At 32.3% G+C, this 69,047-nt stretch overlaps 8 protein-coding genes and 1 non-coding gene across 13 annotated transcripts in view; 5 read left to right on the forward strand and 4 right to left on the reverse strand.

Annotated features, from left to right (window-relative positions):
• Positions 1–9,779: 9,779 nt before the first annotated feature.
• On the forward strand, positions 9,780–14,972 carry TGA09 (bZIP transcription factor 9). Of its 3 annotated transcripts, none has more exons than XM_041016394.1 (9): positions 9,780–10,082; positions 10,758–10,925; positions 11,031–11,111; positions 11,337–11,396; positions 11,473–11,550; positions 11,663–11,729; positions 12,666–12,937; positions 13,263–13,490; positions 14,178–14,348. In XM_041016394.1, exons 2-9 carry the CDS (start codon positions 10,797–10,799, stop codon positions 14,271–14,273), a joined length of 1,011 nt encoding a protein of 336 aa, XP_040872328.1. In that variant the 5' UTR covers positions 9,780–10,082; positions 10,758–10,796; the 3' UTR covers positions 14,274–14,348. The 3 variants fall into 3 exon arrangements, with proteins under 3 accessions (XP_040872328.1, XP_003527919.2, XP_014631819.1); XM_003527871.5 differs by lacking the exon at positions 14,178–14,348 and adding an exon at positions 14,357–14,972 and having other exon boundaries at positions 9,788–10,082; XM_014776333.3 differs by lacking the exon at positions 14,178–14,348 and adding an exon at positions 14,357–14,917 and having other exon boundaries at positions 9,801–10,082; positions 11,006–11,111.
• Positions 14,973–15,457: 485 nt separating this feature from the next.
• On the forward strand, positions 15,458–18,516 carry LOC100808285 (chaperone protein dnaJ 20, chloroplastic). Its single transcript, XM_003526553.5, has 5 exons — positions 15,458–15,991; positions 16,444–16,518; positions 16,919–17,058; positions 17,675–17,812; positions 18,142–18,516. The coding sequence occupies exons 1-5, from the start codon at positions 15,751–15,753 to the stop codon at positions 18,352–18,354; spliced, it is 807 nt and encodes a 268-aa protein (XP_003526601.1). The 5' UTR covers positions 15,458–15,750; the 3' UTR covers positions 18,355–18,516.
• A 435-nt stretch (positions 18,517–18,951) lies between these two features.
• Positions 18,952–22,891, reverse strand: LOC100808811 (phosphopantothenate--cysteine ligase 2). Its single transcript, XM_003526554.5, has 10 exons — positions 22,590–22,891; positions 22,163–22,335; positions 21,948–22,071; positions 21,813–21,857; positions 21,650–21,735; positions 21,314–21,366; positions 21,114–21,173; positions 20,820–20,921; positions 20,093–20,212; positions 18,952–19,402 (listed from the first exon to the last, which is right to left on the reverse strand). The coding sequence occupies exons 2-10, from the start codon at positions 22,311–22,313 to the stop codon at positions 19,163–19,165; spliced, it is 981 nt and encodes a 326-aa protein (XP_003526602.1). The 5' UTR covers positions 22,314–22,335; positions 22,590–22,891; the 3' UTR covers positions 18,952–19,162.
• A 1,287-nt stretch (positions 22,892–24,178) lies between these two features.
• Positions 24,179–24,250, reverse strand: TRNAW-CCA (transfer RNA tryptophan (anticodon CCA)). Its single transcript has one exon. It is a non-coding gene; the product is annotated as a tRNA-Trp (tRNA).
• Positions 24,251–24,373: 123 nt separating this feature from the next.
• On the forward strand, positions 24,374–27,650 carry LOC100775875 (RHOMBOID-like protein 8). The gene is made up of 6 exons (XM_003527872.5): positions 24,374–24,694; positions 25,015–25,178; positions 25,949–26,112; positions 26,194–26,465; positions 26,590–26,716; positions 27,257–27,650. Exons 1-6 carry the CDS (start codon positions 24,420–24,422, stop codon positions 27,374–27,376), a joined length of 1,122 nt encoding a protein of 373 aa, XP_003527920.1. The 5' UTR covers positions 24,374–24,419; the 3' UTR covers positions 27,377–27,650.
• A 13,318-nt stretch (positions 27,651–40,968) lies between these two features.
• LOC100809357 (uncharacterized) lies at positions 40,969–42,683 on the forward strand. Its single transcript, XM_003526555.5, has 2 exons — positions 40,969–41,580; positions 41,731–42,683. Exons 1-2 carry the CDS (start codon positions 41,233–41,235, stop codon positions 42,346–42,348), a joined length of 966 nt encoding a protein of 321 aa, XP_003526603.1. The 5' UTR covers positions 40,969–41,232; the 3' UTR covers positions 42,349–42,683.
• A 1,027-nt stretch (positions 42,684–43,710) lies between these two features.
• LOC100776419 (serine hydroxymethyltransferase 7) lies at positions 43,711–48,138 on the reverse strand. Its single transcript, XM_003527873.5, has 4 exons — positions 46,854–48,138; positions 45,753–46,155; positions 44,772–44,864; positions 43,711–44,244 (listed from the first exon to the last, which is right to left on the reverse strand). The coding sequence occupies exons 1-4, from the start codon at positions 47,778–47,780 to the stop codon at positions 44,021–44,023; spliced, it is 1,647 nt and encodes a 548-aa protein (XP_003527921.1). The 5' UTR covers positions 47,781–48,138; the 3' UTR covers positions 43,711–44,020.
• A 4,502-nt stretch (positions 48,139–52,640) lies between these two features.
• LOC100809893 (protein GrpE) lies at positions 52,641–56,127 on the reverse strand. Its single transcript, XM_003526556.5, has 3 exons — positions 55,846–56,127; positions 54,890–55,402; positions 52,641–53,235 (listed from the first exon to the last, which is right to left on the reverse strand). The coding sequence occupies exons 1-3, from the start codon at positions 56,032–56,034 to the stop codon at positions 53,026–53,028; spliced, it is 912 nt and encodes a 303-aa protein (XP_003526604.3). The 5' UTR covers positions 56,035–56,127; the 3' UTR covers positions 52,641–53,025.
• A 9,921-nt stretch (positions 56,128–66,048) lies between these two features.
• The window catches only part of LOC100810421 (beta-1,3-galactosyltransferase 7), a 5,202-nt gene continuing 2,203 nt past the window's right edge, over positions 66,049–69,047 (forward strand). Inside the window, exons 1-5 of one of the 3 annotated variants that reach the window (XM_006581499.4) lie at positions 66,049–66,298; positions 66,456–66,555; positions 66,669–66,721; positions 66,939–67,156; positions 67,314–67,377. In XM_006581499.4, the coding sequence (XP_006581562.1) occupies positions 66,207–66,298; positions 66,456–66,555; positions 66,669–66,721; positions 66,939–67,156; positions 67,314–67,377 (527 nt within the window). In that variant the 5' untranslated portion in view covers positions 66,049–66,206. Of the gene's footprint in view, positions 66,299–66,455; positions 66,722–66,938; positions 67,157–67,313; positions 67,378–69,047 lie in introns of all 3 variants that reach the window. The other 2 variants (XM_003526557.5, XM_041016395.1) reach the window with 2 other exon arrangements.

The raw sequence follows: 69,047 nt of genomic DNA on the forward strand, positions 1-69,047 counted from the left end.
AAATTATTTAAAAAAATTAATTTTACCTTTCATTTTCTCTATTAATACTAATAAAGATATAATAATATATTTACTAAATAAGGGAATCTCCTTTGTCTTTACTCTTGAATCAAACTATATAAAAGAATCTTCAATTTATTTTTCTCACCCGATTATTAATTAATTGCACGGTCATAAAAAGAGAAATTATTAGGTCTTTCATGACCATCACGATATTTATGATTACTACCAATAATTATGTGAGATATAAATGGTTTAATATTTTGAATGGATGAAATTCTCTTAAATTAAAAAATAATACAATCATTTTTTGTTAGATAATTACAAAGTATATTTTTAATTATTCACGTGTGAGGGGATCAAGAATGATAATTAATTTTTTCGTAAAGTGTGGATAAGTAAATTTGATAATTACTTAATCACAATAAAAAAAATTAAAAAAAATCACGTGTAATTTGAAATGCCCCAAAACTGTAAATACTGGTGCCATGTGTAATTTGTTAGTACTTTTCTTGTAACACATCAATTTCGGTAGGTAGGCTGGTGGATTGATTTTAGTCGCATTCACGTGTTATAATATCTTGCTAATTGCCCTAAGCTTGATCCAAGGTTTGAATTTTTGCTATGGTTGCATTAAACAGTTTCTAAGACTCGGTAGCAATGCTGGAATTCTTGCTAGTATAAAAGCAATCCTAACACGCCTTAATTAGTATATTATCGTTTAAAAAAAACAGGGAGTGGGGGTATTGGACTCTTGGACCAATTTTTTTTGTATGTAACTCTTGGACCATTATATATATTGCTTTAATGAATGATTTTCTTAGTTGACTGTAATTTTCGAATCAATCAACCACCCCTCTTGATAGCCATGTCCAAGTCAAGATATATTTATAACATTAAGATGCTATTTTTTTTTATAAAAAAAAACTAGTATTTAAGTAGCTTTATCAATAAAACTATCGTGATTATTTTTTTATGAGTATACATGACAGATTATAATTTGTCATTAGTTGGCTATCTAAAAATTCTCTAACTAATACATACACCATTTTCTTTTAAATTGAATAAGGAGTGTATATTTTATAACACAAGTTGAGAACTCAAATCCACGACTTCTCGAATCCCCACTTAAATTGGCCGTTTGTTTTTAGAATACTTGGATGTGCAAACAAGAGACTGGACCGTACGGGTGCTTTTATAATCGAATTTTGCCAAAAAACACGCGGCAAATCATGCTTTAGAAAGAAAAACAAATTAATAACTAACAACTAATAAAATGTGAGGTGAAATCGTAAACAAAAACATAATTTGCTTTAAAAAAATAAGTGTATTTTTTTCTTCTACATTTGACAAAATTAGATCTGCATCCAAATAGAAGCAACGTACAAATAACATCTTATGCGTTTTCCCTTGTTACTAATTTGAATTCTTGCTAGTCGCAAGTATTGATCGTGAAAAGAAATACATGCTAAATGTTAAACATGGCTGAACTGATACGTCGTAGTTCAAGTTTTGGCAAGAGATTTGTAGCTAAAAATACTTTGCTTCTACTTTGTGAGAGTGACGATCGCTTATTGGATTGGTTTTGGAAAAAACAAAATTGAATATCAACAATGATAAATGGGCAATTGCTTCATGCATCTATTTTTGCTTTCTGCACCTCTCAAAACAGACAAAAATACCCAGCCACCCAACACCACGGCGCCCCACCTAAACCTAACCCCCCAGCACCACTGCTACACGCAAACACCACCAGCACTATCCAACGCTACCGTCAACAACTGTAGTGCAAGGAAGAAGGCACAAATGGAGTTGAGGACACAAGAGACGTGTAAAACATGACCCATTTCAAATACTTGAAGCCAGAATTATGTAATTTTTTTTATACTTCCAGAAATTAAATTTAGTCAAATTCAACCAAAATTTATTAATATAGTCATTTGAATATGTTTAAATGTATGAACTTGGTAAATATTGTGAGAAAATAAGTCACAAGTATACATTTTCTTGTAATTCATGTTTTGAATGGCTTAAACGGAAAAAAAACGCATAAATACACTAATTCTCTTAGATTTTTAATGTAGGAAAAAGTAGCAGTGTGGAATGCTTCAAATTTTGAACTCGAGCTTCAACATTTCCTTTTTACTTAGGTCACAAATCAGATTCTAAGAATGTGACTGAGGTGATTTTGGTTTCTATAGAAAGCTTAAACATAAGATTGTCTTATCATAAAAAAATTTGGATTTTAAGTTGAAGTGGACGTGTTGTCCTAACAACAATGACATAGGTGCAATGTTTTAACTATAACTCTAGTTGTAGACATCTAAATGACATGAAAAATATGACATTTTTTAAGGATAAAATTTTCTATAACTTTGCGAAGGATATCAAATTGGAAGTCAATCATGTAGAGAGCATGGAGGATGAAAAATCAAGAACGAAATTACACACACTCACTTGACAAGTTGTGCTGGGTGTCAAATGACCTTTTTGTCCGACTAGTAAGGATGGGGGGGGGGGGGGGAAGAGTACTTCTCCGCTCCCTGTCTCGGTCCCCTTGTCCCTGATTCTCGTTGTAGAGAATTTTTTCCCTTGTCCCCATCTCATCCTTGTGGGGTCCTGATTTTTTTTAAAAAAAATATGAATTTTAAATTCTAATATAAATAAATTTTAAAAAAATAAATTAAAAAGTCTCACCAACATAATATTCAAATTCAAATAATCTACATATTGTTAAACTCAAATAAACAAACATGAACAAGTTTAATTTGAAATAATACAAACATAATGTTCAATAATAATGCAAATAGTTCAAACTAGAACTATATTATTGTAACATTTTAAACAACCATCAAGTTTCCCGTTCTTCTATCTAGCAACCAATAAGTCTAAAGTCCTTCATTCAACAACCAACATGTCAACAACACTTTAATGTTGCAATCCATTACCTCACTATTATCAACGAGAAACTAAACATGAACTTTTGTTGTCAGTGTATCGCACTCATCATTCTGCTGCAAGTAACAATTTATGGCAAAAAAGACAAGAAGAAATAAACAAGGAAACAGTTGAGTCCCAAATTATATATTGTCAATGATGGACCATCGCCATAACTTATAATATTATCCACGACCATTAATTCACAAAAAAATGATCTTTCAAATAAATAAAGAAATCCACGATAATAAAAAACATGAAAGTAAACTTGGGTTTGAACTGAAAACTCAAATTCAAGCAATCAACTAGTCAAAGAAAATAGAAGATTAAAACTTTCAAATGTAAAATGTAATTCTGAAATGATCAAGCAAAACCATAGAAAAGAAAGCAATAAAGCGATGTGTAGCTAACAAATCCATTAGCAGGAAGAGAATAGCTAACACTTACATTCTAAGGTGACCGACAACGAGTGGTGACAAGAGTGGGTGATGATGGTGTGATTTGTGAAAAAGTGAACGGTGTATCACAGTTTAAGGTGAAAAGTGAAATAAACGAGTTATTTAATGGTTTAAATTTTGAAAGAGACTGAGTTGTTACTTGTTAAAATTTCTTAAAATATAAGAATAATTTTATAACTTTTTCAAACAAGGAACCCGTGGGACTGAAGGAATGATCCCCGTCCCTGTCTCAATTGTGTCTGTGGCAAAATATTTATCCTCGTCTCTGTGGGCGAAAAATTCTCTATATGCGGGGTCTCAAACAGGACACTTCCCACGAGAATCTTGTTTACAGTACAAATTGATACCTCTACTGGTGAGTCCAAGCTTTGGTTTTTGGCAAATTTCTTATTATTGTTGTGTTTTGTTCGATGATACCTGAATCACAATTCACAACCTCTCCTAGTGTCGCGCCATGTGAATTTGTGACAAACTGACAATACTAATAGTACATGCCTTACACATTTTCTTTGCAACACATGCACGTTTTGCATAATTTTTATTACCATATGATATACGTACGTGTGACACATATGTTAGCTACGGAACACACGTGTTCAAACCATTGCAACCCAATAATATGTTTTTATTAGCGTTTTAATTAATTTTTTTTAATATCAATTTGGTCAAAAGCCCCAAGCATCGGCGGATCCAGGTCATAGGATGCGAGGACAATTGTTCTCACAAGATTTTTTTAATTGGTCTCCACTCACATAATAAATAAAATTATCCCCATAGAAAAATAGATATTGCCCATAAAATAAAAATTGTTTTAATATGAATGTAAAAAAATATAAGAAATAAAAAAAAAGAATAAATTAATACTAATCTTATTTCTTTATTCCTTTAATTTTTATAATATAGACAATAAAAAAACTAAAAAATATTTTTAAAGTATAAAAATACATAAAAAATAATTATAATCTGTAAAAATATAAATATTTTAGATTTTTTTATCATAATATTACATATTTTATGATAATTGGTAATATTTTTTAATGATAATATTATAAACTATTTTTTATTTTCCACTAAAAAAATTTCTGAATCGATCACAGTTCCAAGCAACCTTTGTCTTTTTACCAAGGTTTAGGAGCTACATTAACTTATTTTTTAAGTTATCCCAATTTTGAGACTCTTTTAAAGTAATGGAGAGACACCTCAGTAAGTGGGGATGGTAAGAAAAGTAAAATACCACTCGTCGAGAGAAGAAATGGATAAAATAAAGTGCAATAGCAAAGTAAAAGTTCCGCAGAACGACCTACCTTGTTTTATCACATGTTCATGTTCCCTATCCATAAAATCTGAACATAGATCTTTCCGTTTGCACAGTCATATATGATTCAAACAAAGGATTTGATATTACCAAGTGCATGAATTAATAAAATGATAGTAGTTTTTAGTTTGTAATTATATTGAATATTTTTTAATTTTTTATAATAATTTTAATTCACTCAATTATTATTATTGTTATTTTCTATAAAAGATATCTATAGTTTATATTTTTGTATTAATTACTCGAACTATGGACGGATATATTGCCCAAAAAAACGTGTTATTAAATTTTATTTTTTTAAAGTTTGAAAAAGTTTTTTGGCATATTTTGTTTCTTAATATATGTATATTGGTATTGAATATAAAAAATTAATATATAATATTTTTAGTTATTTTAATATAGTTTTAGTATAAAAATATGTCTTTCGAAAATAGTCTCTTTTTTTTTCGTTTTAAATCCATTTATTTAATAAAAATAAATTTTTTTTAGTAGCATCTCACCGAAATAACTTTTACAAGGGCTAAAAATAATAAAGATGGATTAATAACAAAAACAACGTAGTTTCAGCAATAAAAATATATTAGTTCATTTTTAAAAATACAATATTTTAAATACAGGTAAAAATGAAATTACTATTTTTATTTGTTTATGTTTACCACGTAATTTGAAAAGAAAATATTTTTCAATATTCCCCTATTATAATTTTTTATTTATTTTTTCAAATGATTTTATTAATTTCTAGTTTATTTGAATTTAGAATATTGACATTATAATTTTTAATGTAAATTTTTTTTAAGAAAATCAAATTGAATATCTCTGTGTGTGAGTGTGTATTAAAAAAATTATAACCTAATTTAAAAACAAGATTTCCAATTTTTATTTATTAGGTAAATTTTATATTTAATTTTTTAATAAACCAGAATAGTTTTTTCTTCTTTTATTGATTTTAATTGTTTAAGAAAAAAAGGAAAGGAGGAAACATTGCCATTATTGCTTTTACTTATTTCGTTGCTTTTGAAGAATTCTTAAAAAAGAAATTAATATATTTTTAAAATAAAAATCTTATAAGAAATTGAAAAAAAAGAAGAAAAAAAAGAGTGGGGGATGAACAATGACAGTATGCCACACAACCACAGTGAAGGGGACGTTGACTTCTTTTCTTTTAAGCTTTAAAGCTAATAGATACTTTGGAGTACAGCATGGACTTTGTCATATATTAACATGCGTTTACGATTTATTTATTTAGTCATATCAGGTTTAGCTTCGTCACAAAGAAATTATGTTCCTAAATAAATTGGCCAAGTAACTTGAGCGACCCACAAACTACATTGCCTTCTCATAGTGGAGAAAATTTTAAAGTGCTTCTCTGACCATAAAAGATTAATTAGCATTATTTGGCAAGGGCATGCATTAAGAAATTAACTTACAAATTTGTAACCATATTACTTTGATGATAAAATTAAAGATTTATAATTTTTAAAATATTAGCATTTACATATATATAACCCACTACCGAACTGTGATACACTTAATTTTTTCCATCAAAACTATATAATTATATACTTTACTGCTCTCTAAATTAATACTAGTATACTGTTCTCTTTACACCATAAATCCGGTTAGCACATGACCAGGTATCATGCAGTACCACTTGAAAAGAAGTTATATTACTTTTCCTTTTAATCTTTAAAGAGTGTTTGATGCAATCCTTCCTTTTCCTTCTGTCAGCTGTTTACACATCATACAATATTATATATACACTTGGATTTGTCTAGAAAGTTTGTAAACATGAACTTTATTTATATGTGTCTATGCATATGTTTGTTACTACATGCAACTCTCTTAACCTCAATAAGGATATTTTATAGATGATATAATTAAATAAAGTTAAATTAGACGTACGATATTTGTTAATATTAGAGCCCAGCAAACATGAGATGTTTTTTGTTTTATTCGAGATCGGAAGGGGTACTGTATATGTGTGTGTGATATTCAGTGTAGTTGATGAAAACAAAACTCTAAAAATTAACATGCATAAGTGTCAGCATTAAGGCTACGTGAGAGGGAGGGGTCACAAATTCAAACTTTTTGTTCTTCACGGTGGTTGTCTATGCATGCAGGGCTTTTGGTAGCAGAGAATAATAAAAGGTGGCTAAGCAATATCAAAAATAAATAATAAAAGGTGGGTAGGCTAGCTAGCAGAAATAATTTATGTAAATCCACATAAAATGCCGATGAAATACGGGCTTTGATAATTGATATCATAGTTGAAGCCAAGGGAAATTATTGGTTAAAGTTGAACACACTATAATCGCTTCTTTTTTTTTCGGTGATGGAAAAGGGAGAAAGTAAGGACAAAAAAGGGAAGAAGAAGGAAACTGCTTACTTTTGGAAAATCGTCGTTTATCTTCTCTCCTTTATAAAAGCATATGTGGATGTGGATGTCCTTTAATGTAGTGTCGTACCTTTCCCTATGAGGTTGGAAGGGGCAACCTTGAAGGAATATACGAGTTGATCAATTAACATGATCAACTTGGCTATATATTTATATAGGACTTCATTATTACCAAGGTTGAGGTGTAAGGTGTCTGATACATGCATACTTTTTTTTTGTTAAAAAACGTATTAGCTATAACTAGATTACTAGAACTTCTTTTGGGGAGACAAACAAGATAAGGTTCATTGGTTTTTCCTTCTCCTAGTTAGAGGATAAATATGATTAGGAATGAAAATCAGATTACGAGGATATATATATATATATATATATATCGATATGTTCCATCTTAATTATTAGTTCAGAAGGGACATGCCATATTTTTAGTTAGATAACGTACAAATTACTATACTAAAGGAATTCTTGGATTCAAACCTTATACATGTACACACATGTCATGAGAGGAAAGTTAACCAATTGAGCTAACACCTGTCGGCATTTTGCTTTAGTCTACTACTTTATATATTATATACATACAAAAAGTTAAGGACGAAGTTTTATTATTTTAAGATCTTTACAAATCATTAATCTAAGAATTTACCGTTTAGGATATAGTATAGCATGTTATGGATTAAACTTAATAGGTTTTTATTGTATCAGTAATCTGTCGACTGGTCAATGACGTAAAATCTTTTCATTGTTAGACACTCGAGGTGGAAGGAGTGTGCATCGTACTTGTCATTTGCCAACTAACCCACAACTTCAAGTTTTTACATGTTTAGGCACCCGAGGTCGAAGAATTGTATACCACATTGGTTGTCTATTGAATGACCCACGACTTCAAGTCTTTTCGTGGTTAGACACTCGACACTAGAGGATTGTGTACCCTACTGATTGTTCATCGATCGATCAATGACTTCAAGTGTCTTTGTGCTTAGGCACTCAAGACTAGAGGACTGTGTACCACACCAGTCGTCCGCTGCCCAGTCCAAGACTTGTCTCATATAGTGTAGCCTTCGTCAATAAATTCTTGATTGGTTTCTTACGGATAACGATAAACCATTCTTATAACCCCTTCAAAGGCTATAATAATCATCCAAAAGTTGTTATAAGACACCCATAATAACAACTAATGGAGAGTTAAAAGCAAAGACAGTCATTACAAAGCTTAGGAAGAGGTTGTGTCTATAAGAATCTCAAGAACAAAGCTAAAAAAGATAAATTACATTGGTCTTAATTCCTGACCGGTTCCTTACGGATAACAATAAACCATTCTTACAACCCCTTCAAAGGCTACAATAATCATCCAAAAGTTGTTATAAGACACCCATAATAACGACTAATGGAGAGTTAATAAAAAAGATAGTCATTATCAAACTTAGGAGGAGGTTGTGTCTATAAGAATCCAAAAAAAAAAGTTAAAAAAGATAAATTACATTGGTCTCAATTGAATGTTCTTAAATTAGGTCTCATAAATCCTAAGTGAGACTTAAGTTACAGAAACAAGGTCTAAAAATTATCTTGATGCCCGAGATCTTCTAGTCAATACAGGCCAAAATCTAGCACAAGTAATGGACTAAATTACAAGAAAAATTCGATTCATCATAGAATAAGAAGCATACTTTACGGGTAGGAGTAAACTAATAGCATATTATTTTAAAACAGGTAAATTTCTACAAAGGCCTTAATCCTTACATCATTTGCCTCTCCTCATCTTAAGGCACCCTTGTATACAAACTCTCATTGATAGACTGAGAGTAAAGTGTCATCCAGTATTTTTTTGTTTTAGATCATATGTATTATTTATTGGAGCCAATCACATTCAAGCCAAGTAGGACTAGTGGGTAACAAAACTCTCCCTTTAAGTATTTAATACAATTGTATACAATGACTCGAATTTGAGACCTCCAATTAACCTAAATTATGTTGGTTGTTTCACGCGTTTGATGATTGGTTAAGTATCTTTATTGTTCCTCCAATTTACTCAATCATGTCTAAAGAGAGAACTATTGCAAAAATATCAATAGTGCTGCTCGAAAACCATGCAACTTCCGATTGTAATGACTCTTGAGCAGAAAGTTGATCCCATCAATAATTATGCAATAGTGCTGCTCTTAAAATGCAATTATGCAAAATGCTCTTGAGTGCTATTAAATATACAAATTTTGTTTTAGCAAACATTGCAAAGACTTGCTCGAAAAATAAACTCTCTCATTAGAAGAACGTCCAGAACTGTCGAATAGGAGTTTCATGCTTGGAGAAGAGGGAAGGATATGTCGTGTTTTTGTTTATGTTTTGAGAAGAGAAAAAGAGTTAGTGTTTTATGTATGTTTTGATCTTCTTTTTTTCATTTTAAAAATCTTAGAGTTAAAACAATAATTTTTTTTAAAAAAAAATAAAAACTGGTTGAAGCCGTAGTCATATCGGAAACAACTTGAGCCACATTGGAGCTGTGTATAATCATCTTGAGCCGTATTGGGCCATGTCCTACATTTTTCTTTTAAAAAAAAATGGATACATCTTGGATAGTATTGGAAAGTATCGGGGCCTCATGGGTAATGGCATTATACTGATTTTTTTAATGATGTCGTCGCACTCCCTATTTGTGTTGGAGACTTGGAGTGGGAACGTGACGAAGTAAGCAAGTTGACGCTTCAAAGAGTTTTTTCTAAACAAAGAAGAAAAAAGTAAAAGTTGTGATTAGTTTTATTTACTGTAGCTTTTAAATTTCATTTTGTTATCTTTGGCCCAACATTGCTTTTATAATTTGTTTGCATGCCGGAGAAGAATAATAATGATATTCTTCAGACAACTTAGCTAGTGAGTTTTCAGATGTATATATAACCTACTATATTCAACTCTTATGAGCATCAACAGGGACTCTCGTGGACTAACCAAATTCCAAGTTACAGATTCTATCAAAGCTAGCTACCTATTGGTTAGTGTTCTTCCATCAGTAGCAGTATCAGGTGTTTCGTTTGGTAGTACTTTGGCTGGTTTCTGTTTAAGTCTAAAAAAAATTTCAAGTCATGCATGACGTTGAATTTGCTTCGACTGAATGAATATGAGGGTTTTCATTATTTGAGTTAAACTTTATTTTCTATTTCCTTTTTATGTGGTTGTTTTGTTTCTGTTGATCATTTTCTATTTTGGCCTGCTGGAACAGATACTCTAGTGTGAATCTGGTTAGACGTTGAGAGCTTTCTTTTTACTTGCAAGATTTTAGCGCCATTCCTGCAAAGGGAGGCTTTGCAATTCATCCTGTAGATAAGAAAATATATGCAGTATATGTTGATGCAAACAGCTGATACTATTAGTTATTACCTTCATTCCTTTTCTTTAGTTTTTTACGCCGAGGGGATAGTCCTGGACCATCATGGTCTTGACTAATCTTCACATAGCACGTAATCAAGTTCTTTCTCCTAAGTTGTAAAATTTAAGTATGTACTATATAATAAACATGATTAAGACCATGGACAAGACAGTGGTCCTGATCACCTAATAATTTTTTAGGAGAGGGGGTATTTCAACTTTTTGAGTTATTGGAATCAGAATTAGGACTGATAAGTGGCATCAAATTAATGTTTTGTTTTTTGATATTATTATTGTGTAGAAAACTCTTCTTTTATCATTTGGGCGTTGCAAGAGATAAATGAAAATGGACATATACGAGCCATTTCAGCAAGTTAGCCTGTGGGGGGACAACTTTAAACTTGATGGCGGTCTGAATTCAATTGCTTCCCCAATGTTAATGGTTGACAGTACTAGTGTGGAGAACAAGGTGAGAAAGTGTGATTTCTATTTTTTTTGTTGGGTCAACTTCTTTTTTATGTGGAATCTAGACTATAAGTCCTATAACAGTATTTTTTGAATTTGAATTCTCCAGTCTGAGGATATTCCTCAGGAATCAAGAGAGCCTTCTGGTTCTGGAGCCGATCAAGAGGCTACAAATAAAGAAGTTAACAAGGTGATGAAATTTCTTCAGGACATATCTCTTCTACGCATATATAGCTATTGAAATGTTTCCTTATCTCTTGATTCATTGTATATTATTGTTAGTATTAAGAAGTCTGAACCATGAAGTGTGACCTTTTGTCGGTGACATTGAAGATTTCTCTCAAACATGAATGATTTTGTTGTTCTATAATTGTCTGTGTCTCTGACATTATGGCTGCAAAATGTTCATATGTAGATGCTAAGACGCCTAGCTCAGAATCGAGAGGCTGCTCGGAAAAGTAGGCTACGGAAAAAGGTAGGACAGGTGAACTTACAACTTACAAGAAGGTAGTCAGTATCTGTCATCTGATTTGTACTTTTGTTATACATAGGCTTACGTTAAACAATTAGAATCAAGCCGTTCGAAGCTCATGCAACTGGAGCTGGAAATTGGGAAAGCAAGAAAGCAGGTGAACCAAAACTTAGAAATTATCACCTCTAATTTTGCTTTTTATTGTGAACTTTTGATTTATATTCCTTCTTCTGTCATGTTTAAGTATATACCAAAATATCTACTTGCAGGGTCTGTATATGGGCACTGTATTAGATGCCGGCTATATAGGATCAACATCAGAAACAATAAATCCAGGTTTGTGATTCTTTTTTTAGTTTTAATATTTTTCAAGATGCGTTTTTCTTCTGTTAATTTTTATATATCACTTATTTGTTCTTCTCTCCGTGCAATTGAAAAACTTGAACTATGTGGGATGTTAATGCATATTTTTCTTGTATTATGCAGTGACCAATATGTATCAGGCATCTGTGTGTGATTACCCTTATAACGAATCTACATTTCATTTAACTGTGTCAAATTGCTTTTCCTGCTGACAGGTTTCACTGGTTTAATAGAAAATACATCAATTAATCAATGAAAATTTCTTTTTCTATTTTACTGAATGTCATGCTTGATTAACTATAGTTTTAGACCTCCATTGAAAGAAAAGGTGTTTCATTTCTTCCTAGCCCTTTTGTGAATTGAAGATCCCAAAAGATTTCTGAGTAATGGCATGAGATGATCATGCTCTGTGATTCCTCAGCCTACCCTCTTATGGAATTATGATTTTTCTTGAATTTTATGTCCTAGATCAAGATATCGTCAATATCCTCCCTTGCAAGTCCTTTTTTATTTCGTGTGCATAATTCCCCTTCATTAGTTCCTTTTTTTTCCTTATGCTTTTCCTTTTCTAAGTGACAGAATATGTTGATTTATATATGTCTACATTTCTACGCAACAGATTATTTACAACTTTGTTTCTTCAATTGCTAATTAAAAATCCCAGCATCCAATATTGCAATATGTATTCTGTCATAGATTCTATCAACTGTTTTTGCCCTTCCTCAAATAGGAGAATGTTTAGTCACGGTGTTTAGTTTCATGACGAACAATTTTAATGACATGGTATCATAATGATCAATGTTTGTTTAGATGTTCATTTTTGTGCCAACTCTAGTATCTTCGGGTAAGAAGCATTGAGCTTATAGCTTGTTACATTCTTCTAAGTAGTCCTTCTGTTATATGAAACAGGGATTGTGGCTTTTGAAATTGAATATGGACAATGGGTTGAAGAGCAACAAAGGCGGAACGAAGAACTTAGACATGCATTTCAAGCGCAAGCATCTGATGTACAGCTGAATGTAGTGGTTCAGAGTGTCTTAAACCATTACTCAAATCTTTTCAGAATGAAAGCAGATGCTGCAAAGGCTGATGTCCTCTATTTACTCTCTGGTGTGTGGAAAGCATCAGTGGAGCGCATTTTCCTTTGGATTGGAGGCTCCCGTCCATCACAGCTTCTAAACGTACATACCATAGACTAAATCTGATTCTGATACTTGCTTACACTTTCTCTTCACTGATTGTCAAAGAATGAGATTTCTATATTAATTTTCAATTTTCTCAAGTTGCTATCTATTTGAATTTCAGTTAAAATTTCATAACAGTCGGTATGTTTTCACTATATGATGTTTAGAACAAAATTTTTCTATCTAATATTTTTGCACAACAAATAGTGTTTTCATCAGGATTTGTTGCTTGAATTGCTTCGTGACAAGGCTGGCACCATGTCATCGTACATTTTACATAATAACTATAAAATAAAACCTATCACTTGACCTTTTCTTACAGATCATCGTGCCACAACTTGAGCCTTTGACTGATCAACAAATTGTTAGTATTAGCAACCTCCGTCTATCGTCTCAACAAGCTGAAGATGCTCTTTCACTAGGATTGGAAAAACTTCAGCAGAGTTTGGTCCACGACATGGCAGTTGATTCACTGGGTGTAGGAAACTTCGGACTTCAGATGGTTCTTGCGATGGAAAAATTTGAGGCACTAGAAGGTTTTGTAATCCAGGTAACATAACATCAGATATTTGGGATTCAGGATTTGTTCTTATTCCCATTTAGAATATGAGAAACTTCGGGCATACTGTGTAATCTACAGTCTAAGATTTTTATTTTTTTATCAGTTAATTGTTAATGTTAATTGTTAGTATATTAGTTATTGTTAATGAGAGATATTTAAACTCGTAACCTCCCCTCCTTCCTTCAACCACCAAACCAATCTTATAACTCCTCGATCAAGAATAGTTTTTGGCAAAATTACAATAGAACTGCATGCCTTTTGTATTTTTATAATTCTTCTGAAGATAGTATAGACTAATATATCCTCATTTCAGAAACAAATTAATTAGGGATAAAACTCAGAAGCAGTTCTGTTAGTACATTTAGTACTGTTCTCCAATCTTAGAGTTTTACTTTGCTAATCCATATAAGAAAAGTTTTAGTATGATATTGAAGAAAAACTCTAATTTTGATAGGACAACAACACCAAAAACACTGAAAGAGTCGTATCTAAAATTTGCCCATTAGTTAATTCAAATAGGAATGGCCTAGAGCTACCTACTTACCTCTAATACTGAAATCCTTTTAAACTTTAACTAGACCAATCCTCATCATAAGGATGTCACTATATTATTCTGAGCAAATTACTTCTTTTATCACCCATATTCATTATTACATTCTCTATTTATTTTGGCAGATTAGAAATTGTTACCACAACTTTAAGTTCATCATTTTCACTCAAATTTCCACCCCTGAGCACCTCAGCAACACCAAGTTCATCATATCATGCTAGATTACTGTACTTGCAAAAATGCAATATTTGCTCATATGCAACAACATTGTTATCAAGTGAAATGCATTTTCTCTTGTCCACAGGCAGATCACCTTAGGCAACAAACTCTGCTTCACATGTCACGCATCCTTTCAACTCACCAAGCTGCTCGCGGCTTACTGGCTCTCGGGGAATACTTTCATCGTCTTCGCACTCTTTGCTCTCTTTGGTATGCTCGTCCATATGACCTTGCCTAGCCTCTCTAACTTAGGCTCCTCAGGACTCCACAAATCACCTAAGATTGCTCCTTAGAGGAAGAAACCTACCTGCTTCTGCTTGAACTTCTTCAACTGAATGATCTGTTCCGTGCTTTACAAAACAGTTACTCGATTTTGGATATGAATATGAGTTAATGCCGTGTACTAGCATCAGCATGAAGCAAAATTATGTGATTTGCTGCTCTTGAGAGTGTGCTTGTACATAATCAGTGTATCATCTTTAGTAATTAGTACTATATTATATATTATGAAAAACTTTCTAGAATCTTTCGGGGAAAAAAAGTGTCCATTATTTTACTTTACTTTGAATCGGTTACTTGAGTTTATTGTCATTGAAAAGAGAGGAAACAAAGTCATAATTTAAAAATAAGTTTATCTATGCTCAAAAAAGGAGAGACATGTAGTGGAAATTTCATGTTATAAGTTATTGGTTGATTTGACAAAAAACAATGTAAATTGAAAAGAGAAAGTAGTCTATACATACAGTAAAGCATATTTACACTTTGCATCTAATTTTAAGTTCGCAAGGTAGTTATATTTTTTAAATTTCTATGATTTTTATTATTTTTTATTAAACTCGTATGTGAGTTTCCATATTTTTACCAAAGTTTCATTTAGTCTCTGTTTTTCTTCTTCTTTTAATTGGATACATGATTTTTTCCCAATTTTCTCCTGTTTAATTGTCCTCATGAATAATTAACTGTAAACTTTTAATTAGATGTACAGAGACAGTATACTAATGCTTTGTAAAACTTAATTCATGAAGGCAAGAACTTAAAAATTCTCAATGAGAATGCATATATATATATATATATATATATATTATTTTTTTTAAAAATTGAGATGATTTAAATTATTTATTTTGGCTTATAAGAAAATAGTTATTTTGGGAGATGGACAAGAGCATAACGTAAACACCAATCAGTGTCATGACACAGGAAAAGAAGGCAGACCGTCCACATATTTCGCGGGAAAAAAAGATTCCCGGCTCTTATTCATCAAAAAATGATAGAATTTCCTCTTTGAGCAATAAAATTCAGAAAAAAAATTACATAAGCTTAAAGATTCTGTCAGATTCATGGTGCTAGTTATCGTTGAGGGCCCCAGAACCTCTTCTCTCCGTTCACGCCTTCCACAACAACCAACAAGGAAGGGTTTCGTTCTTGTAACTCGAATTGGCGTCGAGTGAAGTGAAGGGCTTCAAAAACCAGAGGGAAACTATGAGCAATCTCAGAACCCTATGTAGACCTCAGACGGTGTTCTCTTTCATTAGTTTCCAACACCAATTTCGTTCTAGGGTTTCCTTTCGAAACCCTAATTGCAAGCCCCGTTTGCCATCGCCGTTTCTGTATTCTACAATCGCTTCCCGGGGTTCCAATCCCTGGTTTCGCGTGAACCAGAGGAGAACCGTGGCCAAGGCAACAAACTGGGCGGAACAAAAATCCCCATATGAAACTCTCGGTAATTTTTACTTTCAACTTTGTTCCCTTTTCCCTGACAAGTCTCGTTACTGAGAAAATGAGGGGGAAAACTAAAGACTTTCGGGTAAAAAAGAAATCTTAGAAAGAGAAGAAATGATGGGTGGTAATGCTGAAATTAAAAATTGCTTAGGTCCTAATCGAAAACTTCTTCGTAATACTTATAGAAGAAAATAAGAAGGTAAAATGATTTAAGCTTCTTCCATACGCTAAAATCAACTTCTACCTAGGTGCATAAGTTGATTTTAGCTTATAGGAGAAATTCAACTTATTTTGTTTTCTTATTTTCTTTTCCTATAAGTGCTAAGGGAGAATCCAAGCCTTAGAAGGAGAGGAAATGAATGTCCGGTTTTGTTGGAAGTGCATAGAGATGGAAAATTCCTCTGCATACTTGTTTTGACAGTTCCTTCTTCAATTGTCTGCACTGAACAACAGAATTGGAAGGAGATGCCGATGATGAGCAGATAAAGAATGCTTACAGACGCTTGGCCAAATTCTATCATCCAGATGGTGTGTATCTCCATCTTAGCTACTTGCTTTCTTGAAGTGGCATTTGAATTGTATTGCATCTGTCAATTTGATATTTGTTTATGATGGTTGTGGTGGCCTAATGCTATATCTAGCAGCAATGTATTATTATGTTCATTCAAGATGAAGCTGAGCAATTGCAACTACTTATCGGTTAGGATTTTGAGTTTTTTCATCTTGTTTTAAATGCTAGTCTGCTGGAACGTGGGAGATGTTTTGTTTTTCTTTACAAGAATGTTCCTATGAAGCAGTTATGGCTAGTGAGTGTTTCTTCAACTGTGTGCCATACAACTTAGTTGTGATACAGCTCTCCTGTGGTGGCATTGTTTATTAAAGATGAATATAACCTCTCAAGACATATTAACTCTGTTTACTCTTCAAGTCTATGATGGCAGAGGAACCCTTGAAGAAGGTGAAACAGCAGAAGCTAGATTCATCAAAATTCAATCTGCTTATGAATTGCTTATAGATAGGGAGAGGCGAAGACAGTATGATATGGATAGCCGGGTCAACCCCATGAAGGTAATATTTTTATGTTGTTTGATTATCAGTTGTTGACTGGCCGTACTTGTTCCTTTAGTATTCTAATTTACATTTATTTTTACTTTGAACGAGTATGGAATTTGTTGTATGAGATTTTAAGTGGATCATAATATGCTGTTTTTACTAGTATCAAGCGTGAACAGATTCTTTCCGGCAATAGTGTTGTAGTACCACTTTATATTTCTTCTATTTTGAAGGTTGTCAGTAAAACTAATATCTACTGACAACTATATGAACTGTTCGGCAAAGTTCAAAAATAATGTTAAGATGTTAATTGATGCTAATGACAATGAGCAAGCAAACCACTTCATTTTTTAGTCCTGTAGGAAGGAACAAAATACTAGGATTTTCTATGCGTATATAAACATGCCAAACTGAAGAACTTCATCAAATAACTGCTGTTTCATCTTTGTACAGAGAATACATTTTGCATGTTCTACTTTCCAATTTCTTGTCAGTGTTACAGCCTAAACCAAAAGTGCCTCTAAGCATTGTTGTGTAAACTTTTAAATGGATAATAACGAATGTATACTTTTGCTGTAATTAGAATTCGTGTATGTTTCTTATTCTTGACCAATGCTCTTGTTTCCTTCAGGCATCTCAGGCATGGATGGAGTGGCTTATAAAAAAGCGAAAAGCTTTCGATCAGCGGGGTGATATGGCAATTGCTGCTTGGGCTGAGCAGCAACAGCGCGAGTTAAATCTTCGTGTGCGTCGACTTTCTCGTTCAAAGGTATTGCAGTATGCTTGAAAATGTTGCCAGCTTACTGTAGGCTTGAATGGTTGTCAAGAAGGGTAGGTCGTAGTTTTGTCAAATTTTCTTCCAACAATGATCAACATGACAACATGGTTTTCTTGCTAGAGTAAGTTTTTGTCACTTCCATGTTTGAGTGAATTTAAAAAAAATACGTGATCCTAGTTTCATATATAACATAACACATAATTGTTTTTCACCCAAGAATGGGTGTTGGAAATAGTCAGTATCACATATTTCATCTTGTCTCTGAGTCGTGTTCCATTTTTTCCCTTGCATCTGATTGGAATTATTTTACGAAATCTCAGATTGATCCAGATGAAGCAAGGAGGATTCTGGCAAGAGAAAAGAAGGCTTCAGCTGAATATTACTCGAATACCCTTAAAAGGCACACCCTTATACTGAAGAAAAGAGATTTGATGCGAAGAAAGTCTGAGGAAGAAAAGAAGAAGACTATCAACCGGCTCTTGGCAGCAGAAGGTCTTGAGCTTGATGATTCGGATAGTGATGACGCACTGTAGTCAACATGGGGCTCTGTTTCCACATACCAATACCTAATATTTGATCAATACCTTGATGCTTCCTCGGCGAATCTAATTATTTTTTTTATTATTTACAAAAGATATATGTACATATATTTTGTTATTTCCAGTCTCAAATGATATTTTAGATTTTCAGTTATAGCTCAATACAATGATGATCTTAAATTTGGAGAAGCCTTAGATAAAGATCTAGTAACGTCCAAGTTAGATTTCTGCACGGCGATATACTTATGGGACAATTTATTGTTGAATATTGTGCAAGTTAAAAGGTTAAGGATTGTTTTGGGTGGGTGGGAGAAAATGAAACGGCGAAGGATTGTTTTTCTTTTTGTGCAGAGGATAGTATTTACTGAAGTGACTAATAGCATTTTTATGAATTGTTCTTTAATAAATGGAGAAATTTATTAAAAAAAAATAATCCGCTTAAACTACCAATTCCAGCAAAACCAAAAAACTGTACCAAAGTTTCACGACACACATCTTAACTTCAATATTATCAATTAATATGACGAAAAGGGTAGCCCAATTAACAATAAGAATAACAAGAAGTAAAATACAAAGTTCATGCATATCCCATAAAAGAAAATAAAGTTTATATATAACCGAAGTCTGTCAAATGTATGGTTAGAACTGTCGTCTCCGCTACATTTCTTTTCTTCTTTAGACCCCGTATCCATACTGTCTAATTCATCTCCTTTTTATTCATGATCATGACTTATTGATCCAATGAGTTGTAGTGTCTAGAACTGTAACTGTAACGAGGAGAAGCCAAAGTCATTCCCTAGACTCATCTACCAGAATCCTCAATGTAAGTGGCATGTTTCTCCGAAAGAAGTTTAATCAGGGGATTCTCAACATCATTATCAGACTGACTATTATCACGCTGAACGGTAACCTTCTCGGCACTAGTGACAACCACTACTTGCTCCTTTCGACTTGCAAGTTCATTTGCAACAACTGCATGCATCTTGTACTTTTCAAGAGCTGCACCAGCCTTATTTAGAAGAATGTTTGAATCTGTCTCTAGCTGCCAGTCAAGGAGGAAAGGTAAATCTTAGTCAACCAAGTTACTATTTGTCATTACACCATTTCAGTCTATGTTGGACGCCTGTTGTAAAAAAACAGCAAAATAACCCCACTAACTTGAATACCTAATCACTATCAATAAGTATTTTGATACTCTCACAAGGGACGTTATTTCAGATCTCCAACAGCTTATTTTCATTTCAACAACTTCTTGGTGAAAAACATAGAAAATGGAGTTCCTTTAGAAAATGAGTATTAATGATGTTAGTGTATTTTCTACATCTTCCGAAAGGACAACAATTGTTGATATGCAAGGTATCAACCCATGTACAGTTAGACTAAAGTCATTTTCACCATGTTTTTTGAGCAAAACTCTAAACTTCCCGTATCAAGACTTTTTTGCCATGTTAGTAATTAGTTCAATTTAGTATTTGGCAAAATGGTATAGGTCTTTTTAACCATTTTTGCTAACCACTACCTAAAGAATAAAAAATGGAAAGTTTCAACTTTCAAGTCAAGAGCAAAGCTTTTCAAGTTTCCAATGCATTTGATGTTGTACATTGTACTTGAAACTTCCCATTTCTTGATTCCTGAACTATTGAAGGCAATGATTAGCAGAACTGTTTTTCAAAATCAAAAAGGGAAAAAATATGTTTTTGATCCTTCTAATTTTTCTAAATACCATCAATACCTTGAAAGATGTGCAGAAAGCCAGAGGAGCCCAATCTTTCCTAAGCATTGACAACATTTTTGGCACTTGAACTAGTTTCACATCCAAAAGGTGAGATCCTGACTGAATTTTGTGCTCTACCTGCAGGATTAATATATATCAATATGACACTGCCAGGTTAAGTAAATATTTTCATTGAAATGTTATAACTACAACCTCACAGCATTATAGTGCAACTTTTGTGTTAATAATCAATCATACTAAACACTTCTATTTTTTTCATATATATATGGCCGCCTATTTTGACATCTCTGGGCTGTATCTATCAATCCAAAGCCTCAAGAATTTTAAAGTTCCATACACTATTGGTAAATGAAAAAATAGTTCCGCAAACTTTTGGTACTTGAAAAAGAACCCAATAGCATCCAGAAAATGCTTCCAGTTCTAGGGCTTTGCAAGCTATTTTGCCTTAAAAGTAGTATTACTAGCGTAGAACATGGCCACCACAAACTCTATGCCTTACTGACAGAGAAGCAAGACTAGTGAAGCATGTGACATGCCTTATGTATAGTTGTTTACACATGAAGCTACAGGCAAATTATCTACATATATTTGATGCAAGCAGCAGTAGAAAATTCTTCATAAATCCTTGCCCCTTAGCCAAATACACAATCAATTAAACCAATATTGAAGTCAATACGGCATTAAAACTTTCATGGAATGAAGAACTAACAAAGCATATTTATACCATGTCCTTCCAAGGAACATAATAGTCAGACACTGCCGCAGCAAGATAGAACATTGCATGTGGACCAATACACCTCATTGACATTGCAATTATTTGTAACATCTGCAAAAATAAAAGGCAATTAACCACGACTAATCAGTACTGAAAAATCTCTGTATTTGTTTTATCCACCTCTATGATCAATTACCAGTAAACACCCAGACAGACAGAATGAGAACACATGCAGTATAAGATATTTCAGTATTTGTTGCATCAAATGAATACTTACAAATACAAACATTGGCTAAAGCTAACCTGGAGATACTCAAATATGGTGTTGAAAGGAAGTTTCAATAAGAGACCGCCTGCCACTGCCTGCAGTAGAATGAAAACCCCAATGAAACTATAACAATATCCAAATATAGCCAATGCGCCATTAACTAAAAAAGACAATGAAATCACAGAAAAAATAAGAAGATAAATGTAGAGCACAAAATCCAATTTTCAGATCATACAGTATGATGATCCACGATAGCCCTCTTCACTGCTTCAGAATAAGCCTCGCAAACTGAAGTATAGAACAAAATTCATCAAAATCAAGACAACTCTAGGTGTTTGCATAAAATAGCAACCCGTGAAAAAAACGAAGTAGGCATGTTGATTAACAGTGTCAGTATGTCACAAAAAATAGCCAATGAAATATAAATCTTTGAGTAGCCTGAGGACTAAAGAAAATAACAAGCGCATATTTTATAAGGAAATAAAACAAGTATACTTTTGTTACCCTTCAGTGAATCGCAATTTTATCTTTTCTTATGGTATGAGAAGATAGGAAAACAGAAAATTAAAACCTTGAATGTTCGCCTCATCGGTGGGCTTGAAGCATTCAAGTAAGGGATCATCAGGAAGGGATCTACAAAATGGCTGGAAACTTCTCCTGTATAAATTATTTATAGTTAATCACCACATAAAATAAAGCATAAGACAAGGCTACATTGCAGGTCCAGAACTCACTTCCGGTACAGAAAGATAACACCATATCCAGCCTTCAGGAAATACCTACAACACAACCACCAATCCATTCTTTTCAAGAGGATTAAAATAAAGATTTACAGAACAAGAACAAGGCAAATGCAAAGTGCAACATACTCAGTGGATGTGGCCCCTCTGTGACCTGAACTGAAATTGTCCACATAGCGAACACATCGTTGTTCCAATGGCGCGGTGGTGCCACCAGAAGTCACACAAACAATTCTCCTAACTTTCCCATTCGCTGGGAAAGGGAAGCAAAATCAACCAACGTCATTTATAGGAACCATACAAAAAGTGAAACGCAAAATTGAATGCTGCAGGAGGAAACTTACCTGATGGAGAAGAAATGCGTTGAATGAACTGATTCAACTTCTGAGTTATCTCATCACTTTTCTGCAAAGGAGGAGCAGAATCGAAAAAAGCTTTCACTTCTGCTTGAAGGGTCTTCTCCCCCGAAGCTTCCAATCCCTTTGCCGGATCCATCAAAAAAAAAAAAAAAAGCCTCCTACATTCACAAGTCACTTATCAGAAACACGTGCATCATCATAAATTGCACGCAAACCTATCCATGCAGAGATGATCATTTATCACACATTCCCCATTATCCAAAAATCTTAAATTGAGTCAAATTAAAAAAGGAAATATAAGAATGAAGCACAAAATCCACATGAGAGGACAAGTATAGCTGAAAACCCTAGTTCGTAAAAGGGGTACGTGATTATGATTTTGAAAAGTTCGGAGTTGGGATAGAAAACTCACCAAGCAGAGAAGGATTAGTGATACAGAGTGAAGGTGAAAAGTTCACAGAACGTGGTGCATCTTATAATTGAGGCATTTGCGTAAACATTAATAACAAATAACAATATTCGGCGAATTAATCACAAAAAGGATCAAAGCTATTATAAGCGAATAAAATTAGTTGGATGAGTATGGTTTAATAATTTGATTTTGAGGTGATCAATTTATAGATTGATTTGTTTCAAAAAAAATAAATATAGATTGATTTGTGGGCTAATAAATCATCTAGCTAGGTTGCTTACACCGTTAGTACCCAGCGGTTTAATTTGTTATCAGTAGAACTAGAACACACTCTGTCCCTCTACACACACCAGATACTTTTAATTTTTAATTTACACTTACATTGGTACCGAGCACGTATCATATATCAGAATGATTTATCGCATGTTACAAAATTAAGATTAATATTTAAATTTAAATTAAAATATTATTTAATCATAATTTTTTTTAAAAAATTATTAAATAAAAAGTTAAATATTTTAAATATTTAATTTACATCAATCACTCATTATTATCATTCTTATCATGAAATCATTATCACTATTAACATATTAGGATTGTGAATGATGACAATAATGACAAGAACGATTATGTTAGTGATAATGATAATGGTCATGACCACAAACATAATAGTTGTAACAATAACAACTAGCAATTATGTTGGAGATGATAAGGGGTTCATAAATTAAATATTTTACTATAAAAAAATTTAATTTTTTAAAATATTTAATTTTGAGTTTGAGAAATCTTATTGAAATTTTATAGTTAAATTAAGATTTGATTTAAATTTAAAATATTTTAACTTTCATCTTTCATTTTTAATCTAACATTAAGATTAATCATTTTCATTTTCACACAAAAATATCATTCTCATGTGATACATTTCTTAATAATGGATTTCATAATTTAAAAATTACCTATATGTTGCAAACATTATTTTAATACATTCAAAAATTCATATTCATATAATAAAAAAGAGAGAAAATTATTGTTATAAGTAATAATAAATAAAATTATGTAACTAGCATAAAATAGTTGATTAATAACATTTTAAATTTATCTACATGAAAACATTTTAAAAAGAGAAAATACTCTATATATTAACAAAGTAAACGGTTTTTTTATTTTCATCCAAACATAATAATCATACATGTTAAATTTGTTTACTTACGTATTTTAAATTTTGATTAAAATATAAATATATAAGCATTAAATCAAGATTTCTCTATCAATAAATTATTGCTTAGGGCTCATAATACCCTATGTTTTTTTTAGTTCTTGTTAAAAAAAATATAAGCAATGTGGAAAGACAACTTCTACCTTAGGAAAAACTTAGTTTACCAATTAATAAAATTTTGAATCCAATTATAATGGTAGAATATATTTACAATTTCACTTTTAATAATAATTCTGAAACAGTTGTGATCTTATAGAAAATCCCTTTTGTAATAGCATAGGTAAAATAGTAACAGCATAGAATCCAAAAGAGAAAGAATTATGCAATGAGAGAAACAAAATAAATTAATCCGTTGGTAGCTACGGATCGGGATTGAACCCGACGTGAATCGAACACGCAACCTTCTGATCTGGAGTCAGACGCGCTACCATTGCGCCACGGATCCTGTTGCTAATATGTTTGCATAGTATTTAATTAATACTATTAAAATAACAAGCACAGAACAAAGCAGAAGTAAAAAGATTTAATTTCCCGCCAAACTCAACGAACTAATCGACTATTTTCTCTTTTGTATCTCTCTCTGCGCCTTCGAGAGAGAATCTTGAATTTCTGCGATGGCTGAAAGTTCGGAATGCATTGAGGTGAAGGTCTCTCCTGCACATGACCAAAGGATTCCGTTGATGAGATCAAGAAGAGGAGGACGGCGGCGGCGCGGCGACACGTGGGTGGTGTCGGTGTTCGTGATAATCCAGATCGGGGTTTTCATCGCCACCATGCTCGTCAACGATTGCTGGAACAATTCTCACGGCGATTGCGTTCTTCAAGCCCTCGGAAGGTTCTCGTTCCAGCCTCTCCCCGAGAATCCTCTCTTAGGTCCTTCTCAGTCCAAGTTCGTCACTCCTCTCTCGCTACCACGCTAATTTCTTTCTTCTATTCCATTTCCATGCCTTAATTAAACTTACTAATCCTTGCTTTTTATTAATGAGTTTCTTCGATATAGTTTTCAGTTTCACCAACTGTATTAACTATTTTTGCTATTATTCTCATTGTAACTTTAGTTTTGAAGCTTGGTTGATTCAATTGATCGATTTGCGATAAGAGGAATCTGGTTTGAGACATGAACAGAAATTGTATGAATGAAAAATATTCATTATTATTATAGTGTGTAGTTTAGGGTTTAGGATGGGTAACGTGGAGTTGTTAGTGCAGGTTGGATGAAATGGGAGCTCTTCGACGTAGCCTTTTGACAGAGCATCATCAAACATGGCGTCTTTTCACATTTCCATTTTTGCATGCTGGGGTCTTCCACCTGCTGCTCAATCTCTCCAGTGTCATCTATGTCGGAGTTAGCCTAGAACACCACTTTGGACCAAGTAATTCCTTATTTTCCTTGGCTTTCACGTTTCTATTCCACCTATCTATCCATTTTCATCAAAGAGATGCCAAAAAATAAACTGAAATATAGTTTAGAAATTTGATTAAAAGATTAAATACTATATCCACTTTTATACTCTAACCAATTAGAAATCCATATATATATATATATATATATAATACTCTTATTAAATGAAAATCATACCAGTGTGAATTAGTGGAAAGTGTAAAAACTTTTATAACAGGGAAATTAATCTCTAATTAGAATACATTTATATTTTTATCTAATCATAAATTTATATATAAAAATAACATGATTCATTTTTATAATAAATATTTTAAAATTCATATTTAAGATGCTTTCTTGGTTGTTAATGTAAAAAAAAATAGTAACATTGTATTAAAAAATAAACTCGCATTGTGGTTATAAATTCTTATAATTTTCTTATATTTTAGTTTTAATTCTTATATTTCAAAACTTTAATTGTGAGTACATATGCTTTTACAATTGTTAAAAATTAATCCCAACCATCGCGAGTCGTGAAATCCGAGGGGCCAACATCGTGGTTACATTTTGATTTTATTCGCTACAGGAATCAATTCTTAATTACTAGTTTTGAAACTACAGGGACTCAAAAACCGAAGGTTTAAAATGTATTGAGTAGACCAAAATTAAGAATTGTAGAAATTATAAATGTATTTGAAAAAAAGAGTTTCTGAAATGGTTTTCAGTATGTTCTAATTTGTGAACTTCTCCTTTTGTTTGCAGTAAGGATTGGTATAATCTATGCATTGTCTGCTTTTGTGGGTTCCTTGGTGGCTTCTCTTTTTCTCCAAAACATGCCCGCTGTTGGTGCTTCCGGTGCTTTATATGGATTATTGGGAACATTGCTTTCGGAACTTGTTTGGAACTGGAAATTTCATTCCAATAAGGTGCATCTCTTCTTCCTCTTGTTGCCTTTTCTCAATGCTCTGTTTGAGTATTGATCAACTTTCCTGATTAATTGGATGCAGATTTCAGCAATAGCATCATTAGTCTTTGTCTTTGTGTGCAACTTCGTCCTTGGTTTTCTGCCTTATGTAGACAATTTTGCAAGCATTGGAGGTTTCATATCAGGATTCCTTCTTGGATCTGTTTTTTTACTCAGCCCTCAGCTCCAACCAGTAGCTCCAAATAAAGGAGGTCTGATTGATTATGGTGTCAAAAGTTGCATCAAGCTAAAGTTGAAGCAAAAGCTGGACAGACCAGTTCTCAGGATTGTTTCTCTTATCCTCTTCAGCCTTTTGTATGTTGTTTTTTCCTCTTGTTTTTATTCATTAATTAATTTTAATTTGCATCGCTAGCTGTCTTCTATAACTCGTGCTTTATGGCATGCGTCAAATCTTTAGATGAGAACCTTCTTTTCGCAGATTGGCTGGTTGTCTTGTGGCAGTTCTTCATGGAATCAACATCAACAGTTATTGCACATGGTGTCCATATGTCGACTGTATCCCTTTTACAAGCTGGCACTGCAAAGACACAGAAACCTCTTGTGAGGTATATACGTTATACAGCTTACTTCTGGCATTTCTCAAATTAAAAATTCACAAACAAAATATCTATCACTTAGATGAATTCTCTGTTACTACTTCGTATCAACAATATATCAAGACCAATATGAATTCTTATAAACGGAATTCAAAATAATTTTGGCATTAATTATTTGCCAGTTTCTTACTGCGAAGAGAAGTCAACTGTTGGTTTGTTTACATTATTACTGGGTGGTCACATACTGCAAAAAAGTTAGTTAAATAGAATTAAACCAAAAGGGAGTGCCAATTACTGGGTGGTCACATACTGCAAAAAAGTTAGTTAAATAGAATTAAACCAAAAGGGAATGCCAACTCACTAACATAGACTTGCTGAATCGAACTTTAGGCAATGAACTAGCTATTTATTGTTTACCGGTGACCCAATATTAAATATAAAAGTCACCGCCCATTGGGCATTCACTGTATTAAGTTTAATTGAAGCTGTTGTTTCCTGAAAAGTAATGAATGCTTCTTGCTAATGCTGGCTATTGTGCGATAACTGCAGACAATGGTGAGCAATGCTCAGCTGACAATGACCTGTATTGGGAATGGCAATTTCCGAGTATTTCCTTTTACCAACATCTCCCGGGCAAGGTTTAATGATTTGTGCAATCTGATATGCTGATGAGACTAGTTGTTTCAATGATTCTTTTAGCACCAAAGTACCAGGAAATTCTCGATAGCTGATTTAGGTTTATGTCTTACCAAGTTGTCGTTTCCTTTTTTCTGAATATAAAGAAATAGGAGCTCAATTAGAAGCTCAAGGAAACTGATTTGACACAAATTTATATTAAGAGTTTGTGTACCATGTCTTTGGTTGTAAATACCACCAGGGTGTAACATTTCTAGTTCCTGGGCAAGATGAATCCTTTTCATGCTCGTAGAAAATTGAAGTTGTGGAAAAGCAAATGATTTCATTTCTTAATAATTGTCGTTTCTAATAATTAGATAAATAAGAATTTTTTTCACTTAAAAGTTTAGTTTTTCTCACTTTTCCTATTACTGGCATGTTGTCATTTTCACCCTACTATTTTTATTAAATCTGAGTGACAGCTGTGACACTTGGAACCACTTTTCCAGCCCCTGAATTTCGGCTTCGTCTGTTATATACTATAACTGCTCAGTATCTAACTTCCGCCGTAACAGCATAATTACATAATTGCATCTGTGAACTGTGCTCTGTTATTGAGTATGCCCTCGCCGCCGCCGCCGCCGCCACCACCGCATTTACAGTTAAAGGCCATCAAGCCACAAGTGAGTGCACTGACACTTAACAATCCAGTGTGGGCCTATGCCTACCAAATACGCATTGGGTTCAAAGTTTTTGCACATTAAAATGCCAAACCCTTCTGAGCAAATTGTGGATCCAACAAGTAAAATGGAGTAGGCTTGTGCGTCGTACTCATTGCCAAACCAACCAAGCAGATAAATACTTAAAAGAGAAATGTGTAGAAAATGTGGGAAATAAAGCAAGCTGCCACTTTCCTTCTTTCTTTCTTTTTTCTTTTTGGTAATTCTGAATTTTGGAATATAAAATAAAACAGTCACAGGGCTCCACTTTCAAAAAAATAAAATTGAAAATTCAGCTGAAAAATTTTCTAGTCTTTTTCATTGGTCCGTGGTACTGTCGGCTAGGAAAATATGCAAACTAGACTAGTGTACCTCAAGCAAAATCCATTAATATGCCCCCACAAATACTTGAACTGTGCATTTATATATGTGGTCTATACTTGAACTGTGCATTATATGGTGGCAGTAGTCCTAGCCCACTTAATACTCACTTTTTATCTTATGCACTGAACCAGCTGGTTGCATCTCCTTTTCAATTGATCCGTTAAATTTTAAGTGGAAAATCCAAACAAGAGAAACAAGCTTGATGGGTCTAAACTCCAAACTAACTTGAAAGTTATCACTGGGACAAATACAATTTTGTCTAAAAGCACTTGTCCCAAAGTAAGAAAGGTCAAAATTCAGGCACGTAAAAAAGGAAATATTGTAAGTTTGATTATCCAAGAATTGTTGCGTCCCTCCATTTCAAGATCAAATGGAGTGTGATTTATTCAATGTAGAGGTGTTCATGACATGGGTTACTCATAAATTCAAATTGACGTAAATTGATTCAAATAGTTTGAATTGTGTCATACATGTATTTGGGTCAAAATTGAAGTGAACTTATCAAAATTATTTATACACAAATTGAGTCACGAATTTATATTTATAAATTTGTTGACCCATTGAACTGACCTATGAATCGGTCATTAAAATATAAATTCTAATAGCAATTCAATTAATTCTAATACATTGACTTCAAATATGACCTCACAATGTAATGATGACAAAGGTGATAAGGATGATGATTCGAATGATGAATTTAGAATAAAAAATAAAGAAAAAAAAGGGGTGAGGTGAAAAAATGAGTTAGATAAATATTAGGAAGATGTTGAAGATGGTCACGAGTTTGACATTTTGAGTTAGTGAAAATTGAAAACATCCCAAATTTATATTTTTTTCCTGCATGATTAGAGATATATTGGTCATCCTATATCTGTGGTATCATTTGAATTTGCATTTAGTACATGGGGTAAAATTTTAAATTCATTTCGTAGATTCTTCTTAAGTCACACTACTGTTCAAGTTCTCATTTGTATCCAAAATTAGCTTAGATTTGGTAAGCAAAATGTTAATGACTTACAGTTGAAATAAATAAAGCGGAAAATATTGAATCATATATGTAATTTCTTATTTTATTTTTTATATTTGTATAAAATATCAATTTTTGTGCTAACAAGGTTGTGTTTAATTTTTTAGAATTGTTTGATTTAACTTTAAATACTGTTAATAATAAGACTCCAAGTGTTGAAACTGTAGTGTTATGATTACTTGTGTTGAAACTTACATTACTTTCAAATACATTATTATTTATTTCATCTTTTTTCATATTTATTTTTTACAACAAATCTGATTATAACAAAATTTATTACAAGAAATTAATTTGTAAGAAATAATTGTTGTCTAGACTGTTATAATAAATCTCGTTAAATAATATTTTATTTTAATTTGTATTAGTCTATTTTAGAATATTATGTTAATGATATTATATTAATTGTATTAAATATTTAGATGAATTATAATATAAAATAATAATTTTAAAAAATTATTTATAAATAAATTAAATTATAAAAAACAAACCGATTAAATTAGATGAAAATTAACCCAAATTTATCCACAAACACCTCTAGTATCAAAGTTGACCCCGCTCCGCAAGTGACAAGTCAGAAGCTCGTGCTTCATCAGCATTCGGTGACAAGCTTGGCGACATGTGGCATCTTCTCATCACGGTGAGGTAAAGGAAGTTGAAGGTAAAATCACATATCAGATTCACAATCATGAAAAAAGGTAGTTCCAACACCCTCTCGCCTGTGGCTGCCCACATAAAAAGGCCTCCCTATGTTGCCGCATTCACAGAACCTATGAGCACTAGCATTCCCTAGCTTATATCATCATAGACCCTAACCTATGCTATACACTAAAAAACTTGATCATTGGGTCCTTTCCTCTCATATAATAATTTCAAACCCTTTTACTTGTTTCTTAACAAGTAATATGCTAATTCGTTGACCCTTAACGAGTTCCATTCCCTTTTGCTTCTCTTGTGTCTCACACGCGTTCTCAAGCACACAGGCAAAACTAGTCCCGCATACACTAAGTGACCCCATAGATATCAACTAGATGCTACTTGAAAGGTGTGGAAATGATGGATTTTTACGTATATGCTTAGGAAGCCATGAGAGGTAGATGATAGTGGACGTGTTTGCGCACAGTTACTTATCCTTCTCTTTAATCTTCTCTAATCTCTTTGCCTCCCACTGTGTCCTTCATAAGTATTCAAGTAATCAGACACAAAGATGTTGGACCAAAAAAAAATAGTCTGACTACATCATCAATTGTGATTAATAATAATAAATAAAGTATATGGTAACTTTTATTATGTATCAAGCATCTCTGTCACCTTGTCACGCTGTATCTCACTTCTTTTTTTACCACTCCAAAATGAAAATACGATTAGATGCATGGAGTTTTCTAATTTCTTTAATTGTTTGCTAATTTTATTAATTATTATAACGATTAACAATTTTAGCCTGGAGAAGAAAAGATCTCTCAAATAATTGCACTGCATGATTGGCTGCAGAATATTTATTTTGTTTTCATTAATTTTAAACTGTTTCGTGAATGAAATATGAAGTGAAGTTTTTATGATAATAAAGTCATTAGGTGGCCCAGGCGAAAAGAAATCTTTAACTTTAGAAGGTTGAGAATATAATTATCATCCAGTTGTTTAGTTTTGTGGATCCCACTTGCCCCATAATGCTAGCTACATATTACACTTTTACCTTAGCTTTAGAATACTTTTTCCCTTTTCTCAAACAGAGCAGGGAATAAGTTGCTCATGTTTGTGATAAGTTAGTAGTGGGAACATCTTCATCCTACAAATACAAAAGTGCCCTTTATGAATTATGATTAATTAATTGAAAAAATAAAAGACTATATATTTTCATTTAATTTGGTAATTTAATAGCTATATTAAAATGAGTCATGTGATGAATAAATGTTCTAAGTACATGTGGGGAGACACTTATGGCTCGGAGTTCGAAATTCGAATCTTATTCGAAGTACTTGTGTCTAAAATTAATCATGCTATCAGATGCCCCATAACATAGATTGAAAAAAAGAAGAAAAAAAATCAGACTCATCATTCAACTGAAATTTTGATAAACTAGTTAAGTGTTCGGTCAGATTTATTTAAAAAATTAAGCAATCCAAAATCAATTAAACTTAGATATAAAGAACTAATTTAAAGAGTTTTTTTTTATGTTTTGTTTTGTAATTTTTTATATTTTTATTTTATCAGAAAATATTTTTAACCAATGAGGACTTAATGCCATGTTATGAAAGTTCACCTATGAGACTCGCTTATAAGTTATCATCATTATTATTATTATTATTTAGTTTAATATTATTTTTTAAAAAAAATTATAAGGCATGTATTATGATAGTTTTATTCTAATTTAAAAATTTACCTTTCTTAATTTATTACTTAATATATTATACAATATTAAAATATATTTAATTATTACATTTTTATCACAATTTAATTACAGTTAAATTATTAAAATCGTAAGTTAAAGTCTTTATCAATTCAACAATAGAGTCTCCAAAAAAATTCAACAATAGAGTCTCCAAAAAAATTCAACAATAGAGCTGTTCTAAAAAATATTACGTTGTAGCATGGGAACATCTTGTGGTAGGCGAATAAAATATAAAGTCACCCTTGTGAAGAGAAAGTGAATAAGTTGGTATTTCACCCAATGAACTTGCTCCCGCTTTTAGGTACCGGTTGGTGCCATTGTGCAAAAGAATGCGGTTAAACAGATATAATTGAAAATGTTATTCTGATTCTACAATTTAATAGTAGAAATAAAATAAACTGTTAGAATTTAAACTTCTCTCTCTCTATATATATACACCCTTAATCCAGCTAAAGTATAATCTCATGAAGTAGGTTTAGAAGTGTTGTGTTTTTTTAAGAGTATTCCAAAAGACAAAAAAGTCTTGTATTGTCTTATAATAGTTTTGGTTTAAGGGATTATATATCATTTTGCCTAGAAAATTAATTTACTAAAAAAATTGTTTTATTTAACTTGTTTTTTTTAAAATATAATACTTTTTATAAATATTTTGGTTCATGTTACTTTTTTTGGGTGAATTTTTGGTCCATGTAACTAAAATAAATAAACTAAAATTAGAGCTAATCATAATAACAAATTCCTTTTTATTTTATTTACATGGTATAGCATATATACTAATCTACGCATTAATTTGTTTACCTTTCTAAAAGCAATGTTTTTCAGTTGCATATGTAGCTTTACTCCAAAGTTAACAATCGTGTAAAGAAAAGACTGTATATAAATACATGATTGGTCATAATACATAAGCAGTACAGCACGATTAATTAATTTCTTCAAGCAGCGTAGTAATTCATGGGAAGAAAAAAGGGTAATCACAGTAGCGATGATGAATTCATGGTGCTGTAAAGGGAGGGTGTCAAGCTCCTATCATCAGTTTGCCTGTTGAATCTATTTTCTCCTCAAGCAATTTTGGCTTTAGACTGACCTGAAGAAAAATAAGTTAAAAGAGAAGCATAAATCATTAACAATCATGGAAACAATTGTTCGACTAAGTTTTAATAGAGTGCATAAAGAAACTACTATAATTTTATTTTATTTTTTAATTATCAATTAATTTTTGTTAGTATAAAAATTCCAACTCGTGATTTCTCTTTTTTCACTTCTCCACTCATCACCAAATCAATCTTATTATAGACTTCAAGCTACTACAAATTTAATTTATAGTGCAACGTGTTGTGAATGAACTTCATTTGGAAACCTTAGCACCATCAATATATTATATCCAGGTCAAACTTTTTGTTAGAGGCTAGTTTATAACTTAGCCTAGACTCACGTTAAGTAAAATTAGTTTTTGTTGAATAAGTTAGAATAAAGTTTATTTAAAAGTTTATTAAGTTAAAAAAAGTTAAGTGATTAAAAAATCCAAATATACTATGCCAATATATTTAAATAAATAATAATAATAATAATAATAATAATAATAATAATAAGAATAAGAATAAGATTATTATTGTATTAAATTTATGTTATAATTTTCTGAAATTATATTTGCTAATATATTAAAAACAAAGCTTATTGACCAAGGGTTGGATTTAAAAATTATGAAGACTTATGTAAATTTTATTCTTATTTTTTAGAATTTAAAATAATTAATTCATCCTCATTTTCTAAAATTTTTGAATTATAATATTATTAATTATAGTTTTTTTGAATAAATTATTAACTAAATTTTTATAATTAAGTAATAATGTTTACATTTTTACTCTGACAATTCGTCCATTAAATCATTACTATTTTTTAATAAAGATATTTTGAAATTATAATTTTAGTTTTGAAAAACTTGTTATAATATTGCAATTAGTACTTTATAAGTATCGTATTCATTTTATATATAAAAAAAATCAACATTTTGGTATAGTTAATATATACTTTTGATAAGACATCAATTTGTTTTGTTAACACTTTTTCCAACACCTTTAATTCTAGGGAAAAGTTATATCAGGATCTTCAATATTAAATCAATGCTCATTAAATCTTAATTTTTTTTGGATTAATATATTTTTCTTTTCAAGTCATCCTCAATTAGAAGTTTCAAATGTTGTGGTTCGAAATAAAATTGAATGCTGTTATATATTCTAAATAAAATGTTAAGAAAAATATTTTTCAATAAAAGAAAGCAAATTAATTTAATAGTTATATAAAAGATGAAGCATCATATTATTCCAAAAATAATTTTAAAAGAGCTAATCTTTATCTTTAACCTTTATTTTCTTGTAATTTAATAGTTAAAGATAAGTATTAGATTAAGGAGAATGAAAAATGAAGATAAAAAATAACTTGATCTCTTTGAGTCGGATTCTCTCCATGTATCATGATATTCCAGTAGGAGAGAGAGAAAGATTTTACACGTCCACTATAATTGTGAGCTAACTAACAAAATATTTGATTTGTCTTGAAACAACCATGGTTTATGCTGACTAACATATAAATTTAGGTGTAGTAACTTCTAATTTATTTTAGAAAGCTAAATGTTAAACAATGTCTTTGTGACATTGATTAAAGAACCGAAATCAGAAAATTTTATTAGAATACGTATAATTATGTTGTTTATGATTTTTGTTCGTTCTCTTATAATTTTTACAATAAATATTTTTTTTTTAGATCTTTAAGGTATGCTCTAAGAGCATTAGTTAACAAAAACTCTTTTAGAAATACTAGTTTTTTTTAAAAAAAAAATATTTAATAAATCTCACTATTAAGTGTATTTTTAAGTTAAGTCATTTTTTTATAAAAAAAAGGTAAATTAAGACCTTGAAAAAAAATTTACTAGTTAAATAGGTGAAGTTTAGCTTAACTAAACAAGTTAACTCAAATCTTTTTAAAAAAAGTCTTAATTCAAAAGTCGTTAGATTTTTATTTGATAACTATCGTAATTAGGACTTTAGGCTTTCAGTAATATTTAAGATATTCCTACAAATTTTGATTCTTTAGACTGTTTATAAGACTAATTTTTAATCGGGATTAAGTCACATTTAAAATTCATTATATGATATCCCTTTAAGCAGGAATTTACATGAAAAACCAAAAAGAAATTTGTTAAAAAATTTAGGCAAAATTGTAAATTTGGTCTCTCTATTTGTCTCAGAATTCGATTTTGGTTCTCCTATAATTTAATTAACTAATTTAGCCCTCCAATTTTTTGCAATCCCGTTATTTTAGTCTCCAATTCCAAAATTACACGTTGACGGTTAATTGTTTGTCTTGACTACCATGTGTCGCACTTTTATTGGATGTTGACCGCCATGTGTCGTGCTTTTATTTGACGTTAATTTTGTGCACCTAATTGATGCCAACCTCCAATAAAAACGTAACATGTGACGATCAACGTCCAATAAAAGCATTGCACGTAACGATCAAGACAAACAATTAATAATTAACCTTTAATTTTGGGGTTGGAAATTGAAATAACAAAATTGCAAAAAAAATAGGAAATTAAATTCCTGAATTAAATTATAGGAGGATTAAAATTAAAGTCTAAAACAAATAGAAAGACCAAATTTACAATTTTACCTCAATTTTACCACAAACTCTGGTTAGATTAATGAACAGCCACATTATGATAAGCCTATCTACATGGTTGAAAGTGATACAAAAGCACAAATTAGCAAGCATTTGGGGTTACTTTGCTACACCCTTTAGAATTGTCCTAAACGAAAGTGAGCTTTAGTAGAAACTCTCTTGTCAGAATTTAAGGCCAAGAAGAAGGAAACAAGTGTCAATGGTCCCCTAGAAATCCAATTGAATTGAGAATTAATATGATAAGCAAACTATCAAGATTAGACTTACCAAGCTACAACACAACCTAACTCGGCTGAAATAGTTGGATGCATATTATGCTCTTATCTCTTTATTTTTTTATTAATAAATATTAATTTGTTAATTTTGTTAAAAATATTAATTAAAAAAATTTAAACTCGTAATCTTTTCTTCTTTTTTCTCCCTTCAGCCTACACCATTTTCCGACCCCTAGATCAATCTGATCTCTCTGCTCTTATCCCTTTGTTAAATTTTCCTACTGAATTTTCTATGTAAACAATCATTCCTCTGTATCATTTTCGATTCTTTGAAGCTGTGGACCATCCAGTTGTGTCAATCTAAGAAGAGCATTAAGGGCCAAATGAAAATAATCTTCTACCGTGAGACTTTTCTAGATAAAAATCATGATGAGGAATATGAAAGAGATTTCGACACCCAAATCCATCCGTCCAATGTGTTTACTTTCGGTCAATGAATGGACCCACATGAGGATTGCCAACATTTATTACGTTCACATTTTGCAAATTGTAATATATGCAACTATATATTATATGCAATGCATGCTCAAATACTCGTTACATTTCATTGGTTATTCCTTCCACCAATTAGATATTTAAAGCAATTCCAATAACTACCCATTGTTCTTTTTGGTTATTTTCATTGATTCCCACATGGATCGTAGGTGGTTCCTCTTATCTCGTTGAGGAAATGGAACCCTTTACCCTAGACGAACAAACAAGCCCTTGCCCACCACCGGATCTTATATCCACAACTACTCCTTTTGACTAAGCAACGTTTGGATTCTCATCAGTGGTTTTGTTTGGCACGCAAGAATGGGAGGGTTCTTTAATTTTTGGTTTAGTATAAAAATACTCGAGTTTCATATTTGCTGTTTGTAGGTATACTAACACTAGTTTGTTTTCTTTTTCATTTTAGGGAGAGGGTAAATGAGAGTCATGTTGACTAGTTGCAAAGCCTATAATATTCTGTGGTAAACCATGATTTAGGACTATAATTGATTGTTATCACGTGGATAACAATGTTACTACTAATTGATTAATTTTACCTTTCCGAGGTATGATTTGTTAAGAAATTGGACGTCCAACCGTTAATATATATAACACGAAAGACTTTCCATCTAATTTCTTAAAATAAACATGTCACTACAGTGACCTTTATCAATTGCCAACAAGTTCCTTCAATAATACTGTAATTAATTTCATCTTAAATAGCCACTTTAATATCATTTTAAAAACTAATTTATATGGCAAAAATATGCATTTATTAAAACCTATTTTTTTTATTATTTCTGTTATTGTCAAAACAACAATCGTTTTTTTAAAACTATTTCGAACAAAGCCATTTAAAAAGAGGTCAATGGAAGACTCGACTGCAATTAGGCTGAGATAAGCCATTTCACATAAATTTGGCCTCATCATAAGGATCTTGACTATAAAAGATACACAATTTCTACGCTAACTTTTTTAATATTTTGGCTAGCTAAATGTTATTGGCAAAGGATTCCCTTTCAGTGTAAGCAACCAAATCAAGTCCTTATTTAGAAGATTTTTTCCTTCAGCTTGCTTTTCTTGTTCAAGGACTCGAACAACTTCTGAAGTGAAAATGTATTCTTATTATATGCTTGACAATATTATCTTTAGATATATTAAAGTTTAAACAAATTATGTCAGTTGTAATATAAACTAAATTTGTTGCATACACTATGCATGTAGTATTAAATTTTTCTTTATCTTTTGGTCTTTGATCAACACTCCTTGAACAAAAATTCTGTCAATGGCCTGCATGCATCTCCTTGCTCCACCGTTTTAAGTCATTGGAAAAGAATTGAATCACTCATTACGATGGAGTCTGACATGCAAATGGAATGTGAAACGATGAATAGTATATTTTGCATCATACCTTCAATTTGGAAATTGATGAGTCTATATACCTTCAATTTGATTCACTAAAGCATGCATTCCCGTAATATGGTGGACTGTTGATATTGTAAATATTTTGATGCTTTTTTGAGAAAACATGACTTTCAATGAAAAACCACTTTTTTATGATTAAATGTCCACTCACTCCATCCTGACATCATCATTTTTATAGCAAAATTATCACATTGATATTATTCGGATTCTAGCAGACATGTTTTGGACATTCTTAGGATGATTTTGTTGATTTGAATGCACCAACGTTACTTACGCATGAGAATTTGCAAGGGGCAAATTCATCTTCATAAATAGAAAAGCTCAAGTAGCTTTGAGGCTTTTAGCAATATGCGGTGATTTATGCGTAATACAGAGATGTAAAATGATAAAAAGAAAATGACTCGTGTCATACATGTAAAAACATTTTTAATTTTAACAATATAAGATATTCTGGTGATCACTCGTCAGCATCAAAGGGTACTTACTTATATATATGACGGTGACAAATTTTAAAAATATATCCAAAATATTTTCCGATGAATTCATTTTAGTCACTTAAATATTATGGAAGCAACTTAAACATATTCACTATAGAATTAATTAAAATATATTTTATAATACACTGTCATATAATATAGAACAACATATAAGATAATATCATTTTAATTTTTTTTATAGTAATTATGCATGTTTGTTAGGGTGCTTGCAACTCACATATATTTTATTTTTACACTAAATAGAAGGTTAAAACATAAAAGTAAAAATAAAAAAAATGGAAAAGAGGTAGTATAAGCACATGTGAGTTGACACAAACAACTAAAGATTCCGAGTTAACTCTCATTTTACATATTTTTATTTAATTGATAAAGAAAAACGTCTTACTGTGACTATATGTTTTTTAAAGGACATGTACAACTCACATATGCCCTATTTTCACTTTAAATTAGAAAAGGATGTTAAAACTAGGTAGAATGCTTCATTGTTGACAAAAAAATCATATCCAAATCAAAATACTAAAGATAAGTCAATGCCAATTGACACTAGTTAAAAATAGGATTCATTCTCATTTTTACGGGTTTAGATTTCTCTTAAAACCACTAAAAATTCTGTTGTTAGACAATCATTCTCAAGAAAATTTATTGATACATAAGTGATAATTAAGTAGTTGCAATTAAACAAGATTACATGTGATTTAGGTTTATACAATAATCTTTTGAGTGAACCTTTATTGTAAGTCTAACATGTCATTAATACTCTATCCAGTAAGAGTAAGGTGTCTCCTTTTTATAATTAAAAAATATTAACAACACGCACACAATTTATATAAATATATTACCCTCCATGATAATAAACCAAAAAAAGAAAATACATTTTTCTACTTCAGTTTCCCTTGCTTTTCATTCCCCCTCCCCCTAACAAGCTCAAGTTAAGTATCATATTAGTCCAAATTCACAATAGCTTACAACTTTTACTTGGTAGGTTTAAATCTCTTTTTAATTGTTGTATTTTAATATTTTTTTATTTGTGTCTTTGTAATTTTTTTATTTATTTTAGTTCTTCTAAAATGTGTTTTTTTTTTTAAATACTTTAAATAACTTTTTTATTGTTCAAAATATTTTTGACTGTTAAAAGCGTTATATAAAATATTTTAATAACCAAAAATTAAATAAACACATTTTATAAAGATTTAAAAAAAATACTAAACTGCCCGGAAGGAAAAATATATTTACACCTACTTAGTATTTTCTTCAACACAGGTGCTTACTGGTGAAATAAAATTTCCGACACGAATTCAGCTTTTTGTAAGCTGCCATTGTTGTGACGGGTGCCCATATTAATTCTCTTGTGCAATCTCTTCTTTACCTATCTCCAATTCATTATTTACTTTCCAATGAAATCTTTGAAGACCAACATACTTCTAAGATGTCCCATTCTCCAAAAACCCACGAGCACTCGTTTCAACCAAAATTTAATAAGATGTTACATTACCCAATGCATAATTTAGATTGCTCGGTAATGGTCCCCCATTCCCCTCTCTTCCAACTACGAAAATAAATAAATAAATAAAATAAAGTCATCTATATAAATAGCAATTAGAGTGTATATATATATAGCAAAAAGAGAGGGAATCACACACATTACATATAATTTTGCCAATAGAATAAAAGAAAGAAAACATTTCGTGGCATTCAATTAGTGACTTAAAACGATCAATCAATTAAAACTCATTCGGTATGATGCACATATTATGGGACCCAGTTGCAATACTGAACAATGATGAAACTATGCAGCTCAAAATCCTTTTCCTTTTTTTCTATTAATATATCTGTCGCTTGATGGGTAGTGAGGCCTACTCAATCAATGGCATGGGCATGTATAATTTAGTTTGCTAATGGCTTGAACAATATGTAATTAAAATGATAATACTTCAGATTTGGATTATGCAACTTTGGAGTTAGTGCTCGAAATTAAATACTATACTCAATAGAGGGGATTGAGAGGAAGGTATGAGGAAGCATCATTCTTTTTTGTCCAAAACCTAAGGTAATGAAATACTACTACTTGTAAATTATAATAAAAGTGGTAAAAGGGCTCATATGGTCTCAAAAGACTGATTCAATGTATGGTAGAAGATTACGAAACACATTAGTACAAGCAGCCTCATCATTCCATTCCACCAGTTCCTTCTTCTTTTTGGAAAAACCAACAGAACCAATACTATAGTCTAGGAAAAACAAAACCGCAAATTTCAATAGAAAAGAGTTGAACAAGAGCCAGTACATTTCAGTAGCTCGAGGAAGAATTTGAGGAAAGAAGAGGCCAAAACAAAAGCGTGACCACCACCCTGTATCAGAACGCAAAACTCATGTTTATACAAACAAACAACCCAGTCAATCCAGTCAAACCTTGCATCACCCCACCCACGAAAATCTCAACCTTGCTTCATATTTTTAAATGAAAAAATATCAAAATCTCACTTACTTGCTGCCTCTTCCACGGCTTCTTGCCCTTAGTGATATGTATCTTATACAAAATAATGAAAGCAATCTCAACCCTTTTGAGAATTGTTCAATTAAAGGTTGACAGAAACACAAATTGACCTTGTTAATCCTCCTTTATCGTCTGATCTTCCGGACTGATATATATATTATTTTTAATTCTTTTTAATTTGGAAAGGTCTTTAATATTAGATTTGATTTTAGATTTTAACTTGGTGTGTTGCTTTGTGTCCATTAAACAATGAAAATGGCATATTACCAATCATCCTTTCACCTATGTAGGAAACACCCATCATTGCTCCCAACAATCCTTTTCAACCTTAGAAACCTGAGCTTCCAAGATATTCCATTCTTCCATTCTTTTCACTTTTTGGGTCCTCTTTCCTTTCTTTTCCACTCCATTCCCTTTATGCCTTTCCTTCTTCTTCCTCCACACTCTCTCTCTCAATTTAAATATCTCTACCCTCACCCCTTCACTTCCCCTTCTTCTTCACCACTCTCTTCAAAAATATTAATATTACTACTAATTTGTAAAACCGTATTAAAATGGATCCCTCGTCCGTAAACGGCTTCTACTCGTTCCTGACGCGAGGAATCGACGATCTAGAGAGCGTGTTCCTCAGCACAAACTTCATGTCAATTCAATTCCTCCAAAGAGCACTCTCTCTTCTAAGATCATTCCACACCCAATTGACTCTCCTGGTTCAGAAACTCCACCTCCCCGTCGGCGACAAATGGCTCGACGAGTACATGGACGAAAGCTCCAAACTCTGGGACGCCTGCCACGTCATCAAGTCCGGCATTTCCAGCATCGACACCTACTACTCCGCCGCCCTCAACATCACCTCCTCCCTCGACTCCCACCGCCCCATCACCCCCCAACTCTCTCGCCAGGTCACCAATTTTTCGTTCTCTCTATTTGTTTTAACGTGTATCCTCCTTCGAAACAAAACAAAAAAAGATTCTTTTGAGAAAGATTGCCTTCCAAACAAGGTAATATTGAGTCGGATATTAAATGTGGACGCTTTTGTTTGTTTGAAACAGGTAATAAGGGCGATAGCAGGGTGTCGTCGGGAGGCGGTGGGATTGGAGGAAGAGAACAGAGGATTAATGGAGGCGAGGATTCAGCCCTTGTCGCTTCGATTTGAGGAGAGAGTGTCGATCGAGTCCAAGTTGAACGGGTTCAACGGGTTCAGAGGGGTGCTGTACGCAATGAGGAACGTGAGTTCGTTGCTGCTTATGGTACTTCTGTACGGACTCGTCTACTGCTATGGTGACTCCTCGGACTTCGTGCTGGGAGGGTGCGGGTACGAGGGCTGCCTGTTCCTGGGATCGGCGTTCATGATGTCGACTGCGAGGCTGCAGCAGCGGGTGGCGGCGGAGATCGGGCACATGGGCGGCGCGCAGGGGATGCTGCTGCACGAGTTTCGGAGGTCGAAGGTGGCTATGGAAGAGCTGAGAGGGGAGTTAGAGAGAAGAGGGTCTCAGGGGGGAGTGGAGTGGGAGAGTGAGGTTGCTATTAGAGAGAGAGTGGAGAATCTCAGAGCCTGTTTTGGGGTTCTCAGATCTGGGGCAGACAACATTGTTGCTCAGCTTGATGATTTCTTTGACGAGATTGTCGAAGGAAGGAAGAGGCTTTTGGACTTTTGCAGTCATAGGTGAGTGAATCAGGAGAAACAACATTCACAAATTCAAAATGGAATAGGTGTCTCTGGCTGCCTACAAGAAAAACAGAAAAAAGAAAAAAGAAAAAATAGAAACAAAGACAAGGTAGAAGAATAGTTGATGGGGTTGTTGTACCTTTTATTAACCCTTTCTTTAATTATTATTATTATTATTATCACTTGGGTCTTTTTTTGGGGGGATTTTCACAGTTACCACGGCAAGTCTTTTTCTTCCCCGCATAAGCATGTAAAGAAGGTTCTCTCGAATTGAATGTGGTTCTGGGTTTGAAAGCAACATTGACAATGGATTAATGAATGAATGAAATGGAATTATCTTCTTGCATGAGAGAGCTAAGTTAAGCTTAATTCTTTGGGAAAGAAAGAAACTTCCATTCCCCCTCTAATTGCAGTCAGGGAAGAAAAAGACAAAAGTGTACAAGGTGTAACAAGAAAAGTTAAAAAAAAAGAAGAAAATTTTAAGACACTTATATGACTGCGCACAGTGTGACAGTGTGTATGTACGGGGGGTTAATTTTAAATTGGCTTTCTTTTGGCAGTGATTGAATTATTAGTATTTTTTTCTCTTTATTAAGAATGAATTTGAAAGAAAGAGTTTTGGTTGGCACGGAAAATGACTAATCATTCGTTATAGTCCTGAAAGAAAAATGGGAAGGGAGGGCTTAGGACTGTAGAGAAAAAGAAGCCACTCTGAGATTCCTGGACTGCTTTAACGTCAAAGGCAACTTCTTTTGCTCTTGGGAAGCTTTTGTCTGATTCGGTTTCACATTGAAAGCAATGGAGATGATGATGATGAAAAACTTCATCTCACCACATTCTCCCATTGCCTGACAACAACACTCTTTCTCTCACAATTTTGTTCTGTTTCAAAAAATTTCAACTTCCCCTTTTTGGGGTTTTGGGATGTTTAATTAATATGCCACAAAAAAATTTCAGCGGTCACTTTCTCACTTCTAACCGTATCTCATGCTTTTTGTCCCTTGCCGCAAATTCATGCCTTGCCTCCTCACAAGGGTTCCACATGAATGATGCTTTAAAACCAAACAATAAAATAAACATTGAAAGTGTACACAGACACAGACAAAAGAACAAAACAAGTGTAATATATTGGATATCATCCAGCATGCCTCATGCCTCATGCCAGAAGGGCAGAATTTGTGTTTAAAGCAATGGTTAAAAGTACAGCGGTTGATATAAAGAATGACAGCTTGTCAAATAAACTTTGGTTGAACCTGAAGATGGCATTCTCATATTTTAATTCATACTATATGCCCATAAACAGGAACAAGCACAGAAAAACATCCAATGAAAGACTGTAAAATAATTTCATGGTCACTTCAAATTGCATGAAATAGTAACATTTGTATTCCTGGAGTTTCTTCAAAGGTAGCCACAAAAGTTGTGGTTGAAGAAAAGGGTATCAACCTTGAACAATTTTTACAATCTTCAAGGTCATCAATATGCGAAGTGTTGCTAAGTATGGTGTATATAGCTACTGCATGACGATTTGACTACCATTTGCATTCGTAATTTACATAAGCTAAGCTACCTAGTAGGGTGAAAGCCTATGGGTTACTATGCAAAAATAATTCAAAATGATGGTAAGCTAAGACGCATCATGATGATGCAATAGATGTTTACACTTTCAATTATCAAATATCGAATCCTGGCATTGCAAACTGAGAACTGAATGTCTCAACCCGATTTCTGAGTTCAGAAATATCTTTGTTATTCTGAAGACCCTTGAGGAAATCTTTGCATGACTTCCCATGCTCCCTTTGCACAATGCTGGTAATCTGAGCTGCCCTAAGAAGAAAATCAGCTATGGTTTCAAAATCTTCCTCTAAACAGCCTCTAGATGTCATTGCAGGAGTACCTGAATAACAATGAAATAAATCAACGTATGAGAACCAGAACAAAACATAATGGAGAAGACTCCACAGTAATTTGATTTAACATGGAATACAATTGGCTTGAAATACAAAAGAATATAAATGTGACTTAAAAAATGCACAATCGTTTATGCTCAACTGCACAAGGAAATGCTAGTCTGTAAGCATATGATAAATACACATTTCTTTCTTTCCACCAATCAAATTCTCTAGAAAATAGGACTTCTGAGGACCATTTAGTAAATATGTGGAAGTTGGAGCTATAACATGAATTGATTATAATTTAAGAGTTCTGATCAAAGACTTGCTGCTTAAAAACAATCATAAGCCAAGCAACAAGCACGGACGCTTAAATGTTAAACTAAATGATAATGCAAACATACGATATTTGCTGCACTAGCAATCATATTCAACAGGAGAAATTAAGTAGATTGAAATTGGAACTTTAGTACTATACTAGCAGTCTAATAGTAATACCACACTTAAGTCGTACTATATGAGAGTTACTCACCAATTCTCACTCCTCCAGGAGAAATCGAACCATAAATGGCACATTTATTGAGAGTGATGTGACACGCCTCACAGACCTTTTCATAGTTTCTGTCTGTAATACACAACAAAATTATAGAGAGCATGTTCATGTCAATTTCAAGGACATAATTTATAAGAGAAGGGAAAAGGAGTGTGCAGAATCATGAGTAGCACGCACAGCACATGCATAATGGTGTTTAAATTTTCAAATAACCATCAAAACTATATATTCTTTGCCATCTTTACTAACTCAAAATTCAAAACAATAGAGCCTAATACTTCATTTCTATTTCTTCTCTTCTTTTCTTTCACCCTGTCCCTTACTAGGAATGGATCTCAAACACATACCAAGTCATGTTTAAATATTGTTTTCATATCTCTCGACATAAATAGTAGATAGTTAAAACTTGAAATGATACGATCCATTCCTGTCACTTATTTATCTCTCGTTCAGATTACTCAAATCTTGTATACCAAACTTCATAATCAGAGGAGCTTCAACAATACATACATAGAGTTACAGGGGGAATTTCAAAACTAAATGATAAAAGGTAATTAAACTAAACACATTTGATTTTACATCTTCTGTGATTTTATAAGAAAAAAAAATTGAAATTAAGCTTAACTTGCATAGAAGTGCATAAAAAGTCCAATTAGAATGAGCATAAAATTTTAATTTGTTAGGGACAAAATCATAAAATTTTAATTAAGCTTAACTTGCATAGTGCACAACAAGTTCAATTAGAATGAGCATAAAATTTTAATTTGTTAGGGACAAAATCATAAAATTTAAGCCACTTCTGTACTAGAATCATTTCCCATCTCCAGACACCAAATAATAACTCATTATTATTAACAGGAAAAAACATATTCATTTCAAATTCAGTTGTAATTTTAACATACATTTGCAAAAAAAAGAGAGGGGGGAGGGGGGGGGGGGGAGGTTGACTGAAGAAATTACCAATTAAGCCAAGTGCTGTTAGATCCCACAGCAAAAGATGATTGTCGGTCCCATCAGTCACCAATTTGAAATTTCTTCTCAACAAGGCAGATGCTAATGCCTGTGCATTTCTCTTCACCTGCTGCATGTATGCTTTGTACTCTGGAGTTGCAACTTGTTTTAAAGCTATGGCAAGAGCAGCAATATGATTATTGTGGGGGCCTCCTTGTAATGATGGATACAAAGCAAAGTTTATTTTCTCCTCAAAATCATAATTACTATCATCTCCATGATTATGAACAAAACCTTGCTTCCTTAGTTTTATTCCCCTTCTATAAAAGATGATACCTCCCCTTGGACCTCGGAGACTTTTGTGAGTGGTTGAGGTAACAATATCACAGTAATCAAATGGACTAGCTACTTCCTGTAAAAACCACCGTTAATATACTTAAAAAACATATTTAGACATGCAGTGGAAAATTAAAACCTTTTGCAAAGGACCAAACAAATAAAGGGAGCAGCAAATTTGGTTCACAACCATTTACTAGAAATGAAGGAATGCCAAAATTGTACCAGAGTTGAAACACATATGACGTTTCTTCAATTAAATATATTTTATATGAGAAAAACTATACCAAATTAGTATGCACTCTAAATGATAAAGCAAGATTACAATTGTTTAATTAAAAAATCAACCATTGAGATCTTATCAACATCATAGTCATTATTATATTAGCATGTATTTAATCACAATCTAAATTGTTGATTTTCTAAACAACACTTACAACTGCTTTTATCTTCTAAACTACACTCACTCAATCCATTATTAGTAAAAAATAAAAAAAATTGTACGAAAGTCCTGTTTGGATAAGCTTCTCCATAAACACTTATATGAGAAAAATATCCAAACATTAAATCCATGACTAGTATGTGCTATGCTAATGGTTAAATTATCTACAGACAGAGATGACTAGTATGTGCTATAGCTAAAGGTTAAATTATCTACAGGCAGAGGTGAAAGGTTCAAATCCTCCTAGCTGATACTTCTAGCAAAACTAATATTTGTGGATAACATAATTTGAACAGAAACAAGAGAAGAGACAGAAATCAAATCAAAATCACCTTAGCCGCCACAAGACCACTGATATGAGCCATGTCACACATCAACACCGCGCCACACTTATCAGCAGCCTGTCTGAACCTCGCGTAATCCCATTCTCTGGGATACGAACTCCCACCACAGATAAGTATTTTGGGCCTAAAATCCATCGCTTTCTCCTCAAGCTTATCATAGTCTATGTAACCACTCTGCGGGTTAACCTTATAAGGCAAAGTCTCGAAGAAAATAGAAGCAGCAGAAACCTTCTTCCCACCAAGAGTATAATAACCATGACTCAAATGCCCCCCAGAAGGCGAATCAAGACCCATGATCCTATCCCCAGGGTGCAAAATCCCGGTGTACACAGCGAAATTAGCAGAAGTACAAGAATAAGGTTGAACATTAACGCCCCAATTGTTGGGGTGAAGATCAAAAGCCAACAACGCACGCTGGCAACATAGAAACTCGATTTCATCAATGTATTGATTACCAGTGTAGTACTTAGCACCAGGCATTCCCTCGGAGTATTTGTTGCTTAAATGGCTTCCCAAAGCTTCCATCACTGCTCTGCACACGAAGTTTTCGGAAGCAATTAACTCAATTCCCTTGAATTGTCTTCGTTTTTCCTTCTGCATGATATCGAAAATCTCGGGGTCTGCAACGCCCAGTGGCTGGTTCCACCACCCCACTGAGGAATCCACGGCCACGCGCTTTGAAGGGAAACAGGGTTGTTGTTGGTGTCCCTCTATCTTCCTCTTCACGCGCTGGTCCATGAAGTTAATCGTTTCACCACCGTCTTCGTCTTCTTTTTCTTCTTCTTGTTGCTCTTCCTTTTTGGGGTGTCTTTCGTTGAATAAACGCCACGGAACAGAGGTGGTGTCACTGAGTGGAGCCGCGGGTGATGAGAGAGTGGCGCTTAACCCGAGAGAGAGACCCGGTTGGGAGTCCATGGGTTCAACCCGAAATGGGAAAGGTGAAAGTTTGCGTTTTGACGGGAATTGAGGAAATGGGTAAGTGCAGCAACAACAAGAGGAAAAGGGGAACAGAGAAACAGAGAGAACAGGGGAATGATGAAGAAGGTGTTGGGGTAGAAAGAGAATACGTGTGAAAAGAGGGAAAGAGAAGAGTGAGAAAGGGGTGAGTGAATAGAAGAAAGAAAGAAAGGTAGATAAAGAAGGGAAGGTGGATGAACCTGGATGTGATTAAAGGAGAGAGCAGAGTGTAGATGGCGTGAAGGCTATGTATGAATCTTCTTGTAGTATATGCCCACGCCAGACTAGAGCAATGAATGAATTCAACGTGGAAAAGGAAAGTTGCTGTGGTGCTATAAATTCTAAAAAAGACACATTAACCTTAATTAACTGTCTACTACTTAATTAGTAACACTATTTTATGGGAATATGTGATAGGACCACCTGGATGGAATGAGGTCTAGGTTCACTTTGAGATCTCTAGTTGCAATTCTTGGTCAACGATTTACTACAACATTCAACATTGTCCCCAAAATTATTTTTGTTTTTAATGTTTCGTTACTTTCCGTTTCCATTTTTTGTGTCTAATTAAATGTGAACCATTGGCTTTAAAGAATCTTATTATGCCTAGCTGTCCATGCAAATGACATCTGTTTAGGGAACAATTCTAATAACTTGGCTATGTTGAAGTTGACATAATTAAATGATGTATGGCTGCTAAGGGTTTTGTTCTATTAACCAGTGATTAAAAAAGACTGATATAAATAATATTTCGTATTTTATAAAAAAAATTCTAATTATTTGAAATATATTTTAGTAAAACATCGGTATTATATTTTAAATGTATCAAATATACTTTTTGATAAATATATTTATGTTTATTTTATTAACTAATACTCCATGAAATTAAAAATGATCCTTATCACTTTTAGTTTTTTTAAGTTGCTGATCAATCTTTGTTTTTAGTTAATTTTTCGTGCACACATTTTTATGTTTGTCATTAAATAAATTTTGTTGAATGAAGATGTAATAATTACATAACAATTATGTAATTTGACATATATTAGTCTTCAAGTCAAGTTTGAAATATATTGTTTTTTTCATTGTGGCACAATGTCAATTAAGGATACCACACTTTATCAATCATTTTGGGATATCTCACCTAAAAACTAAACCTAAAGGAAAACACTAACCAAGTTTCCCTTGTTAAAATTGACATTATACAATAGTGAAAAAAACTCTCCTTAGAACACGTTAACACCAAAGAAATTTAAGACATTGTTCTTGATATTAGTACAACTTTCTTTCTGTGTGTTTGGAGTAAAGTTATGAACACACATAGTATATCTTATTTTTTACGTCAAATTAACTCAGAAACGTGAAACTATGCATAGTAGCTTTTGGTTAGACACGAATCTACTATTGTACAACATGGAACTAAACACCCACTTTATAGATGTAGATCTATTATTGCATAACGTGGAACCATAGAGTTAAGAATGTATATATACATAAAGAGTATTCAACCTGCTATACTATTTAGGCTCGCTCTTTTAACCCGCTAGCCCTTTAAAAGAAAAAGTAAGTAAATGACAATAAAAGATTAGTATAAGGTTGCGGATTTTCATTTCATTTTAGAATAAAAGTGGTATCGAGCTTAGAACTCAAAGCTTTTAGGTTAGGAGATTATTAATGAAGATAAATGTGCTTCTCTTATATTTTCTATTGTTGCTGCTAATATTGAAAACAAAGCAGTTAGATTAGTTAAATTAATTCATCTAATTAGTCTTTTTTTTGTACCAAAATAAAAGTAGTTAGATGAAATAATGCAATTAAAACTATTAGGTAAACCAAAAAAAGAGAGAAAAGAATACTAGCTAACAAGAATCTAAAACTACTTTTTGATAATATTTATAGTTTTTTTTTAGGCAAGTCAATTTGTCTATCCTTCCATAAAAACGGAACAAACTAAAATTTTCAACCTACATTAGCCATTTTTTTTAATAAGTTTGATAAGTCTTGTGGTGTGTAAACTTTGGTGCTCTCTTTATCATTTCTCTATCTTTATTTGTTTAATCAACAAACAAGGATAGATTGATTGTGAAGTTTTTCTTTTGTATAAAAGATTCTTAAATCCTTAAAAAAACTCTTAAAGGTTTTTTATCAATCGTTTTTATGTGTTGGATTGTTTTAATTAAAAACATAATTCAATTTCCTTTTTTCTCCCTGTCTTTTTTATTATTATTATCCTCCACGAACGACAATATGAATTAATCTGTGTAAGATTATTATAGGCATAAAACTCTCTTTTTGATTATTTAACTCAAAATTACTTTATTAAACTTTAAAATCACGTCAATTGATTAGCATGCTCTATAGTTGACTCTAGGAAAATGTTTGTTTCACAATATTTTCTTATGTTTTTTAAAATATGAAGTTGAGAATATTTATTCTCTATATATATATATATATATATATATATATATATATATATATATATATATATATATATATATATATATATATATATATATATATATATATATATATATATATATATATATATATTCTCATGTTTATACAGCTTTTATTTTCATACGTACTAAGAGGTGAAAAAGTTATATTCCCATGAAAACTTGAGAAGTTATTTTCTAAGCCCATTTATTCATTCATTTACGAAATTGTCAAAATGAAAATCGTTATGTTAGTTGGGCCATAGATGAAATTATCCAGACATTGTCCAAAAGTAGATGAAATTAGGTATATATATATGAAATCGACAATGAATCGTTGTGAAGACGTCCTTGTCATTTTCGCCTTCTCTTTCTTTTCGTGGTTTCATTGTTGTCCTCTCTTAATTTGTTTGTTCTCCATTTGTGCGTTAATTGTTAATATCTTTCTCTGATTCTCGCCATCATGGATCACATTTTTTAATTCATCCGATTTCCATCACTGCGTCAGCATCCATAGATTTGTCATGTGATAATACGAATCGCGGCATTCGATTTGTGTGTGGTTCGTTATTACTTATTGGCATGCAAGCCTGTCCCTACTTCACGTGCTTTTTTCAGTGCAAGAGATTTTCTGTCTTAGTGCGTCAAAATGAAGTAGCTTCTGATTTCTACGTTTCGTATGAGCAATTTTGCATGTGGAAAGTGGAATGCAGAACCAAACAGACACTTGGAACTTGGAAGTTGGGAAGTAACCTCTCCAATTCAATTCATGCTGCCAGCTGTATGCTCCTATAAAATTCCTTAATATTTTTGTTAGTTTAAAATATTTTCCAACTCCAACAGACCAACACGATGATTGCTCGTCATTTTCCCCAAGTTGTTTGAGGAAATCTATATGAAAAGGCAGTGCTCCCAAACAAATGTCCTATCTATATTACATAAAACATCATTGAGGTAACTGAGGAGAGAAAACTATAGTTTCACAATATTTCAGTTATAGTCAATTACAATACCACAAAAGACACAACTAAGAGTAAGTTGCTTATTTTATTTTGTTTTAATCATTTGGTTCATCAACTGAAAGAAGTTTTCATTAATTTAAAATTCAGTCGGAAGATAAGTAAAGTCTAACAAATAATTATTTCAACCAAAAATGGAACTCAAGTAATATTCAAACTATTTAACCTTAATTTCAATACATTAATCATTTATGCTCAATCACTTAATTAGAGTAAGTTGTTTATATGCTTGGTATGAAGCTCTCCCCTCAAAATTGATATGTCAATATTTATTTAAGATTCTACAACGTGAAGATTATTTGTTATTAAAAAATGAGTAAATTAGAAAAAATTTCACTTATTACATTTAACATCCCTTCATTTTATGACCCTACAAAAAAAACCTTTGATTGCCTCATACAATGGAGACACCCCTTCCCTCCACTCACATCCTTGTATTTTATGCAAATTGCCCTTGTTTCTCCTTTGTTAATTTTATTTTTTTTGTTTTAATTTGTGCTATCAAATAACAACGTTAACCGGTGATATAACAACGAAATTAATAACCTAATGACTTGACACTTCATCAAGAAGTATGAAATCACGCATAATTTTTTCGGTTAACTTTGTTTTTAATTGCTTGTCAAGTTGACTGACATCATCAACTACTCTCTCCACATATGAGAAATTAAAACATAATTTATCCAACAAAAAAAATAATACAAAACTATCCGTTAGACTGTCAATCTCGTTGTTAACACTGTTATTTAAAAATAAGAACTAATACAAGAGGAAAAAAAAAGACATCAAACGCAATCCACACAAAAATACAGGAGGTGCAAATGGAGAAGAGAGGGTTTCACAATAAATTAAGAATTTTTTTTTAGAATTAACTATTGGCTATAATAAGTGAAAACCTAAAGAGGTCCATGTAATTTTCTATTAAAAAATGTCATCGCTTGATTATACCGTACAACTTAATGGCAACTATATAAGAATTTAATCAATATTTTATCTATGATAATATACACACATATCAGAGATGCAAACATCAAAGTAGGGACGGTAAGAACCAAATCAAAATTGTCTTGTGAAAATATCACACATAATACCAAAAAACCAGGAACAATAATATGATCCAGTGAAAATATGATTCCCCATATCATCTTCACACGCCAATGATAAAATGAATCTAATACCAATACTGAGTTATAGATTGGTTTGCTTGACTATAAATAAAATCAATAGTTGTCATTAACAAGTTCTACTCTGTAATTTTATTCAGTATTGCCTCATGGTTTCATGATAAGATTTTGCTAGAGAACAGTAGAGCGTTCCAACGCAATGCATATAACAGTTATCAGGCTCCATGTGAGCTTTCACTAATAGAATTCAAACTGTAGTTAATTTTTTATTGGCTACTAGGCATTTCTGCAGTCGAGCTTTCTCTAGTATTTCCCTTTGTTAAGCATTGAGACAAGGAACAATAATGCCAACAAAGTCCGAGAATGAACATTCTAAGCTTTGGTAAAAAAAAAAATGGATTGCAAAAGAAATCACCATTCTCTCATGAACAAAAGTAATTCCCTTTGTCATGATGAAGCAAAAAATTGTAGTGCGGCGGGACACAAGTTAAAATTGGTGAGGTCCATACTACAAGAGACTATACTCACCTCAGGCCAAAATACCAAACTAGAAGAATTTCAAGTTGACCAATGACAAGATATCAGGTATGCAGGTGGAACTGGATTTTTAATGAACAAGTTCAAGAGACTATCTTTCATCTATTCCAGCAGCTGTTGAAGGTTGCTCCACAGACTTGTCAGGAGACACGGGAGATTTCTTATTTCCAGGACCTAAGGAAACCTTGACAAGGGCTGGCCTTAGAACTCGATCTCTGAGCAAGAAACCACGTCGGGATTCTTTAATTATAATCCCTTTTTTGAACTCTGTGGACTCCTCACGTGCAACGGCTTCATGTTGCTACAACAAAAGCAGATTAAACATTAGCCAAGTGTATAACTTTTTCTAAGGTATCATCAAATGTGCCTTCAACAAGCAGAAACAATGTCCACATTTTAGTTTCAAGCATATCTTGCAATGAAAATTCTTTAAGATGGGTAAAATAAGCGGGCATCCTGACAATCAGACAAGGGAAACCTATCAATAAAATAATATTTCACTTGTAGAGCAATAAATAATAGGGATAATATTTTCACTTAGTAGAGCACTTACACCTTTCCTGCCTACTTTATACATTATTTTTACACGTCAACACCTATTATTTTTAAAATATTACACATATCTCCCATGTTTTCTTGTATGAATCATGCCCATAATATCCTTAAAATAAAAAATAACAAAGCAAAAGACATGTAAAGGAAGGTAAGTGTAATTGAGATAATCAAGGAGTCCAAGTGTAATAAACACTAACCTCAAGGGAGGTCAGTGTAGTTACCAGTAGTAAATAATATGTTTAAAGTTCAACCTGTGTTCCTTTACCACAAGAGTAATAAGGAGCTATTGTAGTCTTTAGGAATGTAATAGGACAATCAAGACAAGAATCACACTAGCCATAAAAAAATTAATAGAAAAAACTAAGGGCCTGTTTAATTCCCTTCTCAGCTATTTTTGTGTTTTAAAACTGTTTTTTCTAAAACAATTTCACACTACTCAGCAATTAATTTCCTATTCAAAATCTACACAGTTTTAAAATTGTTTCCAAAACTAGTGTTTTAAAAACAAAAAAAAAAAACAGAAATAAATAGATGTTATCACATCCTTTTTTTCTATTTGTTCAATTGTTCAGGAGTTGAGACACTTTTGAAAAACAGAAATGTGCTCAAGGAACAAACAAATTTTAGAAAACAGAAAACTGTTTTTGAAAACAGTAAACAAACAAGGCCTAAAACTCTAATTTGTAAATTTGGTTTCGGCCTGACCTCAAGGCATTAGAACAAATTTATAGAAGTCCTGTTACTCAACAATGATTTTCACTAACAAAACTTATAACCCCACTATTTATATATCCTATGCTTATTATCAATTCTTATCTTGTTAGGTGTGCAAGACAAACTCTTTTGTCCAATTAATAGGATAGTATAAAGCCAATTAAGACAGTAAATTTGTAATTGTCAATTTGTTTTAATAGTTAGTGGTAAAGTAACAAGACTTAATGTAATGTAGTGTTTCACCTATATGGTGTGGATATATAATCTAGTATAAATAAACTGAGCCTTCGTCAATTTCATTATTCTGCTCATTGTTTTAATGATTATTTTATCTAATTTCAATTCCTACTCAAAACTGCTTTTTCTTTATTATTTGCACTAAATAATGTAGTTAAATAACTGTTATAGCACCGCCATGACACATTAACCTTTTAGCCCTCCCCCATAGGCAATTTGTGTTGTGAAGGGAGGCCTGTTGTGACGGAGCCATAAGCCACAGTGGCACGTTTATATGGCGAAATTTTGGCCTTCAGCCATCCACCATGGATCACCATTGTACTCAAATTATTTTCTATAAAGAGTCAGAATAAAATTTGTTGGATTTGACACCCATCAAGTACCAATTCAAAACAAAAGGGAAGATATTCCACATATAAGATCTAAAGGTATTTGTAAATTTAACTTACCAAGGGATTAAACGGCTTGCCCACTGTTGCTACCACTGAAACATTATGATTCCTCAGAACCTCTACAAATTGTTTGTAAATACCTTGATAGCTAACACCAATTTTCTTCTCTTTCTCTGTTGCTGCTTTAATTTGCTGTTGGGTTCTCTCAAAATTGTCGACCATCAACAAAAGCTTTTCAATGACTTGTTGCTGGGCATCGGATTGGATGTTAAGTCTCTCTTTGTCAGTCCTTTTCCTAAAATTATCAAAATCAGCTTGTAAACGAAGATAACTCTTCTTGGAAGCAGCTTTGTCTGCCGATAAACTTGATAATTTCTGAATCAATTTATTTTTCCTATTTGCTATTGAATATATCCCCTCTTCAATCTGAGCTACGGTATTTTGGTCGCCATTAAAAAAGGCTTCCTTGTATGCTTCAAGGAGGATCATTAAACTAGGTACTTGTTTTTTATCTTCATCATCATTTGTCCCTCTTACATCATTCTGGGTCTCCTCTGTTTCATCATTTGTCTATGGAAGAGAGGGAGAAGATTAATCTAGGCATATAAATACATAATGCAGGAACATCTAGTGAAACAAAAATAACCTAGTGCACCTTAAAACAACAAACATCATGAGAACTAGTAATTCGACTACAGGCAGTGTTGATACGGAAGAATAAAATGTGTAACAAATAAATAAATAAAAAACGAATCTAAAGGCTTCAAATTTATTTAAGTAATGAAATTATGATATCACTTGTCAGTATAAGAAGGCAAAAATGAAATATTGAGGATTCAATATATCTATTATCACAAGGTAGCAAAGGAAAATAGTACTAGCCATAGTTATAAACTTGAAACAAATCCAAGATGCAGTAAATATATTGTTTAGGGAAATTAGAACAATTAGTTATCAAGAATGAAAAAAATTATAAGATTTGAATGACAAATAAAAAAATAGTGAGAGCGTACAGTTGGAGGGAAATCTTGGGAAGACTTCAATTGGGTTCTTCGATTGACTGAGGAAATTAGGGGGCGCGGAAACCCGCGAGATGGAAAAGATAAGATTTGGGGTTTTAGGGTTTGAAAGGGCTTTGAAGAGAAGGGAGTAGAACAAGGACAAGAACCCAACAGAGATTGGTTGGAAAGAAAAGTAGCCATCGTTTGCTTCTCTTCTCTCGTTCGTGCGAAGGTAACAAAGAGATATAATGTGTGTTGGTCGTTTATTTGTGTGGTTTGGTTTGTGAGTTTGTCCATCTTTCCGGTTTTGATTGGTGTGAAGAAGAAAAAAAGGTAAAGTATTTTTTTCTACAAAATTTTCCATTTTTATTTTAATTCTCTATAATAAAAAAAATTGTCTTCCTCCTTATAATTTGAAAATACTCCCTTCTTAACTTCAAAATGCAATTTATTAAAGGTTAATTTTTTTGGTAAGGGAATCATTAAATGTTAATTATAACTACTTTGAGGTGAAATGTTTTTTTTTCTTTTTCACAATATATTATTCTTGGAAATAAATAGCTTTTTCACTGGTTTCATTTTATATTCTTAATTTATTTTATTGTAAACTCTATTTATGAAATATTACTCATTTCCTAAGTAAATGTCATTGGATGAAAAAATATTCCTCAATAGTGCCCCTTTGAACTTAAGTATATGAAGAAGAAAAAATTGACTAAAAATAAGTAAAGTTAAATTTTTAATTATTTTGACCTGATATTATTTTTAAAATATTTTTCAATTAATTATAATTTTAATAGCTCATTTTTATTCTCAATATGAAGTTGAATGAAGGACACTTAAAAAAAATATTTTTTAAATGTCAAAATTAAATGACATTGACAAACTTTCTTGAACTCCATGTAGTTAAAACCTTCATCGCTTACAATATTATTCCCTTTGGTCTCTGTTATAAGAAAAATATAAATACTTCATGTTTATTAAGAAAATTAATTAATTTCATTAAATTGTCATTTCCAATTCAAAAATAAACATTTTTCCTAAATTATCTTTTACTAGAATTTGATATAAAGTAAAAAAATAAATCATTGACTTTATTAAATGAAAGGTATTTTAAAGATAGTGTCATTAAATAAAATACAGATAATTTAGATTTTATTTATATTTGAGAAAAACAATAAGGAGTAGTTCCTTAGTAAGGTGGCATTAAATGCAATAATGCATAACCCAGTATAGCAACTAGGTGACGCATTGTCTAGAAAATGCTTTTATTTTGACGCAACACTTCATTTTTTAGTTTGTATGACACCAAAAAAAAAAAAAAAAAAACCTTTGCAACACCCTCCCTCTTAACCAATAAGGCAATGACACCGCAGAAATGATGTGGGAAATAAGATGCTAGAGTTTGTTTGGATACAAGTTTTGAAGTGCTCTTGAGAGTTTTCCGGAAAAAACTCTATATTTGCATTAGAGAAACTCAAATGCACTTCTCACATGTATCCAAGCATACCTTAGTAAAAGTTAAGACCACAAAATATGCCTTAAACATACAATGGCACCGTCATACACTTAACCAAATAAAAGAAGCTGCATTTAGAAATATCATAAATTGTAAGATATTAGCATAATTTGTTTGGCCCAAATATTACGGAGTTGGTTTAGATCCAAGTTTCATGAAACAAAAAAAGAAAACGGTACACTAGTGGGTCAAAAGGGTGGTCAGCCTCCAGCCTGTTTGAAGTACCTACCTGCATGAAAAGCAACCAAAGTTAATCAAAACATGAAATTTAGTCACATAATCATGAAATGCCTTTAAATCAAACAGCAAATCAAGCTAACCCGTGTAAGCTGTTCAAATTATATAAAGACACTCCCTTGAGGAGCAAGAGTTACAAATTCCCCTTTTTAGCCATTGAATTTTCATGCTATAAGGAGCACCTTTTATCCTCCCCAACAAAGTTCTGGATAATCAAAACAAACATTCATCTATTATTTTGTATTTATGCTAGTTTCGAAAAGATAATCCATCCTACTCACACAACCATAACTTTTCAGTGTCCACCTAGTCAGTTCGTCATCAATTTATGGTATACTAGTTTTGGCTGTGAGATGCATTGTTGTCATAAATGATTTAGAACATGGATTAAAAGTTTCTTTTCAACAATCAGCAAACAGGTCAACAATGAACATATGTTTGGGAAGTTAGACCAGTCACCGGCCTGCCATGCCCATGATGCAATAACATCTGATCATCTAAATTAAATATGACGTAATGCCATAATCTAAATAAGGAAGACGAAATTCACATTATGGTTTTCCACTTTACTGTATTACACATAAAGCAATAATTATGATTTTGGCTCTGTCCATGTTCAATCAAAATACACTAGAAATAGCAAAACCATAAATTATTGCTGATTATCATTTGGGGGGGAGTAAATCTATGTGGAACTTGGTCAGAACAATCCCTCAAAAGATACAACTCGTACATTCAAACAACATAATAAACAGAGCAATAAATGTAATTGAGCTAACATAATCCATCTTTTCCGTATAAAATTGGTCAATAAAGCAACAGTAGCTGATTTTATAATTGATTTGTTTCTAGTAAGAAATTCAATTTACTCAGATATAAGCATACCTGTACAGCTACTTTCACAAGTAAGAATCCTCATCTGTGGAGCCTCTTTGACATTGGCATTCATCTCCTGCGCAAGTGCAACCAGTATTGCAAACCATTTTCAACAGGCCGTTCTGTGTGAATGACTGCACCAAACAGTTGAAATGAAATAGACACACATTTTCCTGAGTTGCCAACCGTACCCTGACACCACGACACCCTGGACGAATCATCTGTCTCCGTAGCGATCTTCACTTTCATTCCGTGGCTCCACTCAACACTCATTGCTTCATTCACAGCCTCAGTCTTCACCACAAACTCCGACCACCCACCTTTCGGATAATAAACAACCTCGAACGGCATGCTCCTCGCCGCCAGTTCCGCCGCCTCCGCAACCACCTTCGCCGACAGCTTCCCCCTCCCGTCCCTCGAGAAAACCTCTCTCACCTCCTCTTCCTCTTCCTCCTCCTCATCCACCTTGATCCTCGTTCCGACATCGCCACCCTTCCCAGGAGAGAAGCGCGTGGTGCGGCGAATTCCGACGAGCAACCCTCCCCTGGAGTTCTTCATGAAAACCACGGCGTCGCCGGCGACGAGCTTCTTGTTGTTCACGAACGTGCTCCAGCCGGTGGTCAGCAGGTGCCGCCGCGGCGTCCCGCGGTAGATGTGGCGGAACTCCCAGACGAAGCCGTGCACGTCGGTGACGAGGAGGTTCTGCACCGGCGGGTCCGCCGGGAAGTTCAGCGGCGGAAAGATACACGTCGAAGTGTCCCTGCGGGAAGTAGTAAACCCTAGAATGCAGCGTGGGGATCTCCACAGTGGTTCCAGAGCAGACTCGCCAGATTTCGGGGTCCAGAACGCCCGGCTGCGACGGCGGTGACGGCGGCGGTTGGCGAGGCATTGTTCACTCACACGGAAATAGAATTCGCTACACAATAGAGATTTGGTTAGGGTTTTCAAACATACATGATAGCAGCAACAGAATCGAATGAGTGTGGTGTTTTTATTATTGTGTTGTGTGTGAAAGTGGTGATCTGAGAGAGAGAGAGAGAATAACAAACAGGCACAGACGTGGGTGAATGCAAACAATTAACTACCTTTCAATTATTTTTTTGCCCTCGGAATTTATTTCATAATAAACTGAATGATTCCTGTTCTGAAACTGTTGATGAGGATAATTTCTTTCGTCAAAAAGATAATGTAATTAAAAAAATATATTATCATTTTATCTGTAAAATGTGGGAAGTTTAACTAACTCTGCTGCTTTATCTGCTAAAAGAATTAAAGAAATGTAATGTTACTGTTGTTTGTTGTCTACGTTTAAATTTGTTGCTCTCCCTGAATTAATTACTACTTCATTTAAATGGTACTAGTACGGTTTAAGAAAAACAAAATGTGTCATGAAATTGGTGATTAATGTAGACATATTTCTAATTTGATTGTGTTAGGATTTTAATAACGTGTGTATAAAAGAGTAATAGATACTTTTCTTTTAACATTTTAACTAGGGGAAAAGGCCCCCAAATTCTCTTGCATTTTGCATAAATTTGAAATGCATTGGTGGATTTTTTTAAAAAATTTCTTTTTTTTTTTCTAAACTTACGGTAAGGATGAAAATATATTATTTAAATCTTTAGAATAAATTATATGTTCATAATAAACCTAAATGAAATAGATGTATTTAGAAATAAGTCATTTCAAAACAAATTCTTCCTAAATACACCAGTCATTCTATTTTATTTTAAAATTAAATTAATTGTATAAGTTTAAAAAATACCTAAAGTTAAAGATTTCTTAATAAGTAATGTTGTTCCAATACCTAACCAATGACAACTAAAGTCCCAATAAAAAAGATGTTGGTTCCTACTGGAAGGTGAAATGGGTTTTGAAATTTACTAACTCTTTACTTTGAACTTATAATAAATTCTATAAAAGTAAGTGAGAAGGTAGATTTTTATGTAAAGTGGATATTAAAAGAAAAACAACAATCTCCAAAGAGGAACGTACATTTTCGGGGTTAAAGGATATGTTCTATTCTGAATCACTATCAGGCAATAGTTGCACTGCCGGGGCAAGCACACTTGCCTTGAAATTTGACAACGAGTGTATTGCTGGTATTTGTTAATCTATGTTCTATATAAGAATACAAACTCTATAGGAAAATTACATATATATTCTATCTTAATTTTGTGACACATGTTCAAACTTTAGATTTTTTGTTATTTTTTTATTTTTTATAAATAAATACTTAAATTCCTCTTAAAAAATGTAAAACAATAATAAATTAATCATGCAAACAATTTAATCAATAAATTTTTTAACTTAATATTGAACTTATCTTCATTAATATAAATTATTATTAAATTATTCTTAAAAATTATAATTTAATAATAAAATAATTTCACAAATTAAATAATATAAATAATTTATCATATTTTCTACCCATTTTAAAAATAAATTTATATTTTAGTGACAAATTTTACTATTTATCACCATGTCACATCCTTTCATTTTCTTCCTTAAGTCTCACCTTCCCTTTTTTCTGTCTTTCCTACTTTTTTTTTTTTCACCCTCACTGTTCTTTCTCACGTGAGTCCTCCCTCCCTCGGTATATTAAAATAATCGGTATATATTTACAGAAAATGTAAATAGTTACATATTAATGTATAAAATTTAATTATAAAATGATAAAATAAAAATATATAAACTGTTCCAGATAAAAACATATAAAATAAAATTAAAAAATTTATATATTAAATATTTTTAATTTATAAATTTTGATCATTTTTAAAAAATATTAATAACTCTTGACTAATAATACACACAAAATAAATATCAATGAAATTAATTAAATAAAATAAATATCTTTGTAGCTTATTATTTTTTCTATGAATAAAGGTTCATGTATTTAATTTCTACTAAGACATCTTTAATTTTTCACTTATTTTAATTTTTTTTCACATAAACATCATATCAACAGTCTACATAAGTTTTAGACAAAAATTACTTATTTTAAAAAATATATAAATAAATTGTATTGATTTAAAAATAGGGGAACAAAAATCACGAATTTAAAATTATAAGGGGACCAATTTTGTAATTTAACTCAATCTTAAAATGGACAATATTTACAACATTTAGTAATATTGAATTAGCAAATTACACTCACCTCACCTCCATTTAGTAATTGTTACACGGGAACTCCCTTTGTAAATTATTCCCACAGTAAATCTCATAATTTTTGCAATTCTGTTACAATGACACCCCCTTCTCCGTTAGAGTTTGATTTCCATTAACAAAAATTTGTCATGTGCACTGCACATGCTACATTAGTGTAATTTAAGGACAATTTGTCCTTTTTCTTCTTCACACCATCTCTTAAAAGTTAAGACCATTTTCACACATGTAGTGGTCCCAAAACAAACAATGGTGTCAACACCACACAATGATTCCCAACAAAAAATGGTCCCCAACTAAAACCATATTCGCAATATTAAAATAAAAAACAATTGAAAAATAGAAAACAGTGCAGTTTAAATAAGTGAACACAAAATAGTGTTTGAACGAACCTTTCCGCGACTACCACTACCAACACCTCGAACAAGGACAACAATCGCCACTAACACCGACGATCACCGTAGATCACATGCAACCCACTTCTAGATGACAACTACCACCAACCGATGACTACCACACAACTTTTAGACAACAACAATCACCACCATCACCAACGACCGCTATGCGCACAACCCACTTTCGGAGGATGCCTCTTTTGGACCTTCCTCCACGTATCAGAGGGATGTACACCGACCTCACTATCTATTTTGGTTTTTGCAAACCTTAGCAAAGAGGATTTGGGGATTTCAAATTACTTCCTCTATGCGGCTAAATTAGTAAGGATTATTTTGGTATTTTAGAAGGAAAAAAAACTAACACATTGTGGCTAATGGTTTTGGGCTAGGAAAGGCAAAAGAAATGCAATTTTAAGTAAGGGGTCCCCGTGTAATAAGTGTTAAATGGAGGGATGCCTATAATTTGTTCTCTTAAATTTATCACTTGTAATTTTATTAAAATTATAAAAAAAAATGGACCAACGAACTAACCCACTTTATTATGAGCCCATCCCAATTTGAGCCAACAAAAAATTTAGGCTTATCCAAACTAAAACAAGCTCAAAATTAGATTTTCATAATTCATACAAGATCACTTTACCCCTCATATAAAAAACTCCACCTTTCTTTCTTCCTTCTTTCCCTTACATGCGCCCTCCTTCTCCTCATCCTTGTTAAATACACAATGAAAACACGATTTTGTTGTGATATTTGTTAAGATACATAACGGAATCACATTTATGTTTTGTATTTTTAAAATGAAAATTAAATACACAACAAAGACACAATTTTGTTATGATTTTCGTTGAGACACAATGAAATTGATGTATATTCTTGTGCTTTTTGAAAAAAAATACAATAAAATTATATTTCCATTGTTTTTATGATTATTTATTAATTAGAATTAAAGTCACATTTTTTAAGTAATCAAATTAAGTGTGATATCATTTATCATTTTTAATAGTACTCAATAAATTTTTTAATTAAAATTAAATTAATTTGGATACAAGTTAACATTTATAAAGGCAATCACATGAATTATTATAAGAATTAACTTTATTAACCATAATCAAAGATATTATTTTGATTACAATTAAAAAGAGAGATTTATGTCATTAATAATTTAAATTTAAATAAAAAAGGCAATTTGTATTAAAATTAATTCAAGTAAAAAAGGTAATTTAATTTTGTAATTATTTTTTCGTGAAAAAAATACCTAACCAAAAATACTGGGAAATATTTGTACACATCCATGTATTACAATGGGAACATGATTTTGTCATGTCTATCGAAAAAATATAAAACAAAATCACAATTTCATAATAATAAGAGAATGCGGAAATTATATAACAATAAAATCATAATTTGTTGTTGTGCATTTTATACAATAAAATCATGATTTAACGAGAAGGATAATCCTGAAATAAAAAAAAAATCCCTCATTAAGGATCAACAACCATTTCCATAACACTAATACTAACTCCCTCAAGCTAATCATCCCAAGCCATAAATTGAGCCCATTTTAATACCCCTATTAACAAGTCATGGTGATTTTCCGTAACAAAATGCTTTTGTAAGTTGTTTCTCGTTCTTGTTGTGACCGCTAAATACATCAGGCTTGTTATATAGAAGGACAGCTAGCACAGTAGGATTTTACTTGTAAAACTTATTCACTGATTTGTAAAATTGATTGCTTGCTTTCAGGCTGCTGATGATGATAGGATAATAGGATCAACGCTTCCATCCCTCTCTTTTTTGAACATGTCATGAGATTGCCTGTAGATGAAATATAGTCAATTATTAGGGACCCTGTGGTATGGGAATATAAGATCACTGAATATGTTTTAAATGTGTGCCCACCTGCATATCTTTGATGTTAAAAAATTTTCTTAACATGTGTGCATTAGTTTAAATGACAGATAAAATGAGACAGTAATTTTATTTCTATATTTTCATGTTTTATAAAGAATAAAGAATAATAATAATATATGTATTCACTATCTAATCAGATGCTGATATGATAAGTTTACTGTTAACTTTTTAAAATGATTATCTTAAAAAGTCATGAAGAGTAATTTTTTATTAGTTGATGTTGTATTTCTTTTACAATAATAATGCATGCATATTTAATTCTTTTATCTCTTAAAAAAAAAAAAAACTCTTTTATGATTACTAACTGTTAAATTTTGGAATAATAGTAATTGAAAAAAAAGTCCGAACGCATCTTGCTAACGGAAGGAACAGTTAAAAAAACCCAGAAATTATTAGAAATACTACTATTATTTAATCAAATACTGCTATTTGGCAGTGGCAACACTTGCTCTTAGCTGACTCTAAAGAAATCTCTACTTCTCGTTTTATTTTAGTGTAATTTCATTTTTCTGGACTTTAGCCCCGTTGAATGTATATATAAAATATAAAAATCTGTTACGGATGATTTATAACATCTTTAATGGCCGATGACCATACATGAGCAATAAAAGTTTCAAATATAAAGTCAAGGAGGAAACCAAACGGCAGTACTGTCAAATAGGACCTTTATGAAAAATATACGATCCCATTTATAATTTTTTAAGGAACCATTTATTCTTTTTTAAGAGGTATTCTTGTTTTTCAATAAAAAAAATCAAACGCAAATAATGGGTTTCTTTTTCCTCTTAAAATCTAGTGTGTTCAGATCCTTAGAATCTCACAAGCATAATTCAGGCAAAAATTGCCAAAAAAAACTAATATGCTTTGCTCGAATGCACATAAAATATACAAAATAAAATAAAAAGGAAAAAGATAAAAATAAGTAATTTCTTTATTTTTTGAATTAAAAAATATTATTATTTTGTTAAAAATAACCAAAACAAGAAAAATATGACCATATTAAGTAACTTTTGTTTTATTTTTAATGTAAATGTGACTATGTAGATAAATAGATAAAAATGTCGTGAATGATGAAAAATATTATCCAAAATTTTCTAAAAAAATGAAAAAATATTATTTAAGACACTTTAAGAAGAAAAAAATAAAAATAAAATAAACACATTTTATAAGAACTAAAATAAAAAAATTACAAAAACAAAAATAAAAACACACTAAATTACGGGAGAGAAAAAATTATTTAAACCTAAAATTTATTATAGAAACAAAATACCTTTCCTTCTTTTGTTTGGAAAACTATTGTTTTCTTACCACTAATAAAATGTTTACAACAATACAAAGTACTTGACACAGTAATTTTTTAATCAAGGGCTAAGATTTAATTTTGATTTAAGATTGAAATCATAACTGAAAGTACAATTTTACTCTTAAATGAGTCAAATAAGTTAAAAAGTGATTAGTTGAGTAAAAATAAAAGTCAACTTATAAATACCTCTTAGTTATACAAAAAAATATCTGCAGCAATTTATAATTTAAGATTTTTTTTTAAAAAAAAGCACGTTTAAATGCCGAAAAATTAGTGAGTAAAGTAAAAGGAAAAAAATGAATTAACATAAAACCACTATTCTACTATTTAAATACTTACATCGTACATGGAAAAAAAGTTAATTTCATTAGGCACCCTAAATTAAAGAAGAATAAATACTAAACAAAAATTATTCTACCATACTTCTAATAACTTAACATAAACAGGAAACCTAACACAAGTAGTGCACTTCATTCCGTCACATTACATTTAATTTCATCTTGGTCCAAAAGGCACACAAATGGTCCTGAGTCTCAGATGAACACAAATCTAAATTCAAAGGCTTGACTTGTGAGAAAGAAAGAAAGGAGACGCCGTTTCCTACGAGACACGCACATCGTAACGTAACAGTAATTTGCCAAACCTTTGACAATCGACACACAAACCGTGTCCACTGTACACGACACATATGAGCATAACCGGCACTGTAACTGGTTTAACGGCCACCATTTATTTACAACACGGTTAAATTAAATTCCAAATCTTGTAACCTTCCTATTCATAAAAAAAGTATAAAATATAGCCACTCCAATCGCATAAACAACGTATCTGCGTTGCAAGTTCCGAGTTCTTGCACTCCTTGGACCAATTCCTCGTTTTGACATTCATTCCCAGAAAACTTTTCCACACACCAAATTCCAAATATACCAAAATTCCAATTTTCCTTCACAAAGAACACAACACAAACATGAAGACTCGCACCTCTGCCAAAATCTCTGCAACATGGATTCCAATTTTCTCTGTCTTTTCCTTCATTATTGGTATGCTCGTCACAAGCAGGTCTCTTCCTTTCCCTCTCTTCTCTGATATCTTAACTTTTCAAATTTTGTATTTTTTTATCTGTGAAGTTGGAAACTTGGGTTTATGGGTTTTGATTTGAAAAGAATTTAAAACATTGTTTTTGGTCCGATCCTGGAAATTTTTCTTTGGGGTGCAGGATGTGGGACCCACCAGAATCAAACGGGTTGCTTCTTGCGCAGCATCAGCGGGACCAACAACAACTACAAGTGATCTCAGGGGATTGTGCTACCAAGAAGGTAATATGTTTTGCTTAATCTTTCTTATTCTGTTTTTTCACAAAGGGTTTCAAATTGTTTTTTTGCTTTGTTTTTTTTTTTTGAAAAAAATCTCTTTGTTTTTTCTCCATCAGATGTTGCCCAAGGATGCAGTGAGCGAATTGCAGAAAACCCATGAAGCCATTCAGTGAGTGCCACATAGAATCTATTTTTTTGTTTTTTATGCGTGAGAATCGAAGACAGTGTGAAGGGATTTATAATGGATTTATAATAACTCATGTACCTTGCTCAACCAGCTAGAACCTTGACACCTGGAATCTCTTTCAATTTCTCTGGATTTGTTTGCAATTCAAGTTTTTTTTTTTATATATATAGAATTGATTTTTGTTTTAATTTCTTGGGAGGCATGCCAGAGCTTTAGATAAACAAGTTTCGATGCTTCAGATGGAACTAGCAGCAGCTAGGAGTTCTCGTGAGAGTGGGATCTCGGATTCTAATTCTTCAACCACCACTTCTGGGGAAGGTGCTCCAAAGAAGAAGGCTTTTATAGTGATTGGCATAAACACAGCTTTCAGTAGCAGGAAGAGGCGTGATTCCGTTAGAGAGACTTGGATGCCTCAAGGTAAAAAAATAAAATAAATATTTTGTTTTTAACAGTCAACTATAAAGGCACAGAAATTTCTAAAAATGCACCAGAATTTTCTCATCCCTATTTGTAAGGGGATAGCGGTGCTAATTGATTCTAAAATGTTGTGTTTTTAATTGGCGTTTTTGATCAGGTGAACAACTTCTCCAATTGGAGCGGGAGAAGGGAATTGTTATCAGATTCATGATTGGTCACAGGTAATTCCGGTTAGGCCAACTGCTTGAAATTATAAAGACAATATTTGGTGTGAATCAGGAGAGAATTATAGCATCACTCTGAGAAAATAGTGGAACACTAGTGTTATTAATTTGAGTTAATATGACAACACGAAAAGATCGTTCCTGTTTGTTTACCAGAACTAAATTGCCTATGTTAATACTGCTAATCTTTTTTTTTATCAGCAAATATTAGTTGTTAGTTTGATAGTTTTTATTAGCGAGAAAATTCAAACCCACGACTTATCCTTCTTTCCACCCTTTACCACCAAGTCAACCTTATATCTTCTTTAATACTACTAATCTAACTGCTAGATGAAAAAAATGGTCATGTATTAATCAAATAAAGATTGGTTACTCGACTCTTAACCATGGATTATCACGGCACTTGAATGCTTACCTTAATGAACTATGATTGACCACATAAGTGGCTTCTAATGTCAGTTGGATCCCTCCGCAGCCCTTTGTTAATCAAAGACTCTTACGGCATATATATTGAGATTGTATATGACCTGATGCCAATGAAGTCTATACAATCTCAATATATTAAGTTTTCTTTTTATGAGCTCTCAATGTATTAAGTCTGTATTGTCTAATTTCAAATTGCGTTGGGGGAGCATCACTGCTGGTCACTTCTTGTATCCATCCATGTGATCATCCTATCCTCATCCTATATCACACAGCAAGAATACACCACACACTCCCAAGTCCATAAAGATAAACTCCTGGGAGAAGAATTAAATTGCTTCATGAAAATCATACTGCAATAAGCACCCATAGTTAACTTCATACCTCTAGCTTTAGGAGACAAATCATGGGATAATAAGAAAGTATAGAAACCGAGGAAATAAGGAAATTAATCCTAAGAGATAATCTAAGATACTCAAAAGTATTCTAAGATAAAATATTAATATTATGGGATATTTTTTATATACTCTAATTGTTTGTACTCTTCCTAACTTGTGAGACTGATTTAGAAAGTTGGATTTTTCCCAATTGGAAAAACTAGTATTAATTTCCATGTTCCGTCAATATAGGCATATTCAAAACTTTTATCTATTTTACTATAATGTATTAGTATATAGCCTAAAAAGTGCTTCTTAATATTTTATCTATAAAAAGTGTTAACAACAATACACTCTCTAACATACTTCTTACACATCTCTGCTATTGATAAAGAACTATTGGAAACTTCAAAATCATGAATGAAGGCTCATTAAATAAGGAGTGAGACCTACACAATTTTGTAATTTTCCATAAAGTTCAATTAATAATGAAGAGTGTGTAGAATTAATTTTGCAATTTCTCTTCATCTATTTTTTGGCATCTCAACCTTTCAATCCTGTGTATGTCCTTGGATGGTTGTGTTTAAAACATCATACGATCAATTGTCTATTTGTAATTTTGTTAGAGTGGGGTCTGTGTTTTTATTATTTATATGACTCTAAGTATGAGATTTTACTTTTTAATCTAGCAAGTTCTGAAGGAAGAGGGGTACTATTGTAATTTAATTTCTTTACCTTAAACTGCACATGCTCCTTAGCAATGTAACTCTGGACTGTTTGTGGAGGGATGGCTATTATTACCTGTGCCAAGAAACTTTTTAATTAATATGTATATTATCCCATCTAAAAGATGAAATGTATATATGG

Source organism: Glycine max, chromosome 6 (genome assembly GCF_000004515.6).
Source record: "Glycine max cultivar Williams 82 chromosome 6, Glycine_max_v4.0, whole genome shotgun sequence".
Classification (NCBI taxonomy): Eukaryota; Viridiplantae; Streptophyta; class Magnoliopsida; order Fabales; family Fabaceae; genus Glycine; species Glycine max.

Excerpts from the sequence above, each read along its gene's own strand:
- LOC100808811 (XM_003526554.5), bottom strand. The coding sequence starts at position 22,313 with ATGGATCCGGCAAAGGGATTGGAAGCTTCGGGGGAGAAGACCCTTCAA. Across the intron at positions 21,174-21,313 it reads CTATCGTGGATCATCATACT|GCAGTGGCAGGCGGTCTCTT; the intron begins GTATGATCTGAA and ends ATTCTACTGCAG. Across the intron at positions 19,403-20,092 it reads CTTTCTGCACATCTTTCAAG|CTAGAGACAGATTCAAACAT; the intron begins GTATTGATGGTA and ends CTTGACTGGCAG.
- TGA09 (XM_003527871.5), top strand. The coding sequence starts at position 10,797 with ATGAAAATGGACATATACGAGCCATTTCAGCAAGTTAGCCTGTGGGGG. Across the intron at positions 11,112-11,336 it reads CAAATAAAGAAGTTAACAAG|ATGCTAAGACGCCTAGCTCA; the intron begins GTGATGAAATTT and ends GTTCATATGTAG. Across the intron at positions 11,551-11,662 it reads TTGGGAAAGCAAGAAAGCAG|GGTCTGTATATGGGCACTGT; the intron begins GTGAACCAAAAC and ends ATCTACTTGCAG.
- LOC100809893 (XM_003526556.5), bottom strand. The coding sequence starts at position 56,034 with ATGGCTACTTTTCTTTCCAACCAATCTCTGTTGGGTTCTTGTCCTTGT. Across the intron at positions 55,403-55,845 it reads CCCAAGATTTCCCTCCAACT|ACAAATGATGAAACAGAGGA; the intron begins GTACGCTCTCAC and ends TCTCTTCCATAG. Across the intron at positions 53,236-54,889 it reads GCAAGCCGTTTAATCCCTTG|CAACATGAAGCCGTTGCACG; the intron begins GTAAGTTAAATT and ends CTTTTGTTGTAG.
- LOC100776419 (XM_003527873.5), bottom strand. The coding sequence starts at position 47,780 with ATGGACTCCCAACCGGGTCTCTCTCTCGGGTTAAGCGCCACTCTCTCA. Across the intron at positions 46,156-46,853 it reads GTGGTCTTGTGGCGGCTAAG|GAAGTAGCTAGTCCATTTGA; the intron begins GTGATTTTGATT and ends TGGTTTTTACAG. Across the intron at positions 44,865-45,752 it reads AACAGCACTTGGCTTAATTG|ACAGAAACTATGAAAAGGTC; the intron begins GTAATTTCTTCA and ends TGTGTATTACAG.
- LOC100808285 (XM_003526553.5), top strand. The coding sequence starts at position 15,751 with ATGAGCAATCTCAGAACCCTATGTAGACCTCAGACGGTGTTCTCTTTC. Across the intron at positions 16,519-16,918 it reads CAAATTCTATCATCCAGATG|TCTATGATGGCAGAGGAACC; the intron begins GTGTGTATCTCC and ends TTACTCTTCAAG. Across the intron at positions 17,813-18,141 it reads GTCGACTTTCTCGTTCAAAG|ATTGATCCAGATGAAGCAAG; the intron begins GTATTGCAGTAT and ends ACGAAATCTCAG.
- LOC100775875 (XM_003527872.5), top strand. The coding sequence starts at position 24,420 with ATGGCTGAAAGTTCGGAATGCATTGAGGTGAAGGTCTCTCCTGCACAT. Across the intron at positions 24,695-25,014 it reads TTAGGTCCTTCTCAGTCCAA|GTTGGATGAAATGGGAGCTC; the intron begins GTTCGTCACTCC and ends TTGTTAGTGCAG. Across the intron at positions 26,466-26,589 it reads CTTATCCTCTTCAGCCTTTT|ATTGGCTGGTTGTCTTGTGG; the intron begins GTATGTTGTTTT and ends TTCTTTTCGCAG.
- LOC100809357 (XM_003526555.5), top strand. The coding sequence starts at position 41,233 with ATGGATCCCTCGTCCGTAAACGGCTTCTACTCGTTCCTGACGCGAGGA. Across the intron at positions 41,581-41,730 it reads CCCCCCAACTCTCTCGCCAG|GTAATAAGGGCGATAGCAGG; the intron begins GTCACCAATTTT and ends TGTTTGAAACAG.